The sequence below is a fragment of the Electrona antarctica genome, assembly GCF_951216825.1.
Source record: "Electrona antarctica genome assembly, chromosome: 1".
NCBI lineage: Eukaryota > Metazoa > Chordata > Actinopteri > Myctophiformes > Myctophidae > Electrona > Electrona antarctica.
The window spans coordinates 27,696,791-27,757,738 of record NC_136806.1 but is presented as its reverse complement, the minus strand read 5'-3'; the positions used below and the strand labels follow the sequence as shown (position 1 = coordinate 27,757,738).

The following is a 60,948-nucleotide window of genomic DNA, read 5'->3' as shown; positions in this document are numbered from 1 at the left end:
TACTGCAACAACTATTGCATCAATTGACAATTTAGAAAATGTTACAAAACCGTTTTTCTTACATTTTTGCATTCTTACTGGTCCTTCACAGATTCCACTGTCTTCTGCAAACATAAATTGTATTGGGCAAAGGCCAAAATAAAGCAATGTGGGCAATGTTGGATTTGTTGTAGGGTATACATTTTCTTTTATCAGATTTTGAATATCCTTAGAGTGGAAAGGATTGTTCTGATGAGAAATAAATTACTGTACAGTACTGTAGGCAAATATTTGCTGGGGATCAAGTGGTTCATTAGTGACCCCCTGTAGTAACTCTGAGGACCCCCTAGGGGTGCCAGACCCCCTGTTGAAGACCCCTGACATAGTGGAGAAGGTCATCAGCCCCAGGTCCATTCTAGGAAAGGAGTTGACAGAGGAGGTGGACCTACTCTATATCAATCTCGACGCAGTCTACACTAAAATCCTCAGTGTTAGTTTGACTCCGGGCATGTACAGGTGTACACTCTCAAGGACCACTTTGAGAACTGCTCTAGCACGGCTCAATCCTTGCATCGTGCACCCAATAATGTAGGTGCATTATTACCACTTAATTGATTTACTGCTGTCGGTTTTTATAATTTAAAGTTCAAATATACCACAGATATGTAAAGAGTATTTAGTACAATAAATACTCTTTAGATATCTGTGGTATATCTGAACTGTATATGCAGTAAGTGATTTTCTTGTCGTGGCCATGTGCATTTAGCATTTTCAAGGCATGTTATGATCAATCAATTGATTGTGTTCCAGCTTGGATCGACAGAACAAATTCAAGTTCCTATTTAGCGGTATCACAATGAAAACTCACAAAGTGTGAAAAAACTTCACAATTATGTGAGAAAACAAACATGTTTACTTACTGAATAATTTGGTGATTTGGCACTGAGGAGAAACAGATGTTGACAGACAGCTACCAAATTACTCAGTAAGTTTACATGTTTGTTTTCTCAAATAATTGTGAATGTTTTTCACATTTTGTGAATTCATTCATGATCCCAGTTTCCGACATCCCACTTACAAGACTGACATCAACATGACATCATCAATATGATGTCATCAACATGACAGCAGAGTTTGGAAGTACATGGCTTGATGCTGAACTGACGTTTTCTCCTGAACACTTAGACAATCAACAACCTGTCTTGTTCTGCAGAACTCGTGTTGAGTTGAACTTGAATTATTGTTGTCGTTTGCTATTGTTTTGATGTCCCGGCCGGGGAGGATGCTTCTGTCGTCTATCAGGAGGTTCTCTGTCCTCCCACTCAGATATGGACCAAACCAGCAGCCCAAAGACTCCATAAAGAGTGGTGAACTGGAGAGAGACAACCTTCGACCTATCTACATGGACTTCCAGGCCACCACCCCCGTGGACCCCAGGGTGCTGGACGCCATGATGCCCTACCAGGTCAATCACTACGGCAACCCTCACTCCAGAACGCACGCCTACGGCTGGGAGAGCGAGAGAGCTGTGGAGAAAGCGAGGAAGCAGGTAGCCGATCTCATAGGGGCGGATCCCAAAGAAATCATCTTCACCAGCGGTGCCACGGAGGCCAACAATCTGTCGATCAAAGGCGTGGCGAGATTCTACAAGGCTTCGAGGCGCCACCTGATCACGACACAAACTGAACACAAGTGTGTTCTAGACTCGTGCCGTGTTCTGGAGGCAGAACCGTGTTCACTTCTGCCCATAGGGAGCACCACAAATAAAAACAGTTGCACAAACTAGATCTATGCTCCGAGGAGCACACCTGTCTAGTTAACTTCAATTTGATGAAGGAAGTTAACAGGGCTCTGATCGGGCTGAAACCTTGCTCAGATTTGGAGTCATGCGTCATAGACAACTGACATTGTAGATGATGATGTCACATGTTGGCCACATGAAGGTCAAGATCGAAACTGGAGCCACGCCGGTCCCATCTGGATCCCAAGATCCTCGATTACATTTTTGAGGGGTGCTAGCCCCTCCTATATCCAGCTTTTGGTGAAGCTCTGAGCTGAAGCAGCTCTTCCACACCAAAGACCACCACCACCTCCTCCAGGACGTCACATCCAAACCGCCACCCACCAAGGACAAAGGTCAATGTCCATCTGTCTCTACATGTGGGGACTGCGAGGACAGCTGTGGCTCAGCTGGAGAAGCCGCTTAGTAAAAAGATGGAGAAGCTGTATGATGCTGAGCTGAGGAGAATCCAGCAATAGGCTATGCAATGGATGTAACTCTGGACCCTGATACGGCATATCCCAAGCTCATGCTGTCTGGTGCTGGAAAACAAGTAAATCATGGAGATCTCTTTAAAGTAAAAACGATAGTGGTAAAAACTCTCCTCTCGCCTATCAATCACACTGATTAGACTAATCCTTACATGACTGTTACTTTGCATGTACATGTTAATTTGTTTACTAGATTTAATATCGTTGAGTTCACAAAGTGCATTATAACATGAGAACATGCACATTTCTACCACCAATTTGTAAAGGTTCTTAGTGTTGAATTAATCAAATATGTAACATATCACTAGGTTCGTGAATATTGCATATTACTACTGCAACAACTATTGCATCAATTGACAATTTAGAAAATGTTACAAAACCGTTTTTCTTACATTTTTGCATTCTTACTGGTCCTTCACAGATTCCACTGTCTTCTGCAAACATAAATTGTATTGGGCAAAGGCCAAAATAAAGCAATGTGGGCAATGTTGGATTTGTTGTAGGGTATACATTTTCTTTTATCAGATTTTGAATATCCTTAGAGTGGAAAGGATTGTTCTGATGAGAAATAAATTACTGTACAGTACTGTAGGCAAATATTTGCTTTTGTTTTTCCTTGAGGCCCAAAACATATACATATGAATTAACAACTTAGCCTGGTTCGGTGAAAATACCTTCTAAAAGCTCACACGTTGCTATGCATTATGTGCCTGTAGATGGGCTATTTTATTAGTATTTATTTGGTAAGCCCCAATTCATACTTTATTAGTGAGTCAGTCTACAAGTTCACGAGTTGCAATTCGACATACTATGAGCTTTTTGTGAAAATGTGACAAAAATGTGGTTAAAACATATTGGCATGCCAAGCAGCTCTGTTTGGAGGGCTCCAACAATAGCATGACTGTACATGTGTTTGTCATGATAAAAAAGCTCTTATAAAGATGTAGGGGCAGGGGTCAATATGTCTGTACACGGACATGTGTCCGTGGCAAAGAAGGCCTCGTCTATTTTATAGATATTTCATTGAGTCTGTCCTCACCTTTGCTGCCATTTGCTGGTATGGTAACCTCGGTTACAGAAAAATGCCCTTAACGGGGTTGTTAAGGGGGCCAGCAAAATTGTGGGGGCAAAATTCAGCTGCCTGAGTTACATATATGATGAGCAGGTGCTAAAAAAAGCATCATGTATTAGAGCAGACAGCTGTCACCCCCTATACTGGGAATATTAATTCCTGCCATCCGGCCAATGGTTAAAGACCCCTGTTACAAAAACAAACGGGTACAAATTTTCATTCATACCTACTGTACCTCCATCCGAGCCATCAACAAGGGAAGCAGGAGGAGGTAGATGTAGTTACACTCGGTGCACTTTAGCCCTAGTTGTTATTTAATGTAACATCTGTATCTTGTGATAATGTATACGTATGTCTGTTGTTATGTATGTTATACTGTTTGTAATGTCTTTGAGAGCTTTTATTATCTGCTGTAAAACAAAGTGCCCAGTTTGGGACATATGAATAAACTTGACCATGACCTTGTCCGTGGAACATTTTATATATTGTTTTACACACCATTAGGCTATACTGTTCTTATTTTCATCGTAAGACCAAATTACTGAATGTCAAGTCTACAGGTTTTCTTAAGAATGTATGACACTGACTTACGACACCATGGCACATAGTACTAGTGGTTCTCAAAGGTCTTTTTTGGACCACCATAACTCCCAGTGTCCAAATGGAGCCAAATTGGATCCATCCATTTGTACACTCTCAGAGTTAGAGACCCGTTATGCTCATTCATGTCTCTTTGTTTCTGGAAGTATTATATCATCTGCTTATTTTGTGTCTGGCCAAAATGTGTATATTAAAAAAATCACACCCGTGTGAAGTGAGTGGTGCAACTCCGTGTGGGGGTCCCTGGAAGTTCCAGACCCACAGGATCACGGCCAGGGTGCCGGTCCGGTTCCGGCGAGCCGCCCTACGTCTGAAACGGTAGAGAAATGACAGTTACCATGTGGGGGTCTCTGGGGATCCCCGGAACATCCAGACCCCCAGGAGTGCGCCCAGGGGGTCGCCCCACATCCGAAACATTTGAGAAATGACAGTTACCATGTGGGGCTCCCTCTACTGTACTGTACGGTCACTACTGTACTGGCACACCCGAAATCTTCATATATACAGTTAATATGTGCGTGTGTTTGGTTGCGCACAGGTGGTGAAAAACAACCATGCTATTTTCGTGCTCACGCCTCACACCCACCCAGGCAGGCAGGCAGCCAGCCACACACATAGCTCCGTAAGGGAGTGGTTGCACCACTCAAAAACACAACCTCACACAAACAGAGGGGTAGGGCAGCCTCACAGCTAGAAGGTCCTGGCTGTGTTCTCTCCTCCACGTCATCAGTGCCCATACCCTAGGTGGGGTTGGCAAAAGGCCTTTCTTTGTGTAGTTTGCATGTTCTCCCCGTATCACCTAACCTGACTCCCCATCTGGCGGAGTCAGGTTACGTATCACCTAGCCTAGGACAAAAAACATGCAGTAATACTCTCTATACTGCCTCCCCCTGAACAGCCGGGTCACCTAATGGAGGGGAAAAGAACTGAAGGGAATAACGTGTTCCTTCCAAGCACTATGTCCAACGTCAGGTGAACTGAAAAGAAGCAGCTTGGACTCCTCATGCATTGAAGGAAGCATGAAGTCAGTCCGTTGCTTTCCCCAGGTGTGTAGCACCCAGGATCTAATTTTGTTTTTCACCCAGTGTCAATTGTCTAATGATTAGACAATAATTTATTGACACTGGGTGAAAAACAAAATGGGTTACAAAAATCATGGGGTAAAAAAAACACAACCTTCTCCCATAGTGGAAGTAGGATTTGTCTCACAGCACACCGTTTGGGTATCACTGACCTGTGTGCCATGTTCTTGTGATTGCAATAAATCTTAGCTGGAAGCATCCTCCTGGTGCCAGTGTGAAGAGGAATTATCATTGTTTAGCTTTATAAAACTCATGCCACAAGGTTAAATCAATGTTTTTATTCCATCTTTATTTCACAAAAAAAGAAGTCAAGTTTATGGCTCTTGTTAAACAAGGAACTGACACGTCCTCTATACAAAACTTAACTGTGACCAATAAGAATATGGTGAGCAATATTCACAATTCCCAATCCTAATAAAACATAGGCATATTCTTACATTCATTACATCGTCCCTTTTCAGGTATCATAAAATGTGCCTAACAAAGTGAAATACGACTGGTGAGAAAAGGGTAAGGGGTTGTGTGTCATCTCTACGGTACCTCCGAGTATATAGCCATGTCACACTGTTGTGACAAGTCTTGCTACAGAGGCATCTAGCCAGCTCTCATCTTGAGAATGGAAATGTTCAGAATGTTAAACAGGATTCATCAGCATTTTTAAATAAGCACATCAAATGTCAAAAAACTCCACTTGCTGCAAGCCATCGCCACACATTCACATGGAATTTAAGCCCAAGCATTAAGTTACACTCCCTCAAAAATAAAGACCAAACGAGACTGGTCTCCCAACAACATGCTGAACCCAACATGAACCATAGTCTTTTCTTACTTTAAATACCTCCTAAAAACGCTGCATGACTATGAGATATTGGCGTAGGCGGGCACTGGTAAAAGCCAGGAGAGAGACTCCATGACTTTCACTACAACTTCACAAAGAAATAACAGGAAATCTGGAAGAAAAAAAAAAGGTTAAAATGTCTGCCTTATGAAATTTTAAAAAGCTGTTTTATTTATGTTCATACGCAAGATTTATTAGTCTTCAGAACATGAGGAATGATTGTATTTGAGTTTTGTACAAAGTCACTGTGTATTGCTTTAGTCGTCACTGGCTTTGCAACCATGACAAGGTATCAGCAGATGTGAATAGAGGGTCAGTTTGAAAACTGAACTTCTGTAGGGGGACTGAAATTGAGGTAGCTACTTTCGTACGGTTCTTTTTTAAATACTTTTCACAGTGAGAAGTTTGCCTGGAGAAGAGTTCTGAGAAGTAACGACACCTGAGGTTGGCACTGTAAACGACGCTGGTGATTCCCCCCAAAACAACCCAAACCGTGGGGAAGGGGGGGGGGGGGTGAGTGGTCCTATTTCTGTGGCAGAAATCGCGCTGAGTAACAGGAAATACCACTGGAGTGAAACACTGGGCAGTAAACCTGAGACTAAAAAGTACTAAAGAAGGTAGACTGGGTGCTATACAGCTGTACCAGAGGGTATAAGTTGGTCTTGTAACTGTGGAGATTAACCCGTTAAGATCACAGCTTTATTTCTGTTCTCACTGGAAGAGTCGTGCAGTAGTTGTCCAAGTCAGTGTGCAGTGTCATGTATAGAGGCCGCATGGGGCCATTGTTGCCACCACCTTGATCCGACAGGAAAATAACTGTACATACAGAATGATCCATAAAGCAGGCATTTTTTTTTTTACATATATATAATCATATCTAACAACCACATATATGTATATATCACATATGTAGGGGATACACACGCCTGATTTATACTTTGTTGGGCACCGTGCAGTGTGCAGGAAATAGCTGATCTGCCAAGCTCACACTGCTTGTAGATCGGCTATTTTCGGCACAAAAAGTATAAATCAGGCTCCAGGGTGCAGGAAACAGGAAAGGCACATCCATCCTCTTCATCCGCAGGGTAGAAGGTTGTCGCTCCAGCAGCTCCTAGTGTTTACTGTGATTGAAACAGAAATGCAGTTAAACCACACGTAGTAACAGTGTCTATATAAACCGCTGCTGCTCAACGTCTTGTCTGGGGACCACCATGAGCCCAAGTGTACATACAGGTCTGTAACTCTTATGTCCTCATGGTTCAACTTTTACACTTAAGATTTTACAGTAGGGGTCTCAGAGATAAAGACTGGCATCAAAACTGCAGCCCAATGCATATCAAACTGGGGATCCTTGAACCCAAATGGACAAGTGTACAAATGGAACCAAATGGACCCGTCTCCGTCTGGACCCATGGGTTCCATTTGTAAATGATTGGAGTTACAAACCCATAATGGGTTCAACATTTGTGCCCAGACCCATTATTGAGAACCAACGATATAAACTGCTATACGCAGTAATTGATGGAGATGTGTTGAGTGGAAATGTGTACATTTTGACAAAGTGTGATAACGCATCATCAACAGCCCCGTACCTCTTGGATCAGACTACTGCATTTGAATCCTAAGCAGCCGTCGGTTGCCCTGAATGGTAGAACGAAGAAATCGATGTTAAAGCCACAATCTAGGACTTATTTTAGTGAATAAAACATTTTAATCACAATCTGTATTGTAGAGCATGTTAATGCCATATAACTAGTACATTTGTGTGGTATTGTATGAGTATGTTAATACAATATAACTAGTACATCTGTGTGGTAGAGTAGGAGTATGTTAATACAATATAACTAGTACATCTGTGTGAGTGTGGTAGAGTAGGAGTATGTTAATACAATATAACTAGTACATCTGTGTGGTAGAGTATGAGTATGTTAATACAAAATAACTAGTACATCTGTATGGAATTGTATGTTAAACATTAGACCCTGATGTCAGGTAGGACACGTGCTGGTTGAGTAGCCTGGCATGAATAAGCCCAATGACCCACGTGTTTCAAATCCCAGTGTTACACTTGCAATGACCTCTCTCCATCAGGAGAGGACATACAACTCACACAATGTAGTAGATTGGAAATACACAGCAATGTTAGAAATTAGCGTTTCTTCCTGCGGAGTAATTGTGGTTATTTGTATTGTGTGCTCTGATTTATTATGAGCCCAACATTTCCTTTGGGCCATCTGAAACCAATTTGCATAAACCTTTACCTCGGCTTAACATGAAAGAATCCTGATTGGGGAAAGCAGTCATGGATATTGTTGATGTCGGAATGAAACCTTGTATCACCATTAACAAGATCATGTGATTAAGTATAAATACATTGGATGCACTGACTGGAGAGCAGGTTTGTCCCTCGCCATTCCCTGAAAAATAACCGGTTTGGACATGCAGTACAAGGTTTCTGGCCGACAGCAACAATAGTCCCAGTGTTCGTTCAAGAAACGTGGTGTGTAGATTAGTATGCTACAGTAAGTGCTGGTTAGTTTTAGTAGTCAGGTTACCTGGTACCTCAACGGCAGGGACTTCATCATCATCTGGAGCTGGGATGATTCTGCCGTGCATGGGTCCTATTCCCAGCACCCTGGGCCTGTTGTCTGTCTGAGGCGCTCCGTCCAGTATTACAACTATGTACTCCTTCTTGGGAGCCGGAGTCTCCACAGGGGCCGCTGGAACCTCTACCGTCACTGGTGGCACGTCCTCGGCCGGTGCAGGCTCTGCAGCTATGACTTCAGCAGGGGCTTCTGTAACTGGTGCGGGGGCCTCTTCAACTGGTGCGGGGGCCTCTTCAACTGGTGCGGGGGCCTCTACAACTGGTGCGGGGGCTTCTACAACTGGTGCGGGGGCCTCTTCAACTGGTGCGGGGGCTTCTACAACTGGTGCGGGGGCTTCTACAACTGGTGCAGGGGCCTCTTCAACTGGTGCAGGGGCCTCTTCAACTGGTGCAGGGGCCTCTTCAACTGGTGCAGGGGCCTCTTCAACTGGTGCAGCCTCAACTGGTGCAGGGGCCTCTTCAACTGGTGCAGGGGCCTCTTCAACTGGTGCAGGGGCCTCTTCAACTGGTGCAGGGGCCTCTTCAACTGGTGCAGGGGCCTCTTCAACTGGTGCAGGGGCCTCTTCAACTGGTGCAGCCTCAACTGGTGCAGGGGCCTCTTCAACTGGTGCGGGGGCCTCTTCAACTGGTGCGGGGGCCTCTTCAACTGGTGCGGGGGCCTCTTCAACTGGTGCAGGGGCCTCTTCAACTGGTGCAGGGGCCTCTTCAACTGGTGCAGCCTCAACTGGTGCAGGGGCCTCTTCAACTGGTGCAGTCTCAACTGGTTCAGCCTCAACTGGTGCGGGGGCCTCTTCAACTGGTGCGGGGGCCTCTTCAATTGGTGTGGGGGCCTCTTCAATTGGTGTGGGGGCCTCTTCAATTGGTGTGGGGGCCTCTTCAACTGGTGCGGGGGCCTCTTCAACTGGTGCGGGGGCCTCCTCAACTGGTGCAGGGGCCTCCTCAACTGGTGCAGCCTCAACTGGTGCAGGGGCCTCTTCAACTGGTGCAGGGGCCTCTTCAACTGGTGCGGGGGTCTCTTCAATTGGTGCAGCCTCAACCAGTAGAGCCTCTTCTGCTGGTGCCCCCTTGACCTCTTCAACAGCAGCTGCCGTCGCCTCTATTATCTCGGCCACCATGGGTACGTCTGAGGTAGAGGCAGCTGCCAGCACTGCAACACAGAACCCAGCCACCCAAAAAACATCACTCTCCCGTCACAGTGAAGACTAACTCCCATTTCCCCACATAGCTACTGTTTCTACTGGACTGCCTTACTGTGACTTATGAAAAGATGCTGAGAGATGAGGTGTTTAACCATGCCAATTAGCTTCATATTCATAGTTTTCTAAAATCCCAGTAGTAGTATGGGTGTCACAAAATATTGAAATATTAAAACGTAACTATATGTATAGTTGTGACGTCATACTGTATCGCGATATACGTTTTTGGCTGGTGAAAGTTACAGGAGTTCTTACTGTATGGTATGTGATATGAAATTTGAGATTACCATAAGAGTAATCATTTTGGAGAGAAATGAACAGACTCACTTTTAGCACTTTTAAAATGAAGATAATGGCCAATGTTGATCATTATAGAGCTGACGTCAATATCGTTAGAGGGCGCCAAGACCATGGTTCATGTACTTTTTTATTTGCATTGTAATCCTAGGGGGATTTTAGATCGCCTCATATAAGAATTGTGTTTGAAGTGAGGGGTGCTAATATATTAAAGTCTAACTCATGTTGATTAGGTGATGTAATGGTGATGTAAAACAAACGGTGCCAACACAAATATTAAATGCCATTAACAATAAAGAGACAATATAACGGAGGGACAACGAGGGACAATGTGACGTAAATTGTCCCTTCATTGTCAATGGCATTTTTAAAACAAACATTAAACCTGTATATAGGAGGGGCTAGTGCCCCTCAAAAATAAACAAATCATCCTGGCCGTTTCACTCATATGGATATGAAGAATCAACTAACTGAAAGAAAACGCTAAAATGTTACTGCTGCCAAATTAGTATCTAGACTGACACCTCCCCAAGACAGTGTCAGGACCTCTCTCTTCTCTCTTCTCTACATAGTAAAAATCTTAATTGTGGATTTTGCTTTTAATTGGCATCAAACAAAGATGTCAAATTACTTCATACCGGTACTTTCATAGGAATTTTAGGATTTTAGTATGTTGTTCTGGTGAAAAAGAATCTGTTACAATTACTTCTGATTTTGAGGTCCAAAATTAGCTAGTTCGCCTGGACTACACCAGGGACAGATACAGTCTGTGACCAACCAACAGTGTTTCCCCAGAAAGAAAAAAAAAGGCTTCCAATTAAATATTGCTGAAGTTCCAACGTTAGAGTTGAAGTGTCTAGTAGTTAGAGATGAAATGTTATCCAGATCCATAATTACTGTAAATTAAATAGGACAAATTGACTTTAAAGAGAGGAAAATCTATTTAGCCAAATACCATAAAAAGAGGAAAATGTACTTAGCCCAATACCATAGTAGAGTCAAACACGTGTGCATTAGTGAAGTAGAATATATTTTACAGGTGTACCAAGGCCCAAACCACAGGAATGATTCGCCATGCAACTCCTTGCAACCAAATTGTTGCGAGTAGTTGCATGCAACCATTATCATTGGCAGTTGCAGGGAGTTGCAATGGTGTGACATGTCCTTAAAACCGTTTGTTGCAAGGAGTTGCGACTAGTTGCATTGGTGTGGTTTGGGCCTAATGCTAGAATAGTGTATGAAATCAGAGAATTGGGTGCAGAAAGCAGGTATAACAGCAGAGGGCAGCAGAGGGCAAGGCAATTGAAGAGTCTGCTCGCTAGAAAATGGTGCATGGAGGAGATTGTGAACAGTGTCAGTGTGTATTGCGTGCCAAATATATTGTACCATGAAACATGTGACTTTTCAGGCTGTTGCCATCAAATTTACAACCTGAAAATGTGAAAACGGACTGCCTGCCAAATATCACCAGAATGAGGCACACCAAATGAAAGCATTCAACATTTAAAATAGATTCCTTATGTGTGCCGATTTGTAATCAGTGTAATGTCGACAACAATTTCACTAGTTTAGTGCCAATTCATAACTTGCCGTCTGCGTTTAGTGCATTGATTAGGCCTGTTAGAACTAAAGCATGATTGCCAGAGCTTTCTGCACCCAAATGCCCTGCAACAGGTGTAGTCATTAACGCAAGCAAACCAAATTAAGGCAAATTAAAGACGTGAATAAATCTTTCCGGTTTGATAATCCTTTTATTTTATGGCTCAATGAATTCCCTTAAACCATTTCATTATCATTTTTTTAATATCCATTCATAAGAATAATCTACCGAGTCCACACAAGGTACCGAGTTGTCCAGTTGTTAACCTTACGAGTTATTTCACTTTCCCTTTACATTTTTTGGATAAACGTTTTTTACACAGTACAAGTTCTCAGCGCAATCTCATATAGCGGCAAGCTAGTCACACACAGCTGCATGGCAGACCAGTTTAACTTTACAAAGACATGGGTACCAACTCTGTGATATCTGGCAGAGAAGCAGCACAATTAAAAACCATTAAAAGGTAACAAAAAAGTGTTCATAAAATCACCCAAGAAACAGCCTGAGCATCAGTGGTCAAATCAGAAAAAAGATTTAAGAAAACCCTGAAGTGAGGTGTGTTACTGGTCATTCCACGTGTGGACTAGAAACTTGAGGTATACAAGGAGAGTAAGGTTCAACTCAACCCAATGTGGAAAGAGGTAAGTGGAGAGAGGTAAGTGGAAGGTGTTTTTGGTCAACACAGTACAGAATCGGCTGTTTACTGTTGGTACATTAGAATTGAGAAATCCTATACATCTACTTCAAACACAAACACCGGAAAAAAAGAAAGAATCCTCTCTAATTATCATCTTGTGACGAAAGAGGGAAAATAACAGAATAATTTACTCTGTCTTCTTCTCAATCCTCACATATATACACAGCCATATATTATACAGGATTATGCACACAACCCCGTCTTTATATTAACATCCACTCCAATAAATACAAAGAAAATATCTATATCTCAGAAAGACAAAGAAAGAAGACAATACTGTGAGAGGTGAAGCCTGGTTTGTGAGAAACGGAGGCTAACCTGTCACCAACTAGTGGTTCAAATGACTGACTGACTGGAGGAAACTCGTAGGTTTGACTGGTTTTCGTGTCACTAAGAGTGATCTATATAATCTCTGGATTGGATAACGCAATAACCATTGACACCATGAACACTAGCATCCCTTTTCTGGGGTGAACATTTGGTTAAAAGAGCAGATCTGTAAGCTCACAAGCTTGTGGATAGGTCATTTTCAGCAAAGATAGTTTGTGTCGAGTGATAACAGGAGCCCCAAACCTGGGGGACTCCTGTCAACTAATGTATGAGGTTTAAGTGGTTAAGATTTACGCGGCTTGATAGTACCCCCGGCCTAAAACATACGGTTATTAGAAGGATTTCATAAAACATTACACAACATAAGAAAATGTGATTTATCATACATATACGTATACATATATGTATGATAAACCCTAACCCTAATAACAGTGGGAATATTATTTAACTGCTTCATCTGTCGATAAACAAAATTCAGTATAGTTCAAAATTCAAACACATTGTCTAGACTAACCCAAATAATTTCACGAAAATGTTATGTTAATCAACTTTAGATAATAGGGACCACAATTAGACCAAAAGTTGATGGTTTGTTTAAATCATGCTAACCGTAATAAGTCATTGTTCTAGATCAGTAGGGAATTCCAATCTCAAGTTATTACTTTGTAATCAATCCAGAGATTATCATAGAGGGATCTGAGATCAGTGATGTGTATACCACCCTATGGTCAAGGATTATATATACCAGGATAGGACAGACATTCTAATCTAGATCATAGCATGCACCATAGGCACCCTGGGAGGCAAACTGGTGCCAGAAGATCAATGGAACACATCTGCGTTAATACAGTATTCAGCCTGGCAGGTTTCAGGTTTCCAGACAGCTCAGCTCTGTGCTCTTTAGATAGCTCAATAAAATTATATAACACATAGAAACATAATAGATCAGAAAACAAGGTGCAGGTTTCAATCATTAAAAGACAAAGGTTTTGTATTCAAATGTTTGTCCCGACGGCTCTCTCCAACTTCGATGCAATTCATGGAACTTCCGGCTCCAGTTTGCCTCCCAGTGAATGGTGTTTCTGTCTGTCCTATCCTTTGTTCAAATAATCCTTGCCTGTGGCGTGTGTGCTGTGTGTGAGTGTGTGTGTGTGCAACCTCAGGCCTCGGCAGCCTCAGAGGCTGGTGCTTCCTCCTCCTCCTCAGAGGGAGGAGCCGTACCGTTGCTCTCGCCGACCGGCGCCTCCTCCTCGACGGCAGCGGGCTCGGCGACGGCCTCTGCCGCCTCCTCCACAGCCTCGGCCACTTGGGCCACCTCCTCCGCTACCGCCTCCACCTCCTTGGCCGCTTCAGCCACGACCTCCGCCACCTCCACGACAGCCTCTGCCACCTCTGCGACAACCTCCGCCACCTCCTCCAACGCCGTCTCGGGCTCGGCCGCGGCCACGGAGGCTACCTCCGCTACGGCCTCCGGTTCGGCCGCGGCCTCCTCCGCCGCTACGGCCTCTGGTTCGGCAGCGGCCTCCTCTACCTAGGGGTAGTCATGATAATTACATTTTAGTTTAGTGTCGTACATAAGAAACAAACTTTATTTTTTTCATTTATAACAAATGTAAATGAAATTTCCGTTTGCCTAGTAAACAAGACTGGGAAAATGGGGCAAATAACTAAATATACAAAGAAATGGTACGATACTTTTAATATTTGTATACTTTCAAAACATGGAAAAAATAGCACATCTAGTGTGATCATCGGCTATCAACCGCAATGATTCTGCCTCATCTGCAGAATCATTGTGGTCAATTGGTCATCTCAAATAATTGCAACAGGCCTACCTCTGCTGCGGCCTCCGGTTCGGCTACGGCCTCAGGCTCCGCCTCCTCCGCTGCGGCCTCAGGCTCCTCTGCCGCGGCCTCGGGTTCGGCCTCCTCTGCGGGAGCAGCTGCCTCCTCGTCCTCTCCTCCCTCAGCTGCCTCCTCCTCTCCTCCCTCGACGGCCGCCACCTCCTCTCCTCCTTCCTCCTCTGCTCCCTCGCCCTCCTCGGCAGCCTCCTCTTCCTCCTCTCCACCTGACAAACAGGAGGTGAAAGGAGGAGCGTCAGAGGAAGCACGGGTTCGACCGGCAACACCCCACTCACACATTGCATCCTGGGTGCAGCCTGCAGCTTGATAACTTCATACACCCTGACTGACGCATGCCGTTTGAAAAAGTCTACAAAAAGTCTACATTTAACAAATACATGAAATAAATAAAACCACAATTGTTTGATTTAAGTTATGAGCCATAACAGCCCTTCTTTAAAATGAAATAAAAAAATATATCACCAAGGGGCGATGAAATATTTTCTGACACGCTAACTCTTTGCTCTTCCACAAGTGATCCAAAATACAGTCACAGCTATGCCATACTCTCACACCACTCCAAACACACACCACTCAAAATACATAATCTCACACAGAGCCATGCCACGAACCATGAACCTTTACCGTTCCACTCTGCTTGTGACACACCCCACCTGCAAACGCCCCTCCCCAAGCCAACGAAGCAAAGAGCAACAGTAGCACAACATTCACAAACCGCCATGCAAAAAAGATAAAGAATGAAGGAAAGGAAGTTATTGACGACAAAGGGTCAGGCTTTGAGGACAGCGGGAAGCATGGGTTAGCATGTGGAGGCGTGTTAGGTTCTTACCATCCAATTACAATCTACTAGCTGGAACTCACCGCTCCAAGAGATAGGTCAAATGCGGAGAACAAATCTCGCATACAGCAATGTACAAATAGTAGGACTTTAACCTTTAACTCTGCAATTCTGATAGACAGACACTGAGACAGCTCAAGTAGTTTGTGCGCGTTTAATCGTACATTTTTGAATCTTTGGTTCTCCCCTCTACCGAGTACACATTTATCATCAACATTTATTTTATGCGAGCCAACAGTTCAAACATGAAGCAGTTGTATGAGGCAAAATGAGGGAAACAGGGATTTGTGCGTTCTTTTTTCCCTTTCGCTTTTTTTTGGTCGTTAACATCTATCATTACAGTCCATCAATGGAATCAAAAGTAGAACGAACAAAAGGTTGAAGAGCAGAGAAGTGTTATCCAAACGTGAAACTTTCCGACAGACACTCCGAGGTGGAGTGTGGGGCTTTTCTTTAGCAGTACAGGACAGGAGGAAAGAGGAGGGATGGGAGGATTCTCCCGTTCGTTCACATCCAATCACAGTCCAGTTCTAGGACCAGAGGCGGTCGCAGAGGACCTTAGCTTTACCATTACACTGGAAAGGGTAAAAAAAAAAAAAAAAGGGTTAGAGAGGAAACGGGACATTAGTCTTCAATTAACTTAACACACATAGTGTCCCCGTTAATTGAAATCCAACCACAAGAGAGACTACCGTTTGTTTTGTAAAAATAATAATAATAATTAAACAAATGGATACGGGCTGCTTGCTTTAGGTAAATGACTCATGTCTGATGCAGAGTTAGCCTTCTATATTGGGTCAGGTTACCCATTAGTCTCACTTGGAGAGCACATCCTTATTTCTACTTTAGTGCTCTGCTCAACCGAGTCACTCAATGAAACTAACTGAAAATGTATATTTATCGTTGAGTGACAGTTGTATAAATTCATCCTCATGCTTAGTCATACGACTAAGCTCAACGCGTAACATCATGCCACAATATGAGCTTGTGGATCAGACGTTTTTTAGCCAACGACACAACCGTATGACAGAGTTAAAACCTGGCGATTGTCTACTCTACATGGAGTGGGTTGCAAATGTAGTTTGTTTATTTTTTAATATATTAAAATGTTTTTTTACAAAATAAGGAAACGGGGTGGCAGAAAGGGCGGAAAGTGAAAGCATGGAAGGAATGTGAGGAACACAAATGTATGCTCCGTTGCGTGATGATGTCGAGCGCAGAGAACGGGCAAGAACAGCAGACCTGCAAGCTTACAACACATCTGTGCCATGTTGTTGTGAGTTTGTAGGTCGCCTATTTTCGGCACGGGACACCGTCGCACGATGAAGTTTAAATTGGGCTTTAGGCTGATGTGGTGTAGGGTGGAAGTGTGTTGAGAGATGAGGCCCTGTTCTATTTAAACAGGTCTTTCAGCCTCGAGGATCAAGTTTATTTAAAGGTGAGGCAATGATGATGATGACACTGGGAGAAAAAACTAAACAAAACAAGAAATCTTAACAGAGAAGAGAGACAGGTTGTTTAGCTAAATTGCTAATCTTTGCTTATACCCAAACGAAAAATAAAACCCATGAACGGCGAGATGTACACAACAAAGAACATTCGCATGCCTGGATATGCAAGTAAGCAATCTACATACACTAGGTCTAAATACCAATTCAACTTCTTAAAGATGATTCCATATTTGTTACGTCAACTGCTGCTTAAGTGGTTACTGTGCAAATCAAAATAACCCACAAGCAGGACTCTCAACTACTGTAACTTCCAAGGTTGAAAATGTCAAATGATACTTCATTTTAGTGATCTGACTTTTTAAATAAGCATAATTTATTTGAGTTTAGGAGTCAACTAGCAGGTTAAACTACCCAGGAGGAACCCGAGAGGCATTGCCATAATTGATACTGATTGATACTGTATGTGTGTATCTTCCAATAAAGAAGCCGATTTCTTCAGAGTAAATGGCATTGCATGTTACATGTAAAATCATTAACTCTTAAGAAATCGTTGATTGGTAAAGACTTATACGATTGTATATATAGTTGTGTGCCGTGGCCCGTGTCATGCATTCCAAAAATAGCAAATCTACAAACTCAGTGAAGCTTGTGGATCAGCATGTCAACCGGCACGCAACTAAGTACTTAAGATGTGTCGATACTTTACAGAGTTAGTTCATCTATCCTCTACTAGAGCAGCACAATTCATTAAGAATAACTGAGAATTGTGATCACAGAAGCGCAATAGAATCAGAGAGGGGTGACATTCCATACCATTTGACGAAAGATTTGGCACAGTGAACAACAAAAGAAAGAAAAAACTCCTACCAAAAAACGTAAGTATCAATCAATAATCATGATCACAATGATAAGGATTGTCATTTTAGTCATGGTGCCCTACACTGTGCAATTACTCAGAACAGAGGGGCTTTTAAATGTGTTCCATGTAAGCAGCACTGAGCCACGAAGGACAGGGCCACAAAGAGTCATTCATGGGTAATGCCGTGCTTTGAAATGTACAGCATACTGTATATACACACCAGCAATAATAATGATGCACAATTGGCTGTCAATTCCCTTTGTAAATCCTTGTTAAAGTGTTATTATTAGTATGCTTTAATAGAAAATTGAGAGAATCCCAAGATGGTGAAAAATCACACTCAAGAACATGCTTCAGAGTTCCTTGAGCACAGATCAGAGATTCAGAGAGCATTCAGATTGGGCCAGATCAGTGTTTAGAGAACATTAGAGACCAGGCATTGGAAATAAAATATATATATGAGGCATGCTATCACAGGACTCACCCTCCTCCTCATCCTCATCCCTGCCTGCAAACAAAGACAACCACAGTGTTACCACTTCACACACCCTATTAACACAGAACAGGTCATAACAACTCCACAATGCTGAGACAGCAATTTCCTCTGCATCATCAGCCTTGACATGTTTATTTACTACAGCACCGACATGTCGACTTCGGGCTAACACTCTCACTCGGGCCATTATGTTGCGAGTTGGTGTACACAGTGGCTGCCGGAAAGTGTGGCGGACGGAAAGCAAGGCATCTACCAATTACATCTGATCTTGGTTTTTCTTCTGTCTGCTGCCTTGTGATCCCTATCTGAGACTGGTGTAGTTCCGGTTTGAGTTGAAGAAGAGTGAAAATAAATAGACAACCCTGTGACAGAACAGCTTGGCTGTGTATTTATAGTCGTTATTTTGAAGAGCAGGACGTTTTGGCAAGGCGAGTAGTAGTAGTAACACATGGAGGGGGAACTCTAGAAAGCTGGCTGGACCTGACAAGACAACATGAGAGGAATGACCAGACGGAAGTATTTGGCTAGAAGCACGGCTGTTGACATGGGGATGCCCGGACGGAACCATTTGGCAAGGAGCATGGAGATGTTGATACAGGGAGAGAGAGAGAGAGAGAGAGAGAGAGAGAGAGAGAGAGAGGCAGAGAGCCAGAGAATGAGACACCTGTGCGGGCATGTGTGGGGAAGATATTCATTATATGGCATCTATACAGCACATGGTCCACACTTCTTTGGGGTATTTTTTGTTACAGTAAATAAAATAAAAAAATCTAACACTATTTGACTGCATACTAATTGACTATTTTGATGAAACTGCAGCATTAGTGGGATACATTAATACAGCACCCAGGGAACAGTACGGTTTGCTCAGGGACACTTTGACACATGAATGAGTAGAGAGGTGACGTCATCTGGGAAACGGAAGATCCCCGGTTCCCAACCTCTCTAGTCTACTCTGTGTCAAAGTGTTACAAATGTACCTTTAAATTGTTCTCAAGTACAAATTCCACTTGAGTAAAATGTAATGAATGCCGTCACTTTTCACCACTACATAACACTAACAAAGCAGGAGGCAATAAGGATAACTACAAGGCTGAATACTAATCAGCACTAAATTCCAGTGTCTACGCTCTCAAACATTTTCATGTCAAGGACGCCCAAATTAATGTTAAATCGATGCGTTGTGAGATTGGGCTTGTTGAGATTGGCGTGTTCCTGGACAGCTTTAGGTGTCACGGTGGGAGGGTGTGGTCAGTCAGTGACATTGCATTAGACACCGACATAAATAGAGGATAATCCCAGGTCATCAAATGGTCCCACAATCCTTTGCCTGGATCACATTGCTGGTTTTGTTCAGGGAGAGCTGGAACAGACCAACTAAGGCACTACGTTTGAGTTGTCTGGTACAGATAGATTGTGTGTAAATAGTGGCTTTTTAAGGGGGTTGAATCCCCAGGCTGATTTTTTCGTTTGTGTTCAGGTTAAACAATACAGCACAGTAAAACATGGCAGCTTGCCATGTTTTACCTGATTGCACACTGAAGCTAATCAGATTAATAATGGCTGTGTAGTACGCTGTTGCTGCATTCAACAGTAACAGTGACTAAGCATCAGCATACAAGACACAAACAGACAGCCTACACTCAACAACAACAAAAGAAAGAAAATGTAACCAACTTTAACTTTTTTCGCTGCTGCAATGACGCAGTGAAGCATCAATCATATTTCTATTTCACCATAACTCCTCAGTTACCCTTTGCCATTTAAACCTGACACAGCCACGATGTAAAAGCCTCGCGTAGCGATACTAATATCACTGCATGGATAATTGGATATTATTAGTCTCATCGCTCTCAATGTTAAGATTTATTTTCCCCGCAATGTCCCACCCCATATTGGAATACTGGGCCCTGGTTTGTTATAGCCTGATTCCAGACGAATCTGGTTGGCCGTCAAGTCCTCCCACAATTGAGAGGGGCCAGACATAATCTGCCTGGAACACGCCAATCTCAAAAAGCAGATGAAGGCTGGCTACGCGAGGCTAACAATCTACCACACTAGATCGTTTTGTATGTTTTGTCATGCCTGTTGTACATAGAATATGACTATATAAGGACATCTTAATGTGGACAACTATAAGAAGGGTCTGAGATGGGTTCTCTGGCCTGGAGGTCTGAGCTATGCTGCCGTCCTGCTGTTTGTTGCTGTTGCTTGAATCTTCAATAAAATGTTAACACTTCACCCTTTTCCACAATAGTATGTACTTACTCTTGGGAGGCCATGGTTTGGGTTTCACCTCTTGTCTGTTGGGCCGTGCAAAGATATCTGCGACACGTTCGTTGTAGCGGGTGTTATCGTCCCTCATAGTGTTATATCCCTGCAGAGAAAAAGGACAATGTCAAAATCACAGACTTACTAACTTGATAATGCTTTTGTGAAATACTGCACATGTATTCATTAAATGGTTGTGTAAGTTACAACTTCTCAAATACAAACTAAATTAAAAACATACAAAATCACGGTCAAACATCGGTCTAGTTTTCACCAAAAATAGAGATCGGACTTAAATATCCAGCATCAGTAGGGCTCTGAAATAGCTGTAACAGAGTGTATGTCATGGATCAATCTTTCCACATCTTTAATAGGAACACTCAGTCAATCTTCCGGCATCCCAGCCAGGAAGACGAGCCGCCTACACACATTATTAGGTATTTATCCCCTCTGGGAGTCAAGCAAGAGTAGCTAGGCAAGTCCTTGTATGGAACTTCTTGCTATAAAAGCTGGCAAGGGTCAGTTGGAAAAATAGGTGACATGACAATCAGCTGTTTTACCAACTAAGCAGGGGGGGTTTTAAACAATACCGTAAACCAAACAATCTTGGGCTAAAAGAACAGGTGACAAAACGTTGCAATACAGGGTTACAGATGACCACCACAATGACCCTATGCGGCCTTGCCACCTTACAACTTGTAGATTGTCTTTTTTTGGTGTGTGCAGCTGCCGTGCGACCACATTGGAATGGGGCTTTGATGAGAAGAGGAAGACGGAGGACTGGAACTTACAACTGTAACAGATACGGCGAAGGCTCCTGCACACATCACCGCATAGAGGATGTGCTCCCCAGATGGACCGCCTCCGCCTCCTGGGAGCGACGACATGGGCCGCCGCTGGAGCACTGCCACACACAAACAAAAGTCACATGTCAGTCATTCTCAAAAGTTTTTTGCTTCAGTGCTGCCTACCTTTTAGTACGTACCCTTTTTTAACAGACTACAACGGTTCACTTGGAAAACTGCATGAAGAAACCATGCAATTGAGCTGGAAGTTATAGATTGATCGACATGGGGAAACACAAGGACTGTCTTTTGTGCCGGTAGCCATGAAAATGGCCCTCCTCATGAATTATATTAGGACAATATCAGTCACCAGAAGCAGGGATGAATGTTTTCAAAGACTCCAACATTGTCAACAAGTTCAATGGGCTTTTATAGGAGGCATCTTGTCTGATCAAATGATTATGAAATATTTAAATATTGAATGAAGCAACTTAATAACAGTTGATGAATTGATGAATTGGATTAGTTTGATTAACTGTTGCACACCTATATCATTATCATCATACTGAAATTAACAGAAACCAAAGATCTGTTCAACAGCAGAATGCTATGGGAAGTGGTGGTCGACAGTAATGTTGTGTATATACCGACGGTTATAAGTCGTAGTAAATGAGTTAAACATAGCGATACTGGTGGCTTTAAAAAGATTGTCACTGTATTAGGCCTAATGTGCTACTTAAACACATCAGATTGCTGGGAGGAACAGGATTGGTGACGAAGCACACACCGTCACTCCATGATCCCTCCTCTTCTGATTGGATTTAAAGCCTCGGATTTAAATGGGACAAAAATATACCTTTGGCGAGCCCTCGTCGTTTACTTACATCATATATACTTGGATGAAAGCGAGCACTCTCTAGTACATGCATACAGAACAAATAACTGTATTAACTATTAATGTACTAAATACTGTATGTGAGCTTACATATCTAGTACCCAGTGTTTACCCTATATGTATTTAACAGTCCGGCGCTGCAAAAATAATGTTTTCATAAATTGCAACTTGCAATCGAATACTACATAATTAAATATGCACAGGAGTCAGGAAGGTCCTTTACAATTAGACGTATTCATTTGTAGTCTCCGAGTACGTATTTATTGATGCATTGCTCTTGCATAATAAATCCAAATGCAATTCCACATGAAATTCAAGAGTTAGGGCCGGGGTGCAACAGTTAACCGAAATAATCAATATAATCGATTATGAAAAACTGGAACGGGGAGGGTGGCGATCTGCCAGTCTTGCCACTAAACATTTCACTGCACAAAAACAGGCGTGTGATACAGTAGCTGCCAGGAGCTGGTGCTCATTGTGATCAGATAATCTTTAGTGTTTCTTCAAGCATGACAATGTTCAATCTACTGCAGCCAAGCACGCAGCAGGGCACCGCTATCCCATATCTGCAGCCAAGCATTCTGTTTATCAGAATGTGATATAGTTAAAATAAGTAAAACGAAATTGCATTTTTGGGTCAGGATACCAATTTTATCTAATGAGGAGAGACAACTCTCATTCAGATGATAAACAAGTGGAATGAGCAGACAAAATGGAACAATATAAATGTAAGCTGATAAATGGGCACTTTCTCGATTGGGTGAAATTGGCAGCCCACCTGAAAATGTATTTTCTGTTCATTGATTAATTCTTTCTATGCAAACTATGAGAATTCTCGTACTTTCCCTCTACACCAGTTGTATGCCAACTATGATAATTCTCGTAGATAAAGCTTTATATCAAATATGAAACTGTTTAGCTGAAAATCAGCATTTAACACTGGGCCCGGGTGCTAGGCAACGCCTTGCATACCCCCAGCACCAGGCAGTCAGTCTGGAATTAACGTAAGCAATTAATGCATTCAAAAGTGCTGAATAAATGTTTTATGGACCCTAATAGTGATTATTAAAGTTTTGCCATAATCAGGTAGCTTTAAGTTACGGCCATGACAGCAATGGTAGCCAGGCTAACAAAATTCGGCCAACCGTTTCCTATATTCGGTATTCAGTTTCGGCCAACCATTCAGCGCGCACGCGCATGGGGGGGTCAGAACAACATGGAATGAATTCTGTACTGGCCATATAAGGAGCATGTCTTGAGTGTACAGGGTTTGATGGGGTCAGATCAACATATGGAATGTCAGAACAGGTCAGCAGTCAGCTCCATATATGGAGATCTAAGGGTGGTAGCGGGGGCATTCTCTTGAGTTTGATGAGGGCCCAGGTAGGGCCGGGCCTGTTGAGAACTCTAGTTTTCGCCGGCTGCTGGGCGCACCTGCACAAATAACTTTGGGGCAGGCCCGTCTAGAGTTTGAATGGACAGGTATAAGTCAAAAGGGAGACATCAAAGAGGAAGGATGGATGGGGAAGGATCAACATATACAGTACATCAGGGATCTCCATCCATGATGATGTCACGTGATGTCACGAGACCTGGGCACCATATATGGGGGCTTTCCCATGTATGGGGATTTTGAGTATCACTGATTGACTGACGGACAAAGATGTACAATTTAGTATATGCGACCTGCGGCCCAGTCCACAACAAAGATTCAATTCAACAAAACCAATGCACAGAGAAACTGCAGCGGTCTGTATTGACCCGGTTGCAGGTCGGTGCAGTTTCGGGATTCTGATCTGTTGCCATGTGGTTGCAAAGTTGCAAGTCGTTGCATGGCGAATCATCGGTGTGGACTGGGCTTTATATACACACACTACACGCCATCTTGCTCTCTACTGTTGCCACAATGTCCACCAGCATGAGGATTAGCTGACCCCTCATAATCTTACCAACTAGTAATCCACTCTATAACATCCTACCTCCACCCACTCCACTCTCATTATACAGGCTAATAGGCTCTACTGGTGTCTGTAGTAGTCGCGGACTGATGTGATGAAAGTGGTGACTACTAGCGATATGGTCAGGATGGCACAGTGTTAGGCCAGGATATGTTGCTTTAGTTAAAGGGTGCTGCTGGGGTCAATAGTAGGCCAGTACAGCTCATCTTGCGGCAAGGCTCTGACCTATTTGTCACTGCACTGCAGCAGGAGTGCAATCCAGTTCATGCATGGAGGCACGTAGGGCTGGACACTCCTAAAAACTGCTCTTTTTGTCACACACGCACATGCACGCACACACACACACACACACAGTACACACACACACACACACACACACACAGCTTGATAGCCGGACAACAGAGAAGAACCTCGCTTTTGCGATGAAGGCTGTGTATAACCAACACATAATTTAGAAAATGTGTCCAGAAAATCTGTTCTTGTATTGAATGACAAAAACAAAACAGTAATGTTTACGAGCAAATTGGCTGGTCATGTTACTGTATCATGTTTTTAATTGGGATAAATCAAAGCACTCAATGGGCAAGCGTTGAGGTTACAATTCGTGGTACGATGAAGGTTAGGACCAGGAACGGTTTGGTGTGGTTCAGGACAGTTGGGATAAGGATCTGTGGGGGTCGTCTTTGTGTATGCCCAGTGGGTGCATCTAGTTTGACCCCGGGGTTCATGTCCAATGCCAGACAGACAGACACACATATTAAGTAGTGATACACCCACATGCATTCAGCCGCAGAAAATATTCGGCAGAAAATGGCTAAAAATGCATTTTCGGCCTATTCGGTTTCGGCCCGAATAGGCAGAAAATATATCACCGAATAGTGTATACAATTAATGCATTCAAGAGAGCTGAATAAATGTTTTGTGGACCCATAATAGTGATTATTATTTAAGTTATGCCATAAACATTTCTTCTGCCATAAATCAGGTAGCTTTAGGGTACGGCCATGACAGCAATAGTAGGAAAAAATATATATAATATTAATCATATTCGGGTATTCGGTTTTCAGCCAACCGTTTCCTATATTCGGTATTCGGTTTCGGCCAAGAATTTCCCTTTCGGTGCATCCCTAAAAGAAACAAAACAAAACTATGCTTCTCAACATGGTACCCAGTCCACTACCCAGGGGTTGTTGAGGGGAACCCCAGCAGGCCAGCTAAATGATAGATGTACAAGTATATACAACTAGAGAATGTACACAAGTTAGTGTTTGATTAGCGTTTCACTGTTAAAAAAGTAATTCTGGACCAAATGACAAAATCAGGTCAACACAATTAAAATACAGTAGAAAATATCTAAATCATGGGCCCGTGGCCTAACACCGTGGTTCTCAAAATCAGGGGTCCTTGAGGGGATTCCCCACTATTATTGATAGATAGGAACTAAATGGACCGTTAAAAGTCTGTAACTCAGAGTGTACAAATGGTTACGGGATCATTTGGTTCCATTCCCATAACTGTGTTGCGTTTGTACACAGTTATGGGGGTCCATGGCCTAACTAGGGGTCCTTGAAATTAAAAGTTTGGTTTGGGAACCTCTCTGGCCTAGTAGTGCATATGAAAAGTGAAGAATCACTAGTCTTGGATCAAGACTATCGTAGATGTATTTTATCGAGTCTGACTTTTGCTTTTGTAGTTTTGTATCTATGATACGAAAGCAAAAGTCAGACTACTAGATACTAATACAAATCCATCAATGATAGTCTAGGCCAAGGCTAGAGAAACACTAATGGTATTGTACAGTCTTCTTCATGCCATGACACCTCCAACAATGGCTACCCAGAATAAAATTAATTTAAAACAAAATTAAGTCCATCTTTTCCAGTGTTAGAGAATGTGCCATCACCCTACCCACCGACCAGGGGCGCACATGTCCCATACAGTCCCCTGCATAGACAGTGCAGTACTGTCTTTAAATTGAGACCACTGTCACGCTCTGTACCACGTGTGCCTCAACATACAGGAACCTTCCTTCACGTATGACACATACATGATCGAATGAAGGTCACATATCACAAAAAGGTGCTTCTAAAACACCACTCAGTTGTGTTTAATGTGTCGACACAACCAGTCAGTTGGCGCAGATTGTGTGGGGTGTTTAATATCCCAACAATAATGCTTATGCATTCAATTGTAGACCTCTTTATAGAATACAATAGCATGGCTGTCTGTCGACTGTTTAGATTCCAGTTTGTGTAAGCTAGGCTGAATATCAGACGACTATATTGGTGAAATAAACATCAAAGATGAGTTGCTACAGAATAGTACTTTGGTCTAAATTGTAACTCAACCAATTCAAAATAAAGAGACTATTCACTTCCCAATTTGAACGCAGGCCTGTCCCATATCGCTCTCTATATTTAGCTCACAGTGGGACCACATGAAAAAAGAAAGCCTCAGTGAGTGCATCATTTACAGATTTTCATATTATGACCTTCACCTCTCCCCCCACACGATGCCATTACATTATCTGCCAGCTAGCTTTGAGAAGTACTAGAGACGATCCGCATGGATTGGGGACAAAATGTTCTCTACTGTTCAGCGGAATTTACACACAGCAACAGCAGAGCCACGACGATGGCTCAACGTTGAACTGCTGCGGTGTGAGATAATCGGCCAGATTGCGTCACTCACACCAGAGATAGAAGCTAAAATAATCTCAAATTCATACTAGTCGGATGGGTTTGGTTTGTGGTGTCGTGGGAAGAGGGGGTTGAAATAAGCCCACCCCAGAAACTCACCATGCTGCCGGGGTAAACTGTAGGCTGCTTTCCGCGCCAGAGGCCCACATCTCTGCCAGGCGGCCCTACACGAAAACATCTTAGCTGGCTGTGTGTGTGAGGGAGAGGGACTGACTGAGGAAGGTTATCTTCAACAAGGACAGAATGAATGATGGCTCGGCACGTAGTGATCCTCCTCCCTCCCTGATGGGACTGGTGATGACGGCGGCGTGTGAACAGAGAGACGCAGACACACGCAACGCTAAGCTCTTCCCCCCGGCGTTGTTGTGTGTACGACTACGACTGTGCGAGTCTGTGTGTGTACTACTAGTAGAGCTCGCCCTCCTCTCCTATGTCACTCTGATGCCTAAATTATGCAAACCACGCCCCGTCTTCAGAATAGCACGCACGGATTGCACGCACAGATGTCAAAACCACGCAACACATAGAACCGCGGCCCGCGCAGGTCATATGGTCCATGGAGCCTGACATGCCCCCGACCACAACAAAGGTGACCTCGTAAAAGTCCTACCTTTGATTTAGCTCTGGTCCATAGCCTAGCTCTAATCCCGTCACGGCAGCAAGAGCAGTAAGGCTATGGACCAGAGGCTGAGTATACCTAGCCCCTTTAGCAACCCTACGTTAATGTTTTCTGACAAGATTTGGATGACTTGGAAGGTAAACATCCAAATGTTTAACCTTTACGGGGGTGCCGAGAGGGGCTAGAGTATACCCTGGATTCGAACTTGCATGGCTCTGAGGCTCTCCCATGGCATAACTGATATAATACACCATATCATAACACACATAACTACCACCCAAGAAGGAACCCAAACTCAAAGAATACGGATCACGGTGCTTAAGTTATGATATGAGCTTGAGGCAGGCCACTTTGTCAACCAGTAGCCTACCTGTGTACACGCAAGGTTAGATTCTGTCAGCCTACCTTACAGAATCGTTTTTTTTTCTCGTGTCATCACTGTCATGCATCATTCTAGGCTGAACATTTTCATTTCAAGGACCTCCCAGTGTATGTGCGCAAATAGCACACCCAAGAGTTAAAGTACAAACCTGTATGGGATCTATTTGGTACCTATCAATCATATAGAACCCCTTCAAGGACCTTTGGGGGGGTCCCTGGACCACACTTTTAGAACCACTGGCCTACGTAGATCACCAAGACCGACATTAATATCATCCCCATCATACACACTAATAATCAGATCAGTAGGTTACATAGCCTGCCCTACAGCACTGTAAACCAGGGTGGTTCTCAAAGTTGGGTCTGGGGACAGCATTGAAAGGTGTTCCAGAGTCCCCAATAACACTAGTAAATGCACTGCATCAGTTCAAGCACTTTAACCCTATTTTATACATATATATACTATATATGTACGTATAGCCTATCTTTGTAAATTTGTAATAATCTTTGAAAAACTCTTGTGTTATGATGGATCACTGCCACAAAATATTTTCAGATGGTCAACAGCCAAATAAATATCAACTTGGGGCCCCTTGACATGAAAAGGTTTGAGAACCACTGCTGTGTACAGCGTGTAGAGTAGTGGGTTTACACTGAATGCTGCTCAGAAGTGTACTTTGCATCCCTTCATTCCTGGAAAACTCCTTTCGTAGCCTATAGTAAGAACCAAAGGTCACCCAACCCGTTTAAAGTAGCCAGCATGGCTGTGGCAGGTCATGGAGTCGACATGAGAAGGACACTCGATATGGTTAGCTTTATGCTACATTCACGCTGTAAGGTTGTCACTTGTGATAACATACAATTTGGCCTGCAAATAATGTGACTGCTATTTAAGGGCCAGGCAACATCCATATAATTCTATTATAATACAGACTTCAAAACAAGAATTTAGCACATGTGAATAATACGGAGGGGAAAAAAAGAGGGGGGGGGGGGGGGGCAGAAAAAACATGCAGTTTAAAATAGGTGACGTGTGTGTGAATCACCTGTTTAGACTCAGTGGGGGGGGAGGGGTTGTGACAGTACTGTAAACCAAACAACCTCAAATAATGACTGAACAGGTGACAAACTGAAAATACAACTGTATTTTCAGTTTGTCACCAAACAAAGGTTGTGATCCATGATATTTAATAACGTAAATTAAATGATGGATCATTCATGAAATGACCAGGGAAACAGGTTTTATTTTTAACTGGTCACATTTTTCAATGTAAAGCACAGTATGTAACCTTAACATCATAAGAACAGTGGAATTATGGGATTTAAATAACATCACACTGCACATCCTATATAATACACAATAACATCTTTATTATATACAGAATTAGGTGTTATGCGAGGGTTCAAGAATCATTGAAAACAGAAACGATCCGATGCATCCTTCAGGTAAGATGGATTCCCTCCCTGTAAAGGAAAATACATTCTATTAGAATAAGAAGTTGGTCTTCACAGAATAAAAATCACACCTGTGTGAAGTGAGGGGCGCTAATATATTAAAGTCTAACTCATGTTGATTAGGTGATGTAATGGTGATGTAAAACAAACGGTGCCAACACAAACATTAAACGCCATTAAAGGTTTCATGACATTAATTTATCTATTTTCCGTTTTTATTTTAGGTTTTATGACCTCAATTACACCCAAAAAAGCTGAACTTTGAACATTCAGTGGATTTTCTGTGGTCTGGAGTTCTCTCTGGGGTTTGGAATCCTTTTGAGTTGCAATGAAAACGACACATTATGACATACATTTTCCTTTCATTGTCAATGTGTTTACTAAACAAACTTTGAACTAAAGACAAACATTAAACCTGTGTGTGCCCCTCAAAAATAAGAAAACAGGTCATTCCTTGATTCAGTTCATCTATTTGATTTGGGTGTCATCCTCTCCTCGACAGCACTATCATTCCACAGTCACAACACCACCATCCGGTCTGCCTACTTCCACCTCAGAAATAGCAACCATCTCCGCCCCTCACTCGCTCCCAACAGTGCCGCAATCCTGGTTCACTCTCTCGTCACCTCCCACTTGGATTATAGCAATTCCCTTCTTTTTGGTCTTCCCCACAAACTCCTCCATAAACTCCAACTGGTCCAGAACGCTGCAGCACGCATCATCACCAGAACCCCTGTCACATCACCCCTGTTTTACAGCAACTCTACTGGCTTCCCATCAAAAACTGCAGTATTGACTATAAAATCCTCCTTCATACATTCAAGGCCATCCATAACCACGCCCCCCATACCTTATTCACGTCAATATTCCCACCCGGTCTCTTAGGTCTGCCTCCTCCATCACTCTGAAAGTCCTTCCAGCCAATCTGTCCACCATGGGGTCAAGAGCTTTCAGCCGCTCTGCCCCTCACCTCTGGAACTCCCTCCCCCCTGATATTAGAAACTCAATCACCAGATTTCAAACCCACCTCAAAACCCACCTGTTTCGGCAGGCTTATGGGTTATGGCTGACCTCTGTGTTTTGTGCTGCAAGCTGTACCATATTGTTAGTTTTTGCTTTTAACTGTGTATTGTATTAACTGTTGTACGGCGACCTTGAGTGCCCTGAAAGGCGCATTATAAATTAAATGTTTTATTATTATTTCCTTGCTAAAACCTTTACAAGGCATTTCCCCACGCCCCATTAGCACACTTTTTATTGTGGTGGTGCCGGGTGAGGATAGAAATAAATATGAAGCCATTTTACTATCTACTCTGTTATCCAGGAAACTGATTCTTCAGACCTGGAAATCTGAAAATCTTAAAGGAGTTGAGAGGTGTGCTTCATTTGGAAAGAAGGATTAATTCTGTCAAATATGGAGCCCCTATTCTTCACCTGCTTGAAGAGTTAAAGTGAGTGGTGTACTGACCTCTAGTGTCAGTTGTCTATACCAGTTAGATTGAGATGTGATTGGTCATAGTATTGTTCATGCAACCTTCTTAATATGACACTGTGATCAGTCGTTTGTTATAATTAAGAGGTTTCATCTTAATTATAGTGTTATAGGGTTAAACAACAAACTCTCTTTATCATTACAAAAACCTACACAGTGAAAAAAAAAAGAATAGTGTGCACATTTATGTACATTAGTACCAGGGCATGATTTTCAGGGAGGCCATGGCCATGGCCGTCGTTGCCCCTCAAAGAAAATGGCATGCCCTGTGGCCACAGCTGACTGTTCACTTTGTCCCCCGTCTCTTTCACTAGTGTCTTTTTTTGAGATTCTGAATTCTTAACTACCCATCTTTAAGCCAATCCAGTAACTCTGATTGGTGCAGGGGTGAGCGTGGGCATTTATTTCTTTCACTGCAGAAAGTCTAAATATTACAATTTTAATACTCCTTATATTATGGACTAAAACCTTGTATGGCCTTCCTGCCCTCGCATTTGGCCTTCCTGCCCTCCCTAAAATGATGAAATTCCAGGCCTGAATCCGCCTGATTAGTACACTCTCAGAGTGAAAAGGTAGTGTCTGTATTGTGACAGTAATCATTGCTATAGTGTTTGTTCAGTATGAAGGGTCTCTCCATCTCTTTAACAGCTTCACTTTTATAATGTTCCATTTCCAATTTTGTCTGCAAATTTCTTAGTGACAACACTTCTAATTTAACTTGTTTATCATGTATCCTCATGAGTTCACTCCCCTGATTGGATACAATTGGTATCCACCACTGGAAATGTATTTTCTGTTTACTAAAGAGCTGGAAAGACAGGGAGACTCCTGTTACTGAGTAAACACTCTGTAGCAACAATTACTGGATTACCAGAATATAGAGCTATTTAACCCTTATTTTAAAAACAAAGATCAATTACTGCACCTTTAAATGAACACATTATTTTACAGTGATAAGCACATAAAGGATTGAAACCTTTCAGTTGTCAGTCAAACTCACAGTGGTGTTGGGGTTTCACTCGAGTCCATTCCTGACTTTGTACTCATGTACATCTGTGCTGTGCTGCTTGAAGAGCTATGGATATGGAACAAATAAAAAAAAAATGAATAAAAAAAAAAGTAGACACGTCATTCAAATATACCTTCAGTGAACCTCCATGCAGTGACACATGACATCACTAGGTCCATTTTCTACTCAATGTATGTATTATTGTTAATTATCATTACTGTAGGTCATTATCATTTGGATGATTTTAATAGAATAATCAATTTTCAAAAATAGCAAATTTACAATGTTCCATATTTGCACACGACATTGTTGCACAACAATGTGTAAAATCAGACTAATCAATGTATTAGTATATATATATATATATATATATATATATATATATAATACTATGTATGTGTGTATATATATATATATATATATATATATATATAAAATTGCTAAGAAAAGAATGTCTTATTTGCAGCCCTAGTGTACACTTTAGCCTTAGCACCATTGAATAATAGTAGGAATAAAGCTTTATTTATAATTAATTGCAGATGCAACCGGTTGACAGTTTGTAGATCTGTTTTTGGCAAGTAACACATCATACTGTACATTGGAGTATAAATGTGGTTTAATACCAGCCAAATGTGTCCATCAGGTCCAGAAACTGAATCACCCAGTACATTAAATGTATGAATTTATACGTTTATATTAATTTATTAAAAGACAACATGAAACTCATGGCAGACATTCATCTGTTTTCAATCAATAGGACATACTGCATGACTTCCTCGATAATTAGAGACACTAGCGTAGCTTATAGTGGCTATTTTCGATGAAAGATATTTGGTAAAAAAAGATGGGGGCCTAAGAAGGCACTCGGTCAGGTCATGACCTGACAAAAGTTGTAACATTTCTATCGTTTCCCCCTGTTAATTAAACAAAAGGCTCCAACTGCCCGAGCTGCTCTAGTGTAGAGATGTTCGATTGCGGCTTGGTGGAACCCCCTTCATTCCAGAGTAGACCCTTGTAGGCCAGTAATAATGTAATTTGACCTCTAACTAATTGCAAAAAAACCAAACTCAACTGATTTTGCATCTTCAATATATCCTGAATAACAGAAAAAAAGTTGCCTGGAATTGTCTGAAGGGAAAGTGTTGAAAATGGCCTGTACAGTATGGCCACCATTGACATCCTATTATAAGGCAATATTTTCTAAATTTCCTTATGCTTTAAATAGCATGTGACATATCAAACTAGGGGGTTTTCATGATGCTGAATCCATTCCAAGCATTAGTTTTGCATACAAACACTCATTGGGCTAAATTTGGCCATAGAAACTTGCCAAAATGTGATCATGTCAGCACATTTGGGCAAGTTGCTATGGCCAAATTTAGCCCAATGAGTGTTTTTATGCAAAACTAATGCTTGGAATGGATTCAGCATCATGAAAACCCTCTAGTTTGACATGTCACATGTTATTTAAAGCAAAAGGAAATCTAGAAAATATTTGCCTTATATAGGATGTCAATGGTGGCCATACTGTACAGGCCATTTTCAACACTTTCCCCTCAGACAATTCCAGGCAACTTTTTTTCTGTTATTCAGGATATATTGAAGATGCAAAATCAGCTGAGTTTGTTTTTTTTGCAATTAGTTAGAGGTTGATCCTGTATTTTACATAGAATTCCTGTACTATTGAGGGACTCCAGTCAATTAAGTATATACTGTAGGGTTTAAGTAGTTATGGGCAGTCTACATCAAGAATGAGAACAATAACGATAATTATGTTAACATGCACTGACGAACGATAAGGTTCTATCAACTATTACAACCCTGTGTAAATTGTGATGGATTTCAATTGGCTGTCAGCGTTCCCATCATTCATCGAAAACGCTCCAACTTCCCCAAGGGCTCTATAGTTTGGTGCACTGCTTTCTGTATGTATTGTATTGTATGTATGTGTGGACTGTGGGTGAGATTACCAGGCCCCAGAGGACAGCAGATGTCCCAAAGGCCAGGCCCACTCGCAGCCAGTTAGGGTTGTTAACGTCTAGCTTGGAGGATGTGAACGCAGACCTGGTTCCAACTGCAAAATGCAAAGAGAAGAATGCATGAAGTATTTTGCGCATGCACGTCTTGCACAATCTCGTCTCTCCACCATTTGAATACGTTTTGAAAGTCAGGCAGAAACATGGTATCTCTATAATTTAACGTGTGTTCATTAACCATAAACCCAGGTTCCTGCTGTTCTACATACAGCCAACCAGTTGAAAGAAATTGCAGCTTGAGGATTTATTATGCTTTTATGAAATATCCAAGACCATCTGGGTTTTATGGAAGATGCTTCTGATCACTTCACAATGTAAGCAATATTACAGAACATGTATTCTACTCCTACTCATTTTAATCTTCAAAAAGAAATGTCTGAAATCGGTTGTGGCGACTCCGAACTTTGACAATGTTAAACTCACCAACATTGCAGCTCTAAGCCAAGCTTGAATTATCCTCTTTCAATCTGCCAAGCTTTTGTTTCATAAAAATCCACCGTGGACATGTTATGAGCTACTTTCTGTCAAGACATTTTCTGCAGGTGATTCTTTTTAGTGTTGGAGTTTGGAAGCACTCATTTTTATTAACGTGTCGCGCTGCTGGCTGCTGCCTCATGCATATGTGCAAATGCAAAACACTCCAATACTTAGAAAAATAATCACATGCAGATAATTTCTTGACAGAAAGTAGCTCATAACATGTCTACTACAGTGGATCTTTATGAAACAAAAGCTTGGCAGATTGGCCTAGAGCTGCAATGTTGGTGAGTTTAACGTTGTTTAATACAAGCAGATCGCAAAAGCAAATTGCATGAGTGGGGACACTGGGGAGTGGGGAGTCAATGGATGGTAGTCTGGCTCGGCTGATTCGCCAGGAGGGTATTGCAACTCTAGATTCATCCCATTATAAAAACAAATCTAGAATTGCGAATTGCGGCTAAGTGTAACTCTGAGAGTTAGCCTTGGTATTTTATCAGTTTTTATGTTTGCATATAATACGAAAGTTAAAAGTCAGACTCAGATAGTCTTGATCCAAGGCTAAAATAAATGTTATCTGGTATTCTGGTTCCCATTCATTTAGATGGGGAGTCTGGGGACTGTGCGGCCCAAACAGGGTACTTGAAATGAAAAGGCTTGCCTGCTGTAGGTAAACTGGCTGGGTCACAACCCTAATAGTAATAGCATTATTACAAATTAACCAACCGTGCCAAAATAAATTCGTCGACAACATTTGTATGCCATTCATTGGCTAATGATGATGCTATGCTAAGCTAAGGTCAGAGCAGCAGACGTCAACAACAGCAGGGATTTCACGGCACAATGATATAAAACGCTCGAGACAAATTGTGACGTGGTAAAAATACTATATTATAAACATGTAATCTTACCTCTGCTCGTCCATACAGCTCTAGACAATAGTAATCTGGTGAAAGACATTTTAACTGCAGTGTGTCTACTCTGCACCCTATCTGTGGATCTGGGATCGATTAGTCGCCCTCCCTCCCTGGCGCAGTCAGTGGCAGACCTGTTTAAAGATTGTCGAATGTCGATCAGGAGATTTAGTGTGTGCGTGTGCGTGTGTTTTTTTATTTTTGCTTTTCGTTTTCTTATAATATAAACAAACGTGAAATGTTGGAGGTGCCGTAATTATGTTGTTAAAGTGTATTGTTAAAAACGTAAAGCTCCGACACAATATCTAACAAATACCCTTGAACAAATGCCCTTGAACAAATGCCCTTGAACAAGGCATCAACCACTACGATGAAATGTGTTCTATGAGCAGGGCCTGGCTGGAAACAAGTTCTTGAGCTTAGCCCAGATACCCTGGGTAAATATAGATTTCATTTCATTTCATACACACGTGTTTTATTATAAACGGCCTACCGGTATCTTACAAGAAGTTAACCTTTATACCATACTGCCCTCTAGTGTTGACCCAGAATACAATTCAAGGAGCTTAATTTAATTGGCATGGCATATGCTCGCGGAACACATCTGCGCGTGACAGACAGACAAGCGTTTGACAAGATGCTCCATTATATTTGGAAGTAAAAGAGTGAAATAACTTATAATGTAACATAGGTCCGCATATCAGTTTGAGTAGGCGTTGAGTTGTGAAGTTTAATCACCATCATGAGAAACTGCTTTGGTCGTTTTCTTGTAATGCTGATTCTAATGCTTTCTTTCTTTCTTTCTTTGCTTATATGGTGTCCGGGTGTCCCCCCCCCCCCCCCCCCCCCCATAGACATATGTCCCTCCCTCCCAAACGTATTCCAAACAGGCACCAGAGACAAGGTGATGACACCAGACAGATCGAGAGCAACACAACACAACAGTGAAGAGTTTGACACATCCGGTGTTGCCGTCCAAGTACCCACATGCCCAAGTGCCCAGTCATCCAAAAAATATGGTGCCCAGATGTAAGTGGTGCCCACGTGTTGTATTCCGTGGAACAGCCTCCCCTCTTCGTTATAGTCCTGGAGTGGACTATGCAGTTATAGACTACTATGCAGATGACATCTGACCACATGGAGCACAGGTGCACCTGACCAGAGTGGAGACAAGAGTGACTCTCTCGTCTCCACTCTGGTCATCTCCTTGGCACAGTCAGTAGCAGGCCTGTTTAAAGATTGTTGAATGTCGATCAGGAGATTTATTTATTACTTGCGCAAGCAGAGCGCGCAAGTACTGTAATCGGCTGTGTATGTCGGTCGTATGTCGGTGTTGTCCGTCGGCCAATCAGGGATTGGTTGATGAACTAAGGTACGTTTGGTGATCGTCTGGGACCGGGTATGTATACTGTATATCGGGTAAGAATGGTGGTGCCTTATTGGCTGTTGGTGACGTAACTAAGGTACGTTTCAAGGTAGTTATAAGGTCAATAACGGGTCTAAAGGATTTAGAACAGCAGTTGTAATAGACATTAGTTAGTAGCAGTACTTGCGAGTTGCGCGGTCTGCTTGCGCACAAGTAGGCCATGTATATCCTACTTGTGTGCAAGGCGCAAGTTGGCACCTCGACAGAGTGCATTTCTAGTTTATTCTAATTAGAGAGTGTGTTTATGTGCGTGCGTGCGTGCGTGCGTGCGTGCGTGTATTTACAATGTAGGAAACATATAAAAATGATGCTGCTAGTGTTGTATGCCGTACAAATGTGATTCAAGCTCTTGCTTTATTCCTGTCATATACAGTAAGGACCCAGTGGCTGGGTGGCAATGAAACATTGTCTATGCGACTGTTTCTGACTTTGTTATCTGGAATTTAAGTCTGTTGTGAATTTACAGTGTTGTGTGTTGTGTTTCTGCTGTTGAAGGTAGTGAGCTGTGACTCATGGTCACTTCAATTAAACTATATAAAGAGAAATTAGACGTTTGCCCAGACCGGTACTCAAACTAGTGCTCAAAGTTGTGACCCCTGAGCTTGTGAGCGGCTGTTTTCAACCTTCACATGAGGCTATTTTCACTACTTGTGTTCACTAATGTGTTTTGTAATTTGTCTCTTGTTTTCTTAGATTTCTCTTGCATTATCTTCATGAACTTACAAAAAAAAAAAAAATAGCAGTACATGTGTGTGTATATGAATCAATAGACAAACACTGGAAATGTAATGTAATTTTAATAGAAGAGTTGAGGAAGAGCAACAGTCTCCAGAGTTGATTCTGCTGCCAAACCAACATACATGAACCCATTCACTCTGTAGGCTATAATTGTGTCTTCATGTAGGCCTACTGTACCGTGTGCGTGTGTGTGCGTGCGTGCGTGCGTGCGCACATGCACGCTCTGGGGAACTATTCATTGTGCTTTGGACAGAGTGGTTGGTGCTGTTTTCTCTGTAGCTGTGGAGGAGGCACTCTCTCTGGGACACTTTGTGCCCTTTTGCTGCCACCCGGTGGCTGCGGGTCGTTATTGCAGCGGTGGATGAGCACAGGGTGCTCCTTGGACGATGGAGGAGTTCTCTTCAATAACAAGCGCTGGAGGATCTGTTTGTCCGAGCGCTCCCGTCTGAAGTCATCCTCATACACCTTCAGCTGCACGGAGGAGCACAAAGAAACTTAGTAGGCTACATTCAGGCCTAATTATTTTCTATCAATTAGCCTACACACGCTTTGAATTCATGGAGATTTATTTAGTGTTTGTCGCATTCCTAACTCCTAAGCCAATCATTTTATGAATGGCAGAAAGATGCTAATGTCTCCGGTCATCAAACGTACGTTTTTACTACACTACAATTATTTGAGGCTACTTTGTAGATTTAGATTATTATATATAAAAAACATACATTGTGCGCTCAGGTGCCACAGTGGTACCCCCACAAAGGTTGTGGGTTCGAAGCCACTGTGGTGCATCTGGCTTTGTCGAGCGCCTACACGAACACAATGGGTCCTTGTTCGGGGGAGGGAAGCCGGAGGAGATTTTGATAAATTGGTCATTGCACGTACTCCTATACAGACTGGGGCGGCACCTGTCAGCGGGGAGTGTTGGGCGGGAGGAATACGTCCTCCCTGTGGGGGCTCCTCACTGGCCTTGCGTTGCGATCAGTCTATGGTTGCGATACTATACCACTGCGCTGCACTGTCTGCGATTGCCTGGGGCAATATGCATTGCAGGCAGATTCATTTGTAGCTTGCAGCCTTGCATACAAGAAGGCACTGCTCACCGGTGGAATCTGCCTACATTCGACCATACCTGACGGCCCCTCCCGTGAACAGCTACCGGGAATAGAGGCAATAGACATGCCGGCCTTCCAGCTTATGTCTGTCTGCTGTCGGAATAGCAATGAATGGACTTCCAGGCCCATGAGAACAACTTCAGAGACCGCCAAGCAGCAGTACAAGACTATAAGAACTTTGTTTTCTCTGGTGATCCAGCCTGGAGGGTTTCGACAAGGCAGACAGGCTGGCAAAGTATTGTGCTGTCTCTGCATGCCATATATGGCGGAGCCGTCCGTCACTTGTACGGTTGTACCCATGGAATGCTGAGTGACATGCGTGTTGTATCATGAGGACATATCCATGAGTTTGTGAATGTATTAATGTAACCTTTACTGCGTCAAACATTTGTTCTGTTTGGGGGAGGGAAGCCGGGCGGAGAGGGTGATGGTCACGTACTCCTATTACAGACTGGGGTGGCACCTGTCAGCGTGGAGTATTGGGCGGGAGGAGTACATGCACTGGACATGAATATCTCACACACACACACACACACACACACACACACACACACACACACACACACACACACACACACACACACACACACACACACACACACGCCATCCATTGGTGACTTGCTGTGCTCCCACCTGTTCCTGCAGTAGCGCCACCTGTTGGCGCATGTCCTCCCTCCTCTTCTTGAGCCTGCGGTTCTCCTGAAGGGTGTGTTTGTGGTCTGCATGCTCCGTCTGGTAGTCTGCCTCGTACACCTGGGTCTGTGCACACACACAACGCCATGTCACGAAGCTATAGTCTGGGCGCCCAGTTCAAATATCATTATTTTGGGGGGTTGTGGCAACGACAATTTTGGGAATCCTAGGCCATGACGAATGCAGTGTTTTAAGTAGCCTCATTTCCAGCGGCGCCGGCTGCTCATAATAGTATCCACACTCATCCACTGAGCTCTGTTATGATGAGGATGTGTACCCGTTTATAAATGTATGAAATACAACCAACCACTGGGTGGCACAATTCACCATCTAATCATCAGCTTGCAGAAGGCAGCCAGCCACCATGAGCAAGCACAATATCATTGCTGTCGGGCAGAAACCCTGTAGGCCGGCTGGTAGGCCTATGTCCAAAACTGTTACTTTTGCATCGATATGCAAATGAGAGAACACATTGTTTTTGAAAGAAAACACCAACATAGAGCTTAAAGGAGCCCTTCATCCTTTTTCAACCCATTTTCATGTACAGTAATTGGTCCTCACTAATGCTCATTATAAGATGGCAACATTTCTGTCTTCTCTGCATGCGTCTCATTTCTGGGAAGTAGACAGTTCAGAAACCTGCCTACCAATGACATCATCAACAGGGATTCCAAGCTACGGGAAACTTCAGCCTTTCTATTCCTGGAAAGTAGGCATGATGAAATTGAAGCCATTGTTCTAGCATTAATTTAAAAAACAAAACAATGGTAGGCAGGTTTCAGAACTGTCCACAGCACTCTTCTGAGACACAGACTGAATAGACAAAAATGGTCCCATCATAAAATGAGCATTAAGCGCCATTCACACTATAGCACCATAACTATAACTACAACCACCGTGTTCACTTAACTCTGAGAGTGTTCAAATGGACCCATTTTAACACTCTCAGTGTTAAATGAACACTGAGTATAACGCTAATATGTGAGCAATGATGTATGATATGTGCTGTAAACAGTGGCACCAAATGCACTGCGCATTCCAGTTGTGTCAGAGGCCAGTTCCCACACACACAGAGAGAGAGAGAGAAAGAGAGAGAGAGACCACGCTGGGCAAGACCTACACTGTAGACGGTATCATTTGTTTTGGGCGGAAGTACCTCGTTGATGCTTCACAAATCTGTTTACATCTCAAGTGTTGTGATTGGTCGAAAAAATATCGTATCCGGGGGAAATACATCTGACGGATGTTCCACGGCCCGACACCCGAGAGAGAGATAGAGAGAGATCTCAGAGTGCTGAAAGACGCATGCTATATGGATAATCTGACTCTGATTATACTAGAGCGGTGCCCGTTGGGCACTGGCGTACTTGGAACGATGCAAGTTGGAAATGAATGCCCCACCCAGTAATTACTTGTTACTTGCGCGAGCAGGGCGTGCGCAAGTACAGTTTTCGGCTGCGTATGTCGTTGGCTTAATGTCAGAGCGGCCAATCAGAGCGCAAGTTGGCATGCGTATGTCGGTGGTCCATTTGACCCTTTGGATCGTCTCCTTGTGTTGGTGGCGTTGCTTGGCCAATCAGGGATTGGCTGATGACGTATAGCTATGTGTGTTTATGTAAAAACATGTTTAAAAGACATACAGTATGTGGATGACCAATTTAAGTTTATAGTGTATATTAACTATATATGTCAGATGTTTCAATAACTTGATTGGGGTCTGCTTTTAGCGCAGTAGTTTACGGTGGAGAGCCGCGGCGCTAAACAGAATGGAAGTTGACAAGAGTCAGAGATAAGTTGCGCGCTCTGCTCGTTCATATAGAATCACGCTGAAAGTGATCCAAAAGTTATAAACCCTTTAGAGATGGAGCAGTTATATGAAGATATGGTTGGAAATGGGTGAAGTGCTCCTTTAAAGGAGGAGGTAATCACCTGGCATCTAAGGGCATCCAGTTGTTCCTTTAGGTCCTCAACCTCTCGCCGGCTGTCTGTGTGCACCGCCGGCTCTCCACCACCGGGGGCGCTGCTGCTCCAGCCCCGGAACGGATTGCTGGAGGTTTGCTGCCCGGGGCTAGAGGCAGGCACCACGGGGCCACCTGGTGGACCGGAGGATGGATGCAACTCCGGGGAATCTACCTACAAGAACAAACAATATACAGTAGCGTTGCTGTCGGGTTGGAAACCTTGTATGTCCAAAATTGTTCCTATGTATTATTATCATCTCATACAATACTGTATTGTGATACACATAGTGTATCACAATACAGTACAAATCATAATAGATGACAATTCATTTGTCTTTCATAATTCATTTGTCTTTCATACAGTATATCTGATACACCCATGACGGAAATAATGATCTGACAAAAATATATTACAGGGAACTAAATAGAAAGATCTCCCCTAAGGGAATCATATAGAAAGGTGGATGCTGGGGGTGGCGGTGGAAACGCAAAAAAAGTCACAAAACAGCAGCAGCACAGCAGAACAGAGAGCTGATGGCAGAGCTGCAAGATGGCAGCAGTATAAGCTTTAGGGAGGTTTCAAATAAATAGCCCGCCCCAGTCAGATGAAGTGTGCATGTGACTGATCACCTGATCCGCAGTTGGAGTCTGCACTGCTTTGAGTTGTTGCCTGAGCTGTGCAGGTTTTGTCATGCATTTTGAGTGAAAACAGGAAGGGGCCTAGAATAACGTCCTGGGGGGCTCTGGTCCACTGAGTACATGGTTTAGTGGTTAACCATATGACTGACTGACTGACTGACTGCATGTGTAGGCGTATGTATTACAACCCAGTCTAGGGCAACCTTGGGTCTTAACATTAAAATGGACTCCCTCCTACCCAGTTCCCAATTCAGTCATGGTTAAAATCATATGGCTGTAGGATTTATTCAAGATAAAATGCATTGCAGTGTACAATACCTCAGGGTGGGGACCATAGTTTCCAGATCACAGAACATAATAATAACATACTCTTAACTAGCAAAAAGGAAACCAAAATACAAATATCTGACCTAACAAAACAAACGAAAACAAAAAAGGTCCCCCACCCCTACATTACATTACATTACATTTATCACAAAGCTAAAAACCGACAAAGTGCTGGTGCATGGAACTTGGCTAGAAGGAAGACATCAGAAGTACTGACAACAGGCAGCTTCATAGGTGAGCCTGGTCAGAGGAGCCAATCACCAGCAAGGTCCACCTGGTAGTTAGCCAATCACATTCATACACCACTCAGTCTACTCACACAAGCTGGCAACAACTCACTCAATCACTACTCATCCCACATTCACCCCAGCTGGTCCTCTATCAGTCACTCCTCACTCATTCACACGAACACTGAGGGAAAAAGACAGAGCAACACAGGAATATACACATTATGGCCCTCATTTATCAACCGTGCGTACGCCAAAATATGGGTGTACGCCGAAATTACCGCAATTTTCGGCATTTACCATTTGCGCCAACGTTTGATTTTGAACTTGAGCCAGGACAAAACTCACGTCTGGTCGGGAGCTGTCGTACGCTTTGTCCTCACCTGTTTTTCTGTCGTAGAACAGCGGAGCAGCATTGTCTGAACTGCTGACACGCTGTCACAGGCATCTAAACATATGTTTTCACTCCTAAAATGTTAATATAAAACTGTATGTATATACATGTAAAAAGAAAAAGAAAAAGAGAGATTTCCAACTTTACAAGTAATTAAAATCGCGCAATTAAAAACAATATAACATGTTTACAATGTATTAGTTTGTGCTTAATCAAACAGTGCTTTACTGGCCTTGTTATGCGAGCGCACTTGTGAGATGATTTGGGAGCGCATCGCATGCGGCATGAGCGTGGCATCAGATGCCTATAGAATCACTGTGATATTATTTTTAAAAAAAAAGGCACATGGACTGCACGCCTTTATTTCCAAGTGACAATGACAATCATACAGCTTGCCTATTTGCAATTGTAGCAGGCTATAGGCGTAAGGGGCTTAATCATTCACCATTTAAATAAGCGCTTTGACAGTTCAGATAAAAGCGAGATCATTTTCGGGGGTCGGGAGGCGTGCGTCGCCAGCCCAGGCCAGCACATACCGGCACACATGCAAACCTTCATCCATATGTTTATGATTCGTTCATCAATGATCAAATCACTCCATAAACGTTGATTATGACTGCCTTGACGACATGGTAGCCTATCTCTCATGCAGGCATCACTGACTCACCCACAGGACTTATCACAGCAGTGCGCAGTCTCACTGATCGCCTTCGCCGTGCACTGCGCACGAATGGGTAAAATTATTATAGGCCTACAAACGTATTCCATTCATGGCGATGCGATGTGTCATGTAGCCTTGAGGTGCGTGCGTGCGTGCGTGGACATGACAGAAAGGCAAGCGAGGTGAGAGGGAAACAGGTGAGAGGGAATTATTTAATTCATGCAGGTGTTCGTTCTTTATTTATTTAAGATACAACACACCAGTTAGTTGGGCTTGCAAGTTGTGTGTGTGTGTGTGTGTGTGTGTGTATGAGAGAGGGGGGTGAGGCGGGCAGTACGTTTTTCCTGTATCCATGGTTTCCAGGTCGTATTGCAGTTGTTCATGTCGCAAAAACGAGGGCGAGGCTTGATTTCATAGGGCGTGCCAGATAGATTTCAGCCGTCACATTTATAAACGTCCGAACGAAATTAAGGAAGAAACAGCTGTCTGCGATCACTTTGTAAATGCCGACCCGACGTGGGTGTACTACGAATCCTACACTCGAATTTGGGGCAGATTTTACACTCGATTGATAAATGAGGGCCTATGGCCCTCATTTATCAACCGTGCGTACGCCAAAATATGGGTGTACGCCGAAATTACCGCAATTTTCGGCATTTACCATTTGCGCCAACGTTTGATTTTGAACTTGAGCCAGGACAAAACTCACGTCTGGTCGGGAGCTGTCGTACGCTTTGTCCTCACCTGTTTTTCTGTCGTAGAACAGCGGAGCAGCATTGTCTGAACTGCTGACACGCTGTCACAGGCATCTAAACATATGTTTTCACTCCTAAAATGTTAATATAAAACTGTATGTATATACATGTAAAAAGAAAAAGAAAAAGAGAGATTTCCAACTTTACAAGTAATTAAAATCGCGCAATTAAAAACAATATAACATGTTTACAATGTATTAGTTTGTGCTTAATCAAACAGTGCTTTACTGGCCTTGTTATGCGAGCGCACTTGTGAGATGATTTGGGAGCGCATCGCATGCGGCATGAGCGTGACATCAGATGCCTATAGAATCACTGTGATATTATTTAAAAAAAAGGCACATGGACTGCACGCCTTTATTTCCAAGTGACAATGACAATCATACAGCTTGCCTATTTGCAATTGTAGCAGGCTATAGGCGTAAGGGGCTTAATCATTCACCATTTAAATAAGCGCTTTGACAGTTCAGATAAAAGCGAGATCATTTTCGGGGGTCGGGAGGCGTGCGTCGCCAGCCCAGGCCAGCACATACCGGCACACATGCAAACCTTCATCCATATGTTTATGATTCGTTCATCAATGATCAAATCACTCCATAAACGTTGATTATGACTGCCTTGACGACATGGTAGCCTATCTCTCATGCAGGCATCACTGACTCACCCACAGGACTTATCACAGCAGTGCGCAGTCTCACTGATCGCCTTCGCCGTGCACTGCGCACGAATGGGTAAAATTATTATAGGCCTACAAACGTATTCCATTCATGGCGATGCGATGTGTCATGTAGCCTTGAGGTGCGTGCGTGCGTGCGTGGACATGACAGAAAGGCAAGCGAGGTGAGAGGGAAACAGGTGAGAGGGAATTATTTAATTCATGCAGGTGTTCGTTCTTTATTTATTTAAGATACAACACACCAGTTAGTTGGGCTTGCAAGTTGTGTGTGTGTGTGTGTGTGTGTGTGTGTGTGTGTGTATGAGAGAGGGGGGTGAGGCGGGCAGTACGTTTTTCCTGTATCCATGGTTTCCAGGTCGTATTGCAGTTGTTCATGTCGCAAAAACGAGGGCGAGGCTTGATTTCATAGGGCGTGCCAGATAGATTTCAGCCGTCACATTTATAAACGTCCGAACGAAATTAAGGAAGAAACAGCTGTCTGCGATCACTTTGTAAATGCCGACCCGACGTGGGTGTACTACGAATCCTACACTCGAATTTGGGGCAGATTTTACACTCGATTGATAAATGAGGGCCTATGACCCACAGGGCCATAACAGTATGACTGACTGACTCACTGACTGACTGACTGACTGACTGCATGGCTGGCTGGCTGGCTGGCTGGCTGGCTGGCTGGCTGGCTGACTGACTGACTGACTGACTGACTGACTGACTGACTGACTGGCTGGCTGGCTGGCTGGCTGGCTGGCTGGCTGACTGACTGACACACACAGGGTGTGATTGGCTCACCACTGACCTGGTCATTGTGTAACCGTCTCTCCAGAACTCTGATGTACTCCTGCAAGTCCTGGTTCCTCTTCAGCTCCTCCATCAGAGCCTGTTCATAGTAATCCTTGGCACTCTGTAATATAATCCCACATGCAGTAACATCAGTGTGTATGACTCTGTAATCCCACATAGTAACATCAGTGTATGACTCCCACATGCAGTAAATACATTTGTCTATATCCATGTATACTGCTCATAGTAATCCTTTGCACACTGTAATGCAGTTATAGGAAATACCATCAGTGTATATTACAGTTATTGTACAGTATGAAACAGGTAATCTTGTAAGTAAGTAACTTGCAAGGACATGTTTCTGTAGTGTCAGCCAGGTAGCTTGATATACTGTACATGTGCACCTCCTGGACAGGATGTACAAGTACACCTCCTCTGTGTGGAGTTTGCATGTTCTCCTCGTGTCCCCTAGGGTAGGTATACCCTCACAACATGCAGTAATCCTGGTCTCTATACTGCCTCCCCCCTGGGCGCCTGATGGAGGGGAAAGAAACCGGTTGAAATAACGTGTTCCTTTCATGCGCTACGTCCTAACTCCCCTCCTGTCAGGTGACATGAAGCGACCTGATCACTCCTCATGCATTGAAGGAAGCATAAGCTCAGTTCGGGGCTCACCCCAGGTTGGCAGAGGGACAGTAGCGCCAGGATTACAGTTTAGGCAATTGGCACCGGGTGAAAAATGGGTCACAAAATCATGGATTTAAGAGAAGTACACCTCCTGGACATGATGTACAAGTACACCTCCTGGATGACACTGTGTTGCAGGGATTTACCGAGATACCCCCAATCCAACCCTTGGATTGGGGGTATCTCCCAGCTCCCAATCTCAGGGCGGATGCTCTAACCGCCACTGAGCAGGTGTTTGTTATGTGTATTTGCCAGAGAGAGAGAGAGAGAGAGAGGTGTGTATGTGTGTGTGCACTGTGCACGCGCGCGTGCGTGCGTGCGTGTCGCTGTGTGTACCACTACCTGTGTGTGTTGGAGTCGTAGCAGCAGTCTGTTGTTGAGGTCTTTGAGGACAGAGTTGTCATGCTCCAAGGACTCCACTCGGTGGTGCAGGCCCAGTGTGGCGTTACGATACACCTGATCCCAGTCCTCATTCAATTTCATCAGCTGTACACATCATCATCATCATCATCATCATCATCATCATCATGTCTTTGTCCATGCACCACTGATTATTTTCATCCTACAGCTAGCTTAAATTTATTTGCACCCTAGCTAGCATGACATATGGAAGTCCTATTATTTAATAATATCTCTGTCCTTCCTGTCTGTCTGTCTGTCTGTCTGTCTGTCTGTCTGTCTGTCTGTCTGTCTGTCTGTCTGTCTGTCTGTCTGTCTGTCTGTCTGTCTGTCTGTCTGTCTGTCTGTCTGTCTGTCTGTCTGTCTGTCTGTCTGTCTGTCATCATCATCATCATCATCATGCAGGGTTCTGGTACCTCTTTATTGACCCGGCGGAGCTCTGTGTTCTTGTTGAGGAGCAGAACCTTCTCCTGGTCGGCGGAGGTGATGGACATGCTCTCTGTGATGAGACTGAGACTGGCCTGCTCCTCTCCGTGTAGCAGAACCTCTGCCATGGGGCCTGCATCCTCCACCCTTCACAATACATTTAACATCTTTATTTAACAACACATTTAACTAGACATTCTTGAACACAAACAATAGTAGATGCTCAAATTTGGGAAACTCAACAGTAAGTGTTTCAGGATACAGATAGCATCGTGGTGACTTTCAATTATCACAGACACTGAACAGAATTAATTTAGCCAATGCCTTAGCTCTCGGCTTGGGCATTCCTGCAATTTGCAGGCCTCTCACAACACATTTATGGTCATAGAGGCTTCCAAATATTTACACTTAACCGTAACCAAGCATATAGCATCCTTAAGACATTGGTACTTTAGCACCTTTGTAAGGAAAGCCTCTTCCAGACTGTGGTCGAATATACAACACAATTCCAAAACCGTCACTTTTCTACTGTCCTCATCAACAATCAACATCAACATCATCTGGTGTATTTAGGTGTTTTCATTATTGCACAGTTTGAACATGGGAGTTGAAACACAAGAGTGCTTATACTGTACATTTTGACATAATTATGATAACATACTGTATGAACTTACGTACTGTATGTCCTTATAGATAAAAACAAATCCTGTCGTGCCTAGCAATGTACAATCCCTTATATATAAATAGCAGCCATTCAGAATATGTGACTCTCTCTCTCTCTCTCTCTCTCTCTCTCTCTCTCTATCTCTCTCTCTCTCTCTCACACACACACACACACACACACACACACACACACACACACACACACACACACACACACACACACACACACACACACACACACACACACACACACACACACAATACAGGGTGAAAGGCACGTCCACAAACCTGTGTGTGTGAAAACATAGATCCAAATATAAAATGGTGACCGAGAACTTCCACAGGAATTCCATTATAACAGAAAGACAGACAGACAGACAGACAGACAGACAGACACACACACACACACACACACACACACACACACACACACACACACACACACACACACACACACACACACACACACACACACACACACACACACACACACACACACACACGTGATCTCTTGCCAGAAACGACAAGGTACTTTTCGACACCCACTTATGATGAAAAGTGCACTTACTGAGAATCGAACCAGAGCCATTATGAACACCCACACACACACACACGCGCACGCGCACGCGCACGCACGCACGCATGCACGCACGCACGCACGCACGCACGCACGCACGCACGCACGCACGCACGCACGCACACACACAACACACAATTGCCATGTAATTATGGCTGCTACGTTCTGACTTGTAGCCTCTGTCATTGCTGCATGTTTATATGCAGTCAATCTTGGTCTCACATAATTATTTAATGTCATTATCAGACAGAGAATCATTAGACAATAGAGGGTATGCGCATGCTTAAAGTGAATGGCACATCGAGTGGCAAATCGAGTGGCAAAGCAACATGCAAAGTGAGTTTAACATTGTTTAATGTTGTTTAATGCAATCAGATAGGACTTTTCTGTTTGGATGCATGGGTTGTCAAGGCCAGAAAGTAGTTTTTTGCCAGTCAGTAGGCATTCCTGCATAACTTCTGGGTTTGATGATGATGTCACACGCATACCCTCTATACTCTTTTTAGGAAAACACTATAGTGTACATCAGGGGTGCCCACACATTTATGACGTGAGATCTACTTTCAAAATGACGAGCTCAACAAGATCTACCCACTGAAAAAATAATTGTACCATTGCTGAAAATTGTTTAAATATATAATGTACCTGGGGGGGCTTTGGAATAGGGAGGGGAAGTATTTAACTGCCCAATGCATTCTCAATGGCAATAGCACACATTTTGGCATGCTACTAGTCCTACATACTTACACCTAGAAACCCCATTCAAACCTATTTAGGTTCATCTTATGGTGGACATGTTTGCCTGAAAAGGAATCACACCGCACAGCATTCATGGGCGAGAGGAGGGAAAGGAAAAACAGTGCCTTCTTTTCCTTTGAATCAAGAGTCTGTGTGCGTGCGTGCGTGCGTGCGTGCGTGCGTGCGTGCGTGCGTGCGTGCGTGCAATATCAGTACAGATTGCTTTCGACCACCATACTGTATAAGGAAGTGGTAACATATCCCATAGCGTAATGTGGGATATTATTTTTTGGTGTGACTTCATGGGGAAATCCCATCCCATCGGGGAAGTCCCCGTCTTCCTCTTATTAAGTTCAGCAGAAAAAAATTACCCACATATGGACACATTTGACAAAAAACATATTATGATCATACAGCTACCGGTATTTAATTTAACCAGATTCAGGAAATTGTCACTAACAAAATAAATAAAGTTTGTTCAGTAGCAGGGTTCTACCAGTCTCTCCAGATCTTTACTAAACAAAAAGTACATTTTCAGGTGAGTTACAAATTTCATTCAATCAAATCTTATAATTTGTTCCACTTTATATGCTCATTCTTTTGTTTCATCACTTCCAATTTCACTTGTTTATCCCGTATGATGTATAAGTTCTCCCTCCTGATTGGATCAAATTGGTATCCCAACCTGAAAATGTATTTTCAGTTTACTATAGAGCAGGATAGAGGGGGAGACCCCTGTTACTGAACAAACTAGTCTATAGCACCAATTACTACCGGAATATAGATGGTTAACTTAATGTATTTTAAGAAAGAAAAATGTCTTATACACCGCCTTTGATGTTTATCATAAATACAAACACATACCCTGATTCCACTGTAGTGTTGTGTTCCTGTGAGCTGTGAAGCAAACCGTCCTCATGTGAACAATGTTCCTCCATTACATCCATAACAGATAACGATAACGAGTGACCAGGTGATGGTGGTGGTGGTGATGATGATGATGATGATGATGATGATGATGGTGATGATGGTGATAGTAACGGCAGTGTGCCTTCATCCATGATGAAGCCGTTCTCGAATCAAGCGCAGAGAGTTGGAACCTCTGCTACTCTGTGACGATACTGTGATGTACACAACGCCAGCAATGAGCACATATACTGTAGGTGAAAGCACACATGATCGGCAGTGTCGGGCAGAAACCTCGTATATACATACTCCAACATTTGTTCTTTCCTTATGTTAATGCCCTAGGCCTACTTTATATTATTCCTATTGCTTTTAGTATTAACAAGAGCTTGTGACTAGCTTGTGACTAAATAACTTGTAACTACTTTGGATTAATTATTTCCCCCATTTCCTAAAAAGTGACAGTTTCGGGCATACAAGGTTTTCACCCGACAGCACCGGCATGATCGTCATACAAAAGAGGAAGCAACACACACACACACACACACACACACACACACACACACACACACACACACACACACACACACACACACACACACACACACACACACACACACACACACACACACACACACACACACAGTAGTTTCAATGACAACAGGATGTCAGAATCAGTGGTCGGAAGGGTTAAATACTCATATCTATTTTTTTACTCAAGTTAAAAGGCCTATATTAAAACAAATTACTTAAGTCAAAGAACAAAGGCTTAAATCAGTACTCATTATGAACAGCCTATTAACACTTCCTTTTCTAAATCTTTCAAAATTTGGCACCCTTTAAAATAATAGCAGCTCTACAAGCTCACCACGGCCGACCTTGTAGATCTGTCATTTTTTAATAGATGAAGAATAAAATAATTGGTTAATGTGGGTTTTGTATTAATAATCTAAAACTACAAAAATACATCACAAGGATGCACCTGGGACGTATCCTCAGTGATGTATCCCAAGGTCATCGGGGTTTTGGGTCTCCCAACATCATACCCGTCACTCAGGTGACCCAGCCGGGGTGATCAAGTCCCGACTTACGTCCCAGTAGCTAGCTACTCTCGATCAGTCCCATAGGGAAAAACCAGGGCCACACAATCCGTTCCTCCTGAACTACTCTGCTGGGACTGGGAGGCACTATTCCGGCGCGTGGAAGGACTAGGCTCTGTGGGTTGACTCCTGTCCGGGCCCCTCCTATGTCTCACCAGGTCCAGTCCCTGTACGTTGCACCAGACTCCCAGCACCAGGCACTTCATTCAGGAATGGTGGATTCTCGAGGCGCAATGGTTCTGCAGGCTCCACCTAGCCCATGGTGGTGCCTCAGGCTCCGCTTGCAACTTGTAACTAATTATTTTTTTACCGTAAATAAACTCACAACTGTAGCCTATTTAAAGTACAGTAGCCTACTTGAGTGAGTACTGTACATGTATTTAGATACTTTACACCACTAGTCAGAATGAAGTCACACATAGTGAAGAGGCAGGGTTTCAGCTTTATGAGGCCTGTCTGTCACCTTTATGATTATGAATCACCATAATATTTACTCAACTACTCTACTTAAAGGCAGGGTAAGTGATATATGTGTGTTAAAATAAGTATAGCTTTATATTCTGACAGTACTCATACTCATAGAGTATTTGTTCATTAACAGTAGTCTCCATGCCTGTCTTTCCAACAGAAAATGCATTATCAGGTTAGGGTACAAATTTGGAAGTGGAGAAGTGAGCAGACAAATTTTAATTGAGAGAGTGTGTGTATGGTTTACTTTCCTCTGTCTCACGAGATGGGATGTTTCTATGCTTAGGATGATCCATCATTTGAGTGTCGGACTGACAAACTCAACGATTCCACTGGGAAAACCCATTTATATGCTATGATAAAAGAGTGTGTGTGCGTGCGTGCGTGCGTGCGTGCGTGCGTGCGTACACTTATATTACTATATTTGTGAGAGCCAAATATCCTCACTCAGTATATAACTTGAATGATAGACATTGTGAGGACCATTTTCCTGGTCTTCACAAGATAAATGGTTGTTTTTATGGTTAAACACTATATGGGGAGTTATGGTTTCAATTAGGAAAAGACTAAAAGAGTCAGGTCAGGGTTAGGATTAGCATTAGACATCTACTTAGGTTTAGTGGTTAGAGTTAGCCGATCTACAAGCTCTATGGTGCGTTGTTGTGAGCTTGTATAGCTGCTATTTGTTGAGCTTCAGGGTTATATTAGGGGTTAAAACAAGGAAAAACAACTGTAACAGTTGCATTCATAACATCGCCATCCTAGAATATTGATGTCCTCACAAGAATAGTAATACAATCATACACGTGCGTGCGTGCGTGCGTGCGTGCGTGCGTGCGTGCGTGCGTGCGTGCGTGCGTGCATGGCAACAATACTTGAACGGCTCTGGAAATAACGGCTAATAATAGGTCACTGAGTACAGGAGATATGCATAATTTCTGCCTAATTATGTATTAGCGACTAACTAATAAAAATGATAATGCATACATTTATTTATGCAAATTTCAGGCTCCTGTACTGCAGTCTACTCATTATTGCTGGGGAGGGCTGTGGACTGCTTTGGCGTGATTAACAAATTAAGTCAATTAAAGGATTTTAGTTAATTATGTACCTCTTAGTCAGGCTAAGCCACCTTTTACTGAGATCAATTTGAGAGAAGTTGTCTGACATCATGTCGTCGTCGGGTGGAAACCTTGTATGTCCAATTTTCAGGGAATACAAAAACTGAAAAAAGAACCTGCGTTCCAATTTGTATTGGTTCAATCATTATAAAAGCCACAGACACACTTACACACTTTCAACCTGGTGTCCCCAAGGCGAAACTAGCAGATCTACAAGCTCACCTTGTAGATCAGCATGTAGCTAAAAAAGAAAAAAACAAAAGGGGACTGTTTCGGACAGACAAGATTTTAAACCGAAAGCCTATACCATTGCCATTTCTGCACATATGCATGCACATGTATAGTATATCTTTACTCATCAGGAAGTTGTGGAATATATATTTGTGTATATGTAGTACATACAGTTTCATTACACTCATACAGTATCAGGATTATTTTAATGTATCTGACTTGTTCTTCTTCTTCTTCTTCTTCTTCTTCTTATTACCCATTATTATTATTATGTATTTATTTTGCTTTTGACCCTTACATTTGTGTGTTGTCCCTGCTGTTGTATCCTACTGACTCACCTGCCAGTGAGGAGCCCCCACCGGGAGGATGTAGAGCCTTTGTCCTACTCCCATGCACCCAACACTAGCTGCCTTCTGACAGGTGCCGCTCCAGCCCAAGGAGTACGTGTTGATGACCTTGAGCTTTGTGAACGTTGTTTCAATACGCGAGTAATTGTATTGTATTGTTAGCCCTGCGCTAACAGAGATAGCACAGGGCAGGAAGCCGTGGCCACTGTGCCCCCTCAGTTTGGCTGTTTTGTAAATAAACAGCTCTTTTTCATTGATTTATTTCATACTATTATTAAAAATAAAATCACCCATAACCCTTAAGTTCAATTAATTATTTCTATGAACTTCATTTTTGTATTTGATGGCTGGCATTGGCCTTTGTGCCCTCAAAAGGTTGACGACACCAAAGGCCAGGTGGCCTTGCCCCCTAAAATAATGAAATTCCAGGCCTGACACCTCAGAGCACGGCTCAGCTCTGAAGCTAATTAACAGGATAAGGATCTCTTCTTTCCCCATCTTAAGCAGGGTGGAAGAAGTAGTCTTTTTGTTTTACTATTTTACCCTAACCCATAATTTATACAAAGTTTTGTCACTTTACTTAAAGGTCACAAAGTCATGCTATAGGGTATTATAAAATGATACAACTGCTAAAAACCATTAAAGAATGTTGCCACTTTACTTAAAGGTCTCAAAGTCGTGATATTATTGATGTTTATAAGACAGTATTCCATTTAATACACATTGGTTATAATGCATTATGACACAGACATTACAGCACTTCTCTATGTGCCTTTATAACCACCTAAGTTATAATAGAACTTATAATGTGCTGTTCCACTGAGCATAATAATAATGCATTATGACCAGCACTTATAATATGTTATAAATGTGGTTATAAGTTGTACATGATTATAAACATTTATAACGAGTGTTATAATGCCTTATAAGCACATTATAATGCATTATAAATGCGCTATAATGCATTATAAAGACGACCTTAATATAAAGTGTTACCGACTATTATTATCATTAATATTGAAGGTGGTAACAGTCCATTTGCTCAGTACAATATTTCAGGGGCATATTTAGAATGTGTGCAGGGTTGAGTACGTTGAATCTAATGAAAATATGCAAAAAAGTAAAAGTAGCTCAAACTTTTAGTTTGAGCTACAGTAAAAACTTTAGTTTGACCTACAGCAAGTAAATGTTACTTTCCACCACTGGTCTGTGCTTCACAATGAATCAACATTCTCATTACAGTAAACCACTGGTCTGTGCTTCACAATGAATCAACATTCTCATTACAGTAAACCAACTAGACAGCATTCCCTGATCAAATCATTTCTTTACATTTTCATACGGTTCTGCACACCCACAGGAGATCTGTGCAAGCAAAGATTAGTTGAAAAGAAAATCAATCCTTTTCTTTTGTTCTTGTTCTATGCCGTCTGTAGTCATTTTTGTAAAAGTGAAAAGGAGTATATTGTTGACCCCGGGCAGAAATATCCAATCACTATATTTCAAATGTTTTCACTTCATCACATACTTACATGTTTGTTACTGTGGACCGTGGGCTTGGAATGATGAAGTGAAACTGTCCGCAACGATTTCACTTGGGGTCTTCAAAAGGAATTGCTTTTTGAAAGCTGATCCTGTCTCTTGAGGTAAATTGATTCGTGCCTCAGTGGTCTATTGTATGTACTTGAAGTGTACAATGTGATGTTGCATACATAGGTATGCTTTTAATCCGTTATTTTAATTGCTATAGGGACTTCCGTTGGAGTGGATTGTTGTGTTTTGTCCTGTTCTGTCCATGGAACTTGTGAAATATGTTGCGTCTTGGCCAGTTCTACACTTGTTAACGATACAAGTCTCAATATTGATTATAATATATGCAGTGGTGGAAGAACATCCTCCTAACTCCATTGGATCCTCAAAACTGTTGTTCAAACCACCTAACTTAGAATGACTCACTTAAAGTGATTACAATAAGGACACATTCAAGTATCAAGACTATGTATCCTTTGAAGGGGCCAGTATTGGTTTGTTCTTATTGATTTTATTATTATATTTTTTTATTTCCTGAAAAGTTAATATTTTGGACATAGCTGGTTTCTGCCCGACAGCAGAGATATTCAATAATCATGTTATCAGTCACTCCCCCTACTATAAACCCATTGAAACTTCAAACTCCATTTGAACCTTTTTAGACCCATCAAAAACATGTCCCTGGTTCTGGTTGTCTTTCTGAATGTGTGAGGGGGCTGTTTCTTTCTTTTTTTTTTTTATCATTTTCTTCTGATGTGTGAGGCGGCTTTACGTAAAAGTACATCCCCCAGCCATGATGTACAAGTATACACCACCTGGATATGACGTTAGTATGTCGCAGGGATTTACCCCCAATCTAACCATGATGCTGAGTGCCAGACAGGGAGGCATGGGTGCCATTTCTATAGTCTTTGGTATAACCCAGCCCGTGGGGATTGTAACCTCCCAATCTCAGGGCGGCCGCTCTAACCCCAAGGCCACTGAGCTGGTAATCGAGTAGAAGTATATAAAGTTTCAAAAATGGAAATACTCAAGTAATGTAAAATTGCACTTACATACAGTACTTTAGTTACCATGCATGTACTTACCTATTATACCTGGTAGTTACCTGGAAATTACTGTTCTGTAAAATGAAGGGTTACCAGTAAATCTACTTACAGTAGGTATACTTTCCTCCCCTGTTCTTTTGTTGTTGTAAGTGGTGTGTGGTAGTTTGTGTGCATCCAACAGTGAAATTAGTATTATCAATATACTAAGTAAACCATTAAAACCGCAATAGCATCCGTGTCATTTTAGATTTTAGCATTGGCTATTAAAAAGTAGCTGATATACAAGCTTTAAAGCTTAAAGCGAGCTTGTACATCTGCTATTTTTGAGAACTACTGATTTAGAAGGCATTTGTATTGTCCTGGTCTGAATTGTCTACAGCTAGTATTGTGAAATCCATAGAGCGGCTGAGTTACGTGGCTTTTGTCATGTGATGCCCTCTGTGTCACATGAAAGCAGACGGATGAACAAAACACAGTGTGAGTGCTGCCCCCAGGAGGTGTGGACTGGGACCTCGCTGCCATCCGTCATGGAGCCACCAACAGTCACAGTATTGCTGTGTCAGCCATAGAACAGGCCACCACCACCACCAGGCCTAAACCAGAGCGTAGCGATGCAATACCATTATTGACCCGAGGCCCTGTCAGAGCCATGGACAAATTGAGCTGTGATTCCACAGGGGGGGATTGATCTTTAGCCTAACAGGAGACACCAAGAGGGAGTAGGACTATGAACAGGATGCCTTATCTGTGGGCAACAGGGGACTACACAGGTCCATGAAGCCCCCCTTCTAATGCCTAATTTACAATAGTCAAACAAGTCAGGGTGCTGCTATTGTACATGTCTCACTGGAAACACTCTGCTACACCAGTGGGTCTCAACGTGTCCTTGAGTGGGTTCCAAATGGCCCCGTACGGGTGTGTAACTCTGAGAGTTATGGGGCTAATTGAAATTAAAAAGTTTGAGAACCGGCCCGGACGGTTAGCTCAACCGTCTGGGCACCTAGGCTGCTGAGCCAGCCTGATGGCGTGCTGTGGGTTCGACTCCCGATCCCGACGGCCTTTGCTGCGTGTCTTCCCCAAGGGGCCAGTGAGGCTATTCAACGTTGAAGGTCTGGGTCCTAGTGGTAGGAGGAGGGACTACAGGTGGACCCGTGGATTCATGACCGGGAAACCCTGTGCAGCTGGGCTTTAACATTGAGCGCTCGGTTGCATACGTCACCCCGGACCTCAAAGTTGAGGTCCGGAGGAGGGACTTCCGGCAGTCTTCCGGGTGCTTCAAAACGCCACTGAGCAACTTCCACTGACATGAATAGCGGAGGGGGCGGAGCTTCGCGCCAGATCAGTCTCTATCCTTTTATATACTCTATGGTCTTCCCCCCCATCTCTCTCCCCATTTCCTGTCAGTCTATACTTTCAACCTATCAATAAAGGCAGAAAAAAAGCCAAAGAAATATTTAAAAAATAAAAATAAAAATTGAGAACCACTGTACCACTGAATGGAACAGAGCCTTAATTAGTATCATTGGTAACACCTGTGAAGGAAGTAGGGAAGGGGCCCGGAAGTAGTAAAATAGAGCCCATTGTCGTCAAATCTGGATGCACCACGGTGGATTTGAAGTTTTAGCATTTACCACTGCGCCACCCGAGCACCTAAATAGCTGTTTTTGATGAATAGATCTGGTGTGAAAACAAGAGTACAGTTGTAACTCAGGTCCGTTTTAATCAAAGTATTGAGGGTTCAAGTGTTTAATTTACTACCTTTTCAGCTTTGCAAGCTTTGCAGGTCAGTCAACAACAGAGTTGTATTTCTAACTCAGATTTCATAGAGCGCCGAAGTCCTGACGTCACTCGCTCGTCCCCTCGGTTCCCCTGGTTCACGGAAGTAATTTCTCTATGGAGAATAACATGGGCTCATCTTAAAAACGTTTCATATAAGCGCTGTGGTCCAAAAATAAACAAGCTGTCTCGGCGTTATTGTCAGGGAGGTGTCTTTGTATCGTTTGCGACAGTCAGTCACTCATATATGATACAGTCTATTTCTAGCGAAAATGTAACTAATTCATTAGCAGTAACAATAGCGTTTTCTCTCAGTCAGTTGATTCTTCATATCCATATGAGTGAAGCGGCCTGGATGATTTGTTTATTTTTCAAACACAGTTATTATATGAGGCGATCTAAAATCCCCCTATGGGGATTACAATGCAAATAAAAAGTGCATGAACCCGTGGATTTGCGCCCTCTACCGATATTGACGTCAGACTTCGGTGCTCTATTGTGAACAGAGACTGCAGCTCAGCAGCGGCACTGTTGGGAAAATAAAAATATCCAATATGAAAATTAAAAAGATTTCTGTTCACTTTGATCTATAGAGACTTGGTTTGTTATTCAAGCTTAAAACGGTTTGCTCTGTCTGGTGAAGGTCTAATGAACCTGTATTAAATTGTTTTCCCTGCACAGCACATTTATTACGAAGTGAACACAATGAGTTTCACATTTCACGTTAAAAGCATAAACACATTATATGTGGGATGCAAACCAAAAAAGACTTTTCAACAACAACAACACAACCTGGCCAACATGGAACACGAGGCTTTAGATGTGGAGGGGCAGGTCGAGCTTCTAGTAGTAAAACAAGTATACACCTATGAAGTTATATTGAACCTGCGTAAGGTTGTGCCACACGCACTCACTCGCACGCACGCACACACGCACGCACGCACGCACGCACGCACGCACGTGGCTCAAGAGGTAGAGCAGGTTGTCCAATGATCCATGGGTCGGCGGTTCGAATCCCGGCTCCTCCTGTCTACATGTCGAAGTGTCCTTGGGCAAGACACTGAACCCCAAATTGCTCCCGATGTGCTGGTTGGTACCTTGCATGGCTTCCGCCGCAATCGGTGTATGAATGTGTGTGTGAATGGGTGAATGTAATGCACAATCTATGTAAAGCGCCTTGGATAAAGGCGCTATATAAATGCACCATTTACCATTTACCACGCACGCACGCACGCACACACCTGATAGAACATGGAAGAAGCCCAGCATCCAAATTCTGTGGGGAACAATATAGCCAACAAATATACTCTCCCCCATGCCTTCAGCCTGGTGGAGACCAAAACAACTACAAGCTTAATCTAAAATTTGACTCACAACGTGTAGCAAGCGCTCTATTTTTGGTAGACAGAGGCAACTCAGGTCCAGTTTACCAAGTCTAGGGTTATCAGTGTGAAGTTAATATTACTGTGAAAAGAGGAAGCAAGTGGTTTTATCTGCAATGCTTGCACTACACAGTGTAGTGTAGTGTAGTGTAGTGTATACACTACACTACACTACACTACACTACACTACACTACACTACACTATAGTGTAGTGTAGTGTAGTGTGTTGGCTTGTGAGCTTGTAGATTGGCACTTGTTGGCTTATGTTCCCCCCAGAATATGAAAGCTGGGGTTCAAGTGGTTTATAATCAGAGTCAAATTATACTTGAGTCAAATTAGGCAGACAATCCCCCCAAAATATCTATAAAAAGCCAATCAGTGAGTTTGAAAACCCCACACCCCACTGTAACAGGTATACCTGCCATGGGGCAAATCAGTTTTTCCCCCACACTCCCGACTCTGACCCCCCAGCCAAGACGAGCTGATGATGCTATATGCCGTGTGAAAGTATGTTGTGAAACTGATATGAAGCTTAGGCTCTATAGTCTGCACTGACTGGTCAGTAAGCTTTTTATGTGGCTGCAGCAGAAGCTCTATTAATTTAGCCGCTTAATCATAAATGTTCACTATCCCGCATTAACTGGACTTTTTAATGCTCCCATTAAGAATTAATGTGACCCTACACTGATCTCCAACATGGCCGGGTTCATTAGAGACATTCAGAACAATGCTCTGCTCAGCCCTGGCATGACACCATCCATCACACTCTGGTATAGGAGGACATAATGCACTGAGTGATGGAAGACGTACTCAGATAGTTTGAAACCCTCTTAATGTTAATCATTTGTAATTGGACCGCTTTCCTTTCCATCTATACCAAATGTCTTTGCTAAAAACAGCCGATCTACAAGCTTACAACACAGGGTGCACCTGGTTCGAATGCTATCGATGCACTCGTGTCACTGGCAACGCGAGGGAGATGGGTGCCTGACGTTTGTCCAGAACCGCTGGTCTGACCGAAACAGTATGTTATCAATACAGTGCTGTTTGGCCATTTATTAACAGTATGTTATCAATACAGTGCTGTTTGGCCATTTATTTGGGGGTGGCACTTGCACTATCATCAGTTCATCACGGTGCACCAATGGTCCCCAGAACCACAGGTTGGGAATCCCTGGTGTAGACAATCAGTTCGTAAAAAAGAAAAATCTGATCTGCCTCCTTCAATCATCTCCCAGCTCCTGCATAATAACTATAACAGTGACAAGAAAAAAGAACCAGAACAAAGACGTGCCTGTGTGGCTCATTGCATCCAACAGTTTGAGTTTGTGCAGAAATGCAATTTCAACAGTGAGTGTCTCACTGTTGCAGTTCTGTGGGGACATCGCAGCCTACACAGGGTTAGTCATTTCATAAGAAATGGTAATGAGCTTCTGCCCAACACTTTGCCCAGGGAATTGGAGAGAAGGGAAAACTTTCACACACCTCCATGTGTGTGTGTGTGTGTGTGTGTGTGTGTGTGTGTGTGTGTGCGTGCGTGTGTGTGCGTGCGTGCGTGCGCGCGTGCGTGCGTGCGTGCGTGCGTGCCCGCACGTGTGTGTGTCATGGACAGATTAACCCCCACAAGGGCCCCTGGGCCGGTAAATTTTGCAGGGCCCCCATAGCACGCGTGCGCACGACATTCTCGTGTTTTTATCATCTTTTTAACCTAAATTTAACAAAATCAACAGCCAATGAAGGGCCCCAGGAGCCCTTTTCAGGACGTCAAACTTAGTACCTCACCGTCCAATTTCCCCGAAGGCCCCTGAGAGCCAAGGGCCCCTGGGCCACGGCCCCACAGGCCCATAGGCTGATTTGTCCCTGGTGTGTGTGTGTGCATGTGTGCATGTGTGCGTGCGTGCGTGCGTGCGTGCGTGCGTGCGTGCGTGCGTGCGTGCGTGCGTGCGTGCGTGCGTGCGTGCGTGCGCGTGTGCGCGTGCGTGCGCGTGCGTGTAGGCTAGGCTAGGCAATATCACAGCAGAGTGCATGCAAAGGTTTTTCCATTTTCAGTGATGTTCTGTGTGCAGTGGCTTTGAGAGTGAAGGTGGAGCGAGGA

The 60,948-nt window shown here is 43.1% G+C and overlaps 2 protein-coding genes across 5 annotated transcripts; both read right to left on the bottom strand.

Annotated features, from left to right (window-relative positions):
• Positions 1-5,272: 5,272 nt before the first annotated feature.
• On the bottom strand, positions 5,273-27,111 carry LOC306930661 (uncharacterized protein). 4 transcript variants are annotated; one of them, XM_079511744.1, is made up of 10 exons: positions 26,781-27,111; positions 21,136-21,248; positions 20,342-20,450; positions 18,062-18,085; positions 14,403-14,635; positions 13,789-14,098; positions 9,320-9,594; positions 8,405-9,256; positions 7,435-7,483; positions 5,273-6,963 (listed from the first exon to the last, which is right to left on the bottom strand). In XM_079511744.1, exons 1-9 carry the CDS (start codon positions 26,857-26,859, stop codon positions 7,448-7,450), a joined length of 2,031 nt encoding a protein of 676 aa, XP_079367870.1. In that variant the 5' UTR covers positions 26,860-27,111; the 3' UTR covers positions 5,273-6,963; positions 7,435-7,447. The 4 variants fall into 4 exon arrangements, with proteins under 4 accessions (XP_079367870.1, XP_079367868.1, XP_079367867.1 ...); XM_079511742.1 differs by having other exon boundaries at positions 8,398-9,594; XM_079511741.1 differs by having other exon boundaries at positions 8,405-9,594.
• Positions 27,112-37,250: 10,139 nt separating this feature from the next.
• On the bottom strand, positions 37,251-49,913 carry LOC306925300 (uncharacterized protein). The gene is made up of 7 exons (XM_079504050.1): positions 49,808-49,913; positions 46,956-47,112; positions 46,483-46,626; positions 45,470-45,574; positions 40,963-41,166; positions 38,974-39,099; positions 37,251-37,699 (listed from the first exon to the last, which is right to left on the bottom strand). Exons 1-7 carry the CDS (start codon positions 49,888-49,890, stop codon positions 37,460-37,462), a joined length of 1,059 nt encoding a protein of 352 aa, XP_079360176.1. The 5' UTR covers positions 49,891-49,913; the 3' UTR covers positions 37,251-37,459.
• Between the last annotated feature and the right edge of the window lie 11,035 nt (positions 49,914-60,948).

Bases quoted from the DNA above. Each gene is read 5' to 3' on its own strand.
- LOC306930661 (XM_079511741.1), bottom strand. From the start codon at position 26,859: ATGTTTTCGTGTAGGGCCGCCTGGCAGAGATGTGGGCCTCTGGCGCGG. The intron at 21,249-26,780 runs GTGAGTTTCTGG...TGTGTGTGGCAG, and splicing joins CAGTTTACCCCGGCAGCATG to TGCTCCAGCGGCGGCCCATG. The intron at 18,086-20,341 runs GTAAGTACATAC...CTTTGTTTGCAG, and splicing joins CAAACCATGGCCTCCCAAGA to GCAGGGATGAGGATGAGGAG.
- LOC306925300 (XM_079504050.1), bottom strand. From the start codon at position 49,890: ATGGATGTAATGGAGGAACATTGTTCACATGAGGACGGTTTGCTTCAC. The intron at 45,575-46,482 runs GTAGTGGTACAC...ATTATATTACAG, and splicing joins TACGACTCCAACACACACAG to AGTGCCAAGGATTACTATGA. The intron at 37,700-38,973 runs GTGGGAGCACAG...TCCTCCGTGCAG, and splicing joins TGGCGCTACTGCAGGAACAG to CTGAAGGTGTATGAGGATGA.